General features: G+C 50.2%; 3 protein-coding genes across 3 annotated transcripts; 2 read left to right on the top strand and 1 right to left on the bottom strand.

Moving 5' to 3' along the window:
- Nucleotides 1-29,497: 29,497 nt before the first annotated feature.
- On the top strand, nt 29,498-32,993 carry RLN3 (relaxin 3). The gene is made up of 2 exons (XM_030821866.1): nt 29,498-29,759; nt 32,149-32,993. Exons 1-2 carry the CDS (start codon nt 29,498-29,500, stop codon nt 32,385-32,387), a joined length of 501 nt encoding a protein of 166 aa, XP_030677726.1. The 3' UTR covers nt 32,388-32,993.
- A 195-nt stretch (nt 32,994-33,188) lies between these two features.
- Nucleotides 33,189-55,747, top strand: IL27RA (interleukin 27 receptor subunit alpha). The gene is made up of 14 exons (XM_003275614.4): nt 33,189-33,415; nt 33,833-33,950; nt 41,917-42,074; nt 42,162-42,319; nt 44,999-45,158; nt 45,263-45,336; nt 48,683-48,866; nt 48,959-49,147; nt 51,814-51,915; nt 51,988-52,146; nt 53,592-53,717; nt 54,444-54,537; nt 54,717-54,810; nt 54,933-55,747. Exons 1-14 carry the CDS (start codon nt 33,316-33,318, stop codon nt 55,125-55,127), a joined length of 1,911 nt encoding a protein of 636 aa, XP_003275662.4. The 5' UTR covers nt 33,189-33,315; the 3' UTR covers nt 55,128-55,747.
- Nucleotides 55,748-56,194: 447 nt separating this feature from the next.
- On the bottom strand, nt 56,195-60,767 carry PALM3 (paralemmin 3). Its single transcript, XM_030821865.1, has 6 exons — nt 60,486-60,767; nt 59,797-59,939; nt 59,566-59,650; nt 58,507-58,552; nt 57,238-58,355; nt 56,195-56,942 (listed from the first exon to the last, which is right to left on the bottom strand). Exons 2-6 carry the CDS (start codon nt 59,910-59,912, stop codon nt 56,433-56,435), a joined length of 1,875 nt encoding a protein of 624 aa, XP_030677725.1. The 5' UTR covers nt 59,913-59,939; nt 60,486-60,767; the 3' UTR covers nt 56,195-56,432.
- Nucleotides 60,768-69,996: the final 9,229 nt, after the last annotated feature.

Genomic DNA, 69,996 nt, shown 5'->3' with positions numbered 1-69,996 from the left:
TGACACCTGAAGTCCCAGCTGCTCGGGAGGCTGGGGTGGGAGAATCACTTGAGCCCAGGAGTTCCAGGCTTCAGTGAGCTATGATCACACCACCACACTCCAGTCTGGGCAACAGAACAAGACCCTGTCTCTTTAAAATATATCCTGGACAGGCATGGCAGCTCACTCCTGTAATCTCAGCACTTTGAGAGCCCAGGGAAGGAAGATTGCTTGAGGCCAGAAGTTTGAGACCAGTCTTAGCAGCATAGCCGAGACTCCATCTCGACAAAAAAATTTTTAAAATTAGGTGGGCATGATGGCGTGTGCCTGTAATCCTAGCTACTCAGGAGGCTGACGTAGAATTGCTTGAACCCAGGAGGCAGAGGTTGCAGTGAGCCTCTCTGCAAAAAAAAAAAAAAAAAAAATGCTGCAGATCCATTCCTGCCTCACAGCCTTGGCCCCACCTCTTCCTCCCACCTGGCATGCTGTCCCCATTGCCACCTTCATGGCTGGCTTCTCCTCCTTATTCAGGTCTCATCTCAGCTCATACACACTTCCTTGGGTCTGAAGATACCCTCAAGCACATACTACTATTTTATTTGCTTCCTGACACTGTGTTTCCCTGTTGAGTTTATTTTCTTTCTTTCTTTTTCGTTTTTTAGAGACAGGGTCTCGCTCTGTTGCCCAGGCTGGAGTGCAGTGGCACAATCACAGCTCACTGTAACCTTGAATTCCTGGGCTCAAGTGATCCTCCAACCTCAGCCTCCAGAGTATATGGGACTGCAGGCCTGTGCCACGAAACCTGGCTAATTTTTTAATCTTTTTAAGAGATGGGGTCTCGCTATGTTGCCCAGGCTGGTCTCAAACTCCTGGGCTTAAGTGATCCTCATGTCTCAGCCTCCCGAAGTGCTGGGATTACAGGCATAAGCCACTGTGTCTGGCTGGATTTATTTTCTTCCTCCTAGTTCCTCTTCTCTTCATGACTGGAAAGGTAAGCTCCCCACAGGCAGAGACCTGGTGGGCCTTGCCCCTCACTCTGTCTCAGCTCCTAGAAAACTGACAGGCAAGGCTGGGAGCAGTGGCTCATGCCTATAATCCCAACATTTTGGGAGGCTGAGGCAGGCAGACCATCTGAAGTCAGAATTTCAAGTCCAGCCTGGCCAACATGGTGAAACCCTGTCTCTACTAAAAACAGAAATTAGGCTGCTGTGGTGGCTCACACCTGTAGTTCCAGCACTTTGGGAGGCCAAAGCGGGTAGATCACCTGAGGTCAGGAGTTCGACACCAGCCTGGCCAACATGGTGAAACCCTGTCTCTACTAAAAATACAAAAATTAGCCAGGCGTGGTGGTGGGTGCCTGTAATCCCAGCTACTCAGGAGGCTGAGGCAGGAGAATCTCTTGAACCTGGGAGGTGGAGGTTGCGGTGAGCCAAGGTTGCGCCATTGCATTCCAGCCTGGGCAACAAGAGAGAAACTCCATCTCAAAAAAACAAACCAAAACAAAACAAAAATGAGCCAGTCATGGTGGCGGGCATCTGTATTCCCAGGTACTCGGATGGCTGAGGCAAGAGAATTACTTGAACCCGGGAGGTGGATGTTGCAGTGAGTCAAGATCGTACCACTGCACTCCAGCCTGGACGACAGAGTAAGACTCTGTCTCAAAAAAAAAAAAAAAAAAAAAAAAAAAATTAGCCAGGCATGGTGGCAGGCATCTGTAATCCCAGCTACTCGGGAGGCAGAGGCACGAGAATTGGTTGAACTGGGGAGGTGGAGGTTGTGGTGAGCTGAGATCACTCCACTGCACTCCATCCTGGGCGACAGAGTAGGACTCTGTCTCAAAAAAAAAAGAAAAAAGAAAAGAAAACTGACAGGCAAATAGTGGGGGTTTTGACTCTTACTGTCCAGGCAGCATAAATGATGCACCAGAACACACTGCTAGTGAGCATCAAAGGCAGGTTCCAGTCTATAGACTGCTGAGACCGTGTGAGAAAGTTACTTCCTCCTGCCAGAAGCCGGCTTGTGCTACAGAGCCAGGCAATGCCTTCTGGTCCAGAAGAGGCCTGGGGAGCAGGTGGGAGAAAGTCTTTCTCACCTAGGAAGACCACGTCCTGTGCAGCTGCTATTGAAGGCAGCATCTCTGGGAGGGGCAGCCTGGCCATCCCCTTCCCCGAGATGTTCAGATACATGACAGAGGAGAAGGGTGAGGACCTCGGCTCCAGAGACGCCATTCCCAGCTCCCCACCGTTCCCACAATGTCCACATCCCCCCTCGTCCAGCTGCCTCCTGGAAGGCTTGGGACTGAGTCTGGGCCTGAGCCCAAGTAGCATTTTTTTTGTGTTTTTTTGAGACAGAGTCTTGCTCTGTCACCCAGGCTCGAGTGCAGTGGCACGATCTTGGCTCACTGCAACTTCCATCTCCCCAGTTCAAGGGATTCTCCTGCCTCAGCCTCCTAAATAGCTGGGACTACAGTCACGTGCTACCACGCCTGGCTACTTTTTGTATTTTTAGTAGAGATAGGGTTTCACCATGTTGACCAGGCTGGTCTCGAACTCTTTACCTCAAGTGATCCACTCGCCTCGGCCTCCCAAAGTGCTGGAGGAGTGAGCACCCAAATTGAGCCACTGTGCCCGGCCAGGACTTTTCTTTCTAGTGACCCTCCTAAAGCCAGAGAACGGCCATTCAGCAGCCAGGGGAGTGACTTTCCCACTACAAACTGGATTCCTGGTATCTAGCTTCCTGGATCCCTGTCATCGACCCACACAGCCCAGCAAGCGAGAAGCAAGTCAACCTTTAAAGCCACGAGGGCTCTCACTGGATTCAAAATGATAAAAATAAAAGCCAACGGTGTATTTCCGAGGGTTGAACAGGAAGCGACAATCACCATAACAGCAGAGGCTAACATAACTACGTTAGCAATTACTTTGTATTTAGTTAGTTTCAGCAATTCCTATGTATTTGATGTTCAACAGGTATTATTTTCTGGGATCCATAGCACAGAAACATGAGATTGAAAGGATTACCAAGGATTACTGCCCCTAGGTGAAAGGAGGGGAAACTGAGGCCCAGAAAACTTAAGTAACTCACCTAAGAGCACACAGCTAGAAAAGCTGACTGTTTCAAGTCAGCTTCAAATCAATCTAGTGTTCTCTTCCTAGTCAAATGACTCCTCAGGCCCTTCACCTGTAATTGTAACTGGTGACTGAGGCAGTCAACAAGACCAGATAATTGGTAACATCACTTTCTGCTCAGTTAGCTTTTTTTTTTTTTTTTTTTTTTTGAGACTAGTCTCACTCTGTTGCCCAGGCTGAAGTGCAGTGGCCTGCGATCTCAGCTCACTGCAACCTCCACCTCCCAGGCTCAAGCAATTCTTGTGCCTCAGCCTCTCAAGTAGCTGGGATTACAGGCATGTGCCACCACACCTGGCTAATTTTTTGTAGAAACAGGGTTTCACCGTGTTGGCCAGGCTAGTCTCAAATTCCTGACCTCAGGTGATCCGCCCACCTCTGCCTCCTGAAGTGCTGGGATTACAGGCGTGAGCCACCACGCCCAGCCTGCTCAGTTAGCTTTTTTCTTTTTTCTTTTTCTTTTTTCTTTTTTTTTTTTGAGACGGAGTCTCACTCTGTCACCCAGGCTGGAGTGCAGGGGCGCGATCTCGGCTCACTGCAAGCTCCGCCTCCCGGGTTCACGCCATTCTCCTGCCTCAGCCTCTCCGAGTAGCTGGGACTACAGGCGCCCGCCACCACGCCCGGCTAATTTTTTTGTATTTTTAGTAGAGATGGGGTTTCACCGTGGTCTCGATCTCCTGACCTCGTGATCCGCCCGCCTCGGCCTCCCAAAGTGCTGGGATTACAAGCGTGAGCCACCGCGCCCAGCCTCAGTTAGCTTTTTTAAGAAGGGCTAGCCGGGCGCAGTGGCTCATGCCTGTAATCCCAGCATTTTGGGAGGCCGAGGCGGGCAGATCACGAGGTCAAGAGATCAAGACCATCCTGACCAACATGGTGAAACCCTGTCTCTACTAAAAATACGAAAATCAGCTGGGCATGATGGCGTGCGCCTGTAGTCCCAGCTACTCAGGAGGCTGAGGCAGGAGAATCACTTGTACCCGGGAGGCGGAGGCTGCAGTGAGCTGAGATCAAGCCACTGCACTCCAGCCTGGCCACAGAGCGAGACTCCGTCTCCAAAAAAAAAGTGCCGATGATCCTTCTAGCAACTTGGCATTTCTAGCTTTTTTGTTTGTTTTACTGAAAATTAATCTCCACCTGTCCTAACTTTCAAAGAGTCCCTGCCTCCTCTAAAAAGGGCCAGGCCCAGAAAAAGTACCTAGAGAAGTGAGGACCCGTCAACCCCCACCAGACCAATTTCAAACTCTTGGGGAAAAGCCTGAAATGATCCTTTTCCTTGGAATTTATTGACTGATTTAAAAGGAAATGGCTGCAGTTTGCACAGCGACACTAAGCTCAAAAGCAAGATGGAGAATAAGCCAAGTAGACTTAGCCTGGCTGGCTACTTAAAAAAAAAATTCTTCCTCGAGCTGGCAGGATATTGTCACCCTAAAAAGCAGTGGCAAAGATTCTCCTCTTACAAATATGGATAGCTTCCCCTTCCCTCTGACCGCTCCTGCCCACGTGGCCCTAGAGGCTGGGACCTTGTCAGTGACATGTGACTCGGTTGACACTCATTTGACACAAAAACATGCGTCTGGCCAAGAGAAGTGGCTTTAAAAAATCTAAGAAATTTCCTCAGGCGCCATTTGCTCCCCCATTCCCAGTAGGGGAGACCTCGATGGGCAGAACCCAGAAACGTCCCATCTCCAGGAACAAACCCCCGCATCCTCAAACCAGCAAACATCAGGTCTCAAACAGCAGCCCAGAGAAAAGCACTCAGGTTTCTGTTCCTCTAAAGCAGTCCCTCATGATCACTCCTCCCTACCATGGACTTTGATTTCTGCAAACCAAATCCTCCACGTTAAAGCCAAATCGACTCCTAGCTCCTCCATGAAACTCTGCTTCCTCCCAGAGAGAAGGTGGCAGGTTAAGGAGTGGGCTGCAGTGTTGAAATCAGGACTAGCTAACAGTTATTTTATCAAACCACATTCAGAAACGGTAGATACGAGGAAAAGGTTCAAAGATAAGCCGTAAGTAAAATTCCTGGAAGGAATGAGCAGTCCCCGTACTGCAGAAAAAGGGCGATGTCAATGATTCTCCCCATTTTACAGGATGGAAAACTGAGGCCTCAGATGGACAGGCACTTGTCCAAGTTCTGAGTCCTGGGACAACTGCAAGGCTCTTAAGGAAGAAGGGAGTCGCTTAAGGATCTGGAAGGCGGACCGGGTGGTGGCTGCCCACCCTGGTTCCCGAGGTGGAGGTTGGGGAGACCCAGCCTGCCCCGCCCATACCTTCCCTCCTGGTCCCGCCCAACCACCTTGGCCCCGCCTCGTCCCTCCCTCGCTCCCATTGGCCCAGCCTCCCCAGGCCCGCCCCTTCGCGCTCCCGACATATAAAAGCCCCCCTCCCCGGCCTTCCGACCTCCACTCGCCGCGGGCCTGCGAGCGCCCGCCCCTCGCGGGGGCCGGGCCGCGGGGACGGGGGCGGGTGGTGTCGTTCCAGCCGGGCCCCGGCCCCCTCCCCCACGGTCCAGACAGTCGCCGCCGCCATTTTGACCGCCCGCCCCTTTCCCCCGGACTGTGATTACAGAGACACCCGCCGCCCCGGCCCCGCCGCCCACCCCGGCCCGGCCAACCACCCCGGGGCCGCCCTGGTTACCTCCGCTTCTCCCCACTTCTGTCTGCGGAAAGGCTTTTCGGAGGTCTCGGAGTCGATGTTGGGAAGGGGACGGGACGTGCTGGGGTCCCCGGGCCGGGCCTGGGGGGTGGGGGGTGGGGGTCGGCCGGGCGGTTGTTGTTGTTGACTCGCGTTGCCGGGTTGCTTGGTCGCCACGACTACCGTGGCTATGGCGCCTCCGTTTCCCTCACCGGGGCAACTGTTGCTACCCACCCTAGTTACGTCACGCGCCGGGGGCGTGGCCCGGGGTGATTGGCGGCGGTCGGAGAAGTGATTGGACGGCGCCAGGCCTGGCCCCTAAACTATTGGTTCCGATGCACGCTTTTCAACACCCTCTCGACTTCCCGGCGGTCTGATTCATCGGTATGAATGTCCATCAAAAGAAACAACCCTCAAAGGCAGCCGGGCCCGTCACTCCGGCAGGGAAGCAGCTGGCTAAGAATAAAGGGGTGGGACTCCTGAGGACGGGATTGGGTTGCCGCTGTAAAACTGGCCTCCTGGTTCGGCTAAAGGGACATCAATCTACCAAAGGTTTGCCGCGCTCTCTGGCTGGAGGCCGTGCGCATGCTCGGCACGCAAGGCCGATTGGGAGTTGTAGTCCGCTCCTGCGTACACTTTACATGTCTTACCAAATTAAAAAGGCGAGAAAAGCAGGCTCCGCTCCAGACTTCTCTCTCGCTGGGTGGGCCAGTTTCTGGCCTCTTGCGCTGACGTCAGGGGAGGAATGCAGTGACGCAGCGCAGCCCCTCTGTGACGACAGCGGCGAAGGCGGACTCGGGGTTCGATGACGTCACTGGGCGCGCGTCCCCCTTCCCCACTGCCCATGGCCCCGTCGGGGTTGGGTGGACTCGGGAGGCCGGGGCGGGGTTCGATCCCAGCACCCACCCGCTGGGGTGACATCCTCCTCCGCCCAAGCCTGCCAGACAGCGCGGCCGCCGCGCCCTCTCCCGCCTCCCGGTACCCTCCAGCCGGAAAAGGTCACCGCTGCCGGGGTGACCGCGGCTATCTCTGCCCCGCAGAGCGGTGCGGCCGCCCTGGGAAAGGTCTCTGCAAGGCGGGGGACTTCATTAGCGGCTTCAACCGCGGTAGATAAGCAAAGGTTAGCTCCCGGCCCAGCCCAGGGAGCTCGGTTCGCCCAGGAGAGCTCACTACAACCCCAGCCACACACACACACACCCACACATACGTTCCTCTGTGCCTGAGTTTCCTCAAGGGACTGTCCGGGTGCTGCAGGACGAGAAGAGACAGAAACAGGGCCCGGACTAGGGTGAACATCTTGGGAGCAAAAACTCAGTCATCAAGATAAATAATCTTCTAATTCAATATTTGTTAAATATCCAAATTAATGGGAAAAAATCTATGATGAACAAAACATCACAATTTTAAATAAAGACAGGATCCGTCAACACAGGGATTAAGGTGAGATGCGTTGTGCAAGCTCAGGGTCGGCTCTTGTGTTTAAAATAAATTTATTATTATTATTTTTTGAGATGGAGTCTCACTCTGTCGCCAAGGCTGGAGTGCAGTGGCGCAATCTCGGCTCACTGCAAGCTTCGCCTCCCGCGTTCACGCCATCCTCCGTCCTCAGCCTCCCGAGTAGCTGGAACTACAGGTGCTGACCACCACGCCCTGCTAATTTTTTGTATTTTTAGTAGAGACGGGGTTTCACCGTGTTAGCCAGGATGGTCTCGATCTCCTGACCTCGTGATCCGCCCGCCTCGTCCTCCCAAAGTGCTGGGGTTACAGGCGTGAGCCACCGCGCCCGGCCTACTTTTTATGTTTTAAATAGCAATTATGACTGAGCTCTTTGGCCTTCTCTTAAATTTTGCACTCTCATCCCAGCTAGGCCCTAGAACAGCAAGGGGAAAAGAAAACAGGCTCAGACAGCCATGAAGTCTAATGCTAGCCCTGATGTGTGGCATTCAGAAAGTGACTCCACCTAAGTTTGTTTCCTAATTCAACCAACATTATATTTCCTGGGTGCAAGGCCCTGGGCTGTAAAAGTGAAGAAAGGTGACTTCATTTATGGTGGCTCACACCTGTAATCCCAGCACTTTGGGAGGCCAAGCTGGGAGGATTGCTTGAGCCAAGGAGTTCAAGACCAGCCTTGGCAACAAAGCAACACACCCGTCTCTACAAAAATTAGCCGGGCTTGGTAGTTTATGCCTGTAATCCCGGCTACTCTGGAGGCTGAGGTAGGAGGATTGCTTGAACCCGGGAGGTGGAGGTTGCAGTGAACCAAGATTCTGCCATTGCACTCCAGCCTGGGCGACAGAGCGAGACTTTGTCTCAAAAAAAAAAAGCAATTAGCTAGGCGTGGTGGCATGCGCCTGTGGTCCCAGCTACTCTGGAGGCTGAGGCTGGCAGGATTGGTTCAGCTCCGGAGGTAGAGGCCGCAGTAAGCAATGATCGTGTGGTCCAGCCTGAGTCTCAGGAAAAAAAGGAAAAAAGGATAAAAAAAGAAAGCAAACAACTCCCTTGACTTTGCATTCTAGGATGGGATACACAATAAACAGATAAATATGTAAGATAGGCTCCTTAGAGTCCTGAGAGCAACATAAGAGAATGGGGTAGGAGAATGAGAGGATGCTGTAGCCAGTGTTATCTGAGGGGGGGTCCCACAGAATGAGCCTGAGTGGCGAGAGACGAAGCAAGCCTCATAAATCCAGGTGGAGGGGCCGGGTACGATGGCTCATGCCTGTAATCCCAGCACTTTGGGAGGCCAAGTTCAGGAGTTCGAAAATAGTCTGGCCAACATGGCGAAATCCTGTCTCTACTAAAAATACTAAAATAGCTGGGTGTGGTGGCACGTGCCTGTAGTCCCAGCTACTGGGGAGGCTGAGGTGGGAGAATCACTTGAACCTGGGAGGCAGAGGTTGCAGTGAGCCAAGATCGCACCACTGTACTCCAGCCTGGGCAACACATTGAGACTTTGTCTCGAAAAAAGAAAAAAAAAAAAAAAAGGTGGGGAGAACTGCCTCCAAAGCTGGGAACAGGAACTTCTGCTAAAGCCAGGAGAGGTGAGGTTGTAGAGGTAATAATAGCCAGATAATTCCCAGCGAACCCACCAAAGTGGGACATTCCCCCCTCTTGACAGGTGGGCAATGGAGGCCCAGACAGAGGAAGTAGGTGCCCCCTCTGCCAGAGGCATGTGAAGCAGAGCAACTCTATCTTGAACAGGAGCTGGGTAAAATGAGGCTGAGACCTGCTAGGCTTCATTCCTGAATGGTTAAGGCATCCTTAGTCACAGGATAAGACAGGAGGTCAGCACAAAATACAGTTCATAAAGACCTTGCTGGCTGGGTGCAGTGGCTCATGCCTATAATCCAAACACTGGGAGGCGGAAGCGGGCGGATCACTTGAGGTCAGGAGTTCGAGACCAGTATGGAAAACATGGCGAAACCCAATTTCTAATAAAAATATGAAAATTAGATGGGCGTGGTGGTGGGCGCCTGTAATCTCAACTACTTGGAGGCTGAGGCAGGAGAATCGCTCGAACCCGGGAGGCAGAGGTTGCAGTGAGCTGAGATCACCCCACTGCACTCCAGCCTAAGTGACAGAGTGAGACTCCATCTCAAGTAAATAAATAAAAATAAAGACCTCGCTGGGCGAGGTGGCTCACACCTGTAATCCCATCACTTTGGGAGGCTGAGGTGGGCAGATCACGAGGTCAGAATTTTGAGACCAGGCTGGCCAACATGGTGAAACCCCATCTGTACTAAAAATGCAAAAATTCGCTGGGCGTGGTGGCGTGCGCCTGTAATCCCAGCTACTCGGCAGGCTGAGGCAGAAGAATTACTTGAACTCGGGAGATGGAGAGTGCAATGTGCCAGGATCATGCCACTGCACTCCAGCCTGGGCAACATTGCGAGACTCCGTTTCAAAAAAGATAAAAATTTAAAAAATAATTTAAAAATACATAAATAAAGACCTTGCTGATAAAACAGGTTGCAGTAAAGAAGCCGGCTCAAACCCACCAAAACCAAGATGGCCATGAGAGTAACCTCTGGTCCTCACTGCTACACTCTCACCAGCACCATTACAGTTTACAAATGCCATGGCAACGCCAGGAAGTTACTTTATATGGACTAAAAACGAGAGGCATGGAATAATCCACCCCTTGTTTAGCATATCATCAAGAAATAAGGCTGAGTGTGGTGGCTCACGCCGGTAATCCCAGCACTTTGGGAGGCCGAAGCTGGCAGATCGCTTGAGGTCAGGAGTTCAAGAACAGCCTGGCCAGCATGGCGAACCCCCGTCTCTATTTAAAATACAAAGATTAGCCGGGTGTGGTGTTGCATGCCTGTGATCCCAGCTACTCAGGAGGCTGAGGCAAGAGAATCGCTTGATCTCGGGTGGCAGAGGTTGCAGTGAGCCAAGATTGCACCACTGCACTCCAGCCTGGGCAACACAGAGACTCCATCTCAAAAAAAAAGAAAAAGAAATACAGCCCTCGAGGCTGCTCTGTGGAGTAGCCATTCTTTTATTCCTTACAAATTTGCTTCCATTTTACGGACTCACCTGGAATTCTTTTTTTTTTTTTTTTTTTTTGAGACAGAGTCTCTCTCTGTCACCTAGGCTGGAGTTCAGTGGCATGATCTTTTTTTTTTTTTTTTTTTTTTGAGACGGAGTCTCGCTCTGTCGCCCAGGTTGGAGTGCAGTGGCGCAATCTCGGCTCACTGCAAGCTCCGCCTCCCGGGTTCACGCCATTCTCCTGCCTCAGCCTCTCCGAGTAGCTGGGACTACAGGCGCCCGCCACCACGCCTGGCTAATTTTTCGTATTTTTTAGTAGAGACGGGGTTTCACCGTGGTCTCGATCTCCTGACCTCGTGATCCGCCCGCCTCGGCCTCCCAAAGTGCTGGGATTACAAGCGTGAGCCACCGCGCCCGGCCCAGTGGCATGATCTTGACTGACTGCAACCTCCGCCTCCCAGGCTCAAGCGACTCTTCTGCCTCAGCCCCCCGAGTAGCTGGGACTACAGGCGAGCGCCACCACGCCTGGCGAATTTTTGTATTTTCAGTAGAGATGGGGTTTCACCATATTGGCTAAGCTGGTCTCTAACTCCTGACTTCGTGATCTGCCCGCCTCGGCCTCCCAAAGTGCTGGGTTTACAGGTGTGAGCCACCGCGCCAGGCCCTGAATTCTTTCTTGTGTGATATCCAGGAACCCTCTCTTGGAGTCTGGATCAGGACCCCTTTCCTGTGACATCTCCACCCCAGGATCACGAAGCTGGAGGAACCAGAGCCCATCTCTTTTCATGGGACTTTCCAGTGCCCTCAGTGTGACCCTGGATGGGAGAAGAGGAGAAGCAACAGCTCCAGTCTGCCTGGAATTGCCAGCTGAGTCCCCGCCCTGACAGTACCCCCAAGAATTAATGAGACTTCCAGGTAGGCAGTGCCCAAGAATGAATCCCAGCTGGCAATACGAGTCACATCAGGGTCCCAGGACCAGCCATGGGGTCTTCATTGTGGAGAGGGAAACTAGAAGCCCTATTTCCACCTCCTACCCATTTCTCCAATGCCCAGAAGTAGCTGGACCAAGCCCGGAGGCTATGTCGTCCATCAAAAATATTCAGTTGGGCGCAGTGGCTCACACCTGTAATCCCAGCAGTTTGGGAGGCCTAGACTGGCGGATCACCTGAGGTCAGCAGTTTGAGACCAACCTGGCCAACCTGGTGAAACCCCGTCTCTACTAAAAATACAAAAGTTAGCTGGGCATGGTGGTGTGCGCCCATAATCCCACCTACTTGGAAGGCTGAGGCAGGAGAATGGCTTGAACCTGGAAGGTGGAGGTTGCAGTGAGTCAAGATCGCACCACTGCACTCCAGCCTGGGTGACAGAGAGACTCTGTCTCAAAAAAAGTTCGTTATAAGACTTTGTGGCTGGAAATGCAAGGTGGAGGCTGAAATGTTCTATATTTTTATCTGGTGGAGGTTGTACAGCATATAGTCGGCCCTCCCTGTATCCACAGGTTACACATTGGAAGATTCAACTAACTGTAAATCAAACATTCAAATAGGCCGTGCTCTGGTACTGGTATAAAAATAGGCACATAGGCCGGGCGTGGTGGCCGAAGCCTGTAATCCCAGCACTTTGGGAGGCCAAGGCAGGTGGATCACCTGAGGTTAGGAGTTCAAGACCAGTCTGGCCAACATGGTGAAACCCCATCTCTACTAAAAATACAAAAATTAGGTGGGCGCAGTGGCAGGCGCGTGTAATCTCAATTAGGGAGGCTGAAATAGGAGAATCACTTGAACCCGGGAGGCGGAGGTTGCAGTGAGCCAAGATCGCGCCACTGTACTCCAGCCTAGGTGACAGAGTAAGACCCTGTCTAAAATAAAAAAAACACATAGACCAATGGAACAGAATAGAGAACTCCGAAATAAACCCAAATACTTACAGCCAACTGATCTTCAACAAAGCAAACAAAAACATCATAGAAGGGGGGAAAAGACACTCTTTTCAACAGTAATGCCAGGATAATTGGCTAGCCACATGTAGGAGAATGAAACTGGATCCTCATCTCTCACCTTATACAAAAATCAACTCAAGATGGGTGAAGGACTTAAATCTAAGACTGGAAACTATAAAAATTCTGGAAGATAACATTGGAAAAAGCCTTCTACACATTGGCTTAGGCAAGGATTTCATGACCAAGAGCTCAAAGGCAAATGCAATAAAAACAAAGATTAAAGTCCTGGGACTTAATTAGACTAAAAAGCTAAGTAACAGTCAGTAGAGTAAACAGACAACCCACAGAGTGGGAAAAAATCTTCACAATGTAAACATCTGACAAAGGACTAATACCCAGAATTTAAAATGAACTTCAACAAATCAACAAGAAGAAAACAAATAATCTCATCAAAAAGTGGGCTTAGGACATGAATAGACAAGTCTCAAAAGAAGGTATACAAATGACGAGCAAACATATGAAAAAATGCTCAACGTCACTAATGATCAGGGAAATGCAAATCAAAACCACATTGTGATACCACCTTCAACTCCTGCAAGAATGGCCGTAATCAAAAAATCAAAAAAACAGTAGATGTTGGCGTGGATGCAGTGATCAGGGAACCCTCCTACGCAGCTGGTGGGAATGTAAACTAGTACAACCACTATGGAAAACAGTGTGGTGAGTCCTCAAGGAACGAAAAGTAGAACTACCATTTGATCCAGCAATCCCACTACTGGGCATCTACCCAGAGGAAAAGAAGTCATTCTACAAAAAAGATACTTGCACATACATGTTTATAGCAGCAAAATTTGTCATTGCAAAAACGTGGACCCAACCCAAATGCCCATCAATCAGCGAGTGGATAAAGAAACTATGGCTATATATTCAATGGAATACTACTCAGCCATAAAAAGGAATGAATTAATGGCATTCGCAGCAACCTGGATGGACTTGGAGACTATTATTCTAAGTGAAGTAACTCAGGAATGGAAAACCAAACATCGTATGCTGTCACTCATAAGTGGGGAGCTAAGCTATGAGGATGCAAAGGCATGAGAATGACACAATAGACTTTGGGGATTCAGTGGGGGAAGGGTGGGAAGGGGGTGAGGGATAAAAGACTACAAATAGGGTGCAGTGTACACTGCTCGGGTGATGGGTGCACCAAAATCTCACAAATCACCACCAAAAACATGCTCATGTAACCAGACACCACCTGTTCCCCAATAACCTATGGAAAAAAAAAAGTTTTTTTAAAAAAGAGGCCAGGCATGGTGGCTCACGCCTGTAATCCCAGCACTTTGGGAGGCCGAGGCAGGCGGATCACCTAAGATCAGGAGTTCGAGACCAGCCTGGCTAACATGGTGAAACCCCGTCTCTACTAAAAATACAAAAATTAGCCGGGTGAGGTGGTGGGCACCTGCAATCTCAGCTACTCGGGAGGCTGAGGCATGAGAATGCCTTGAACCCGGGAGGCAGAGGTTGCAGTGAGGTGAGATTGCATCACTGCACTCCAGCCTGAACAACAGAGCAAGACTCCATCTCAAAAAAAAAAAAAAAAAAAAAAATTTGGCTGGGGTTGGTGGCTCATGCCTGTAATCCCAGCACTTTGGGAGGCCGAGGTGAGCAGATCACCTGAGGTCAGGAGTTGGAGACCAGCCTGACCAACATGGCAAAACCCCATCTCTACTAAAAATACAAAAAAAAAAAAAGAAAAATTAGCTGGGCGTGGTGGCGGTTGCCTGTAATCCCAGCTACTTGGGAGGCTGAGGCAAGAGAATTGCTTAAACCTGGGAGTTGGAGGTTGCAGTGAGCGAGACCATGCCATTGCACTCCAGCCTGGTCAACAGAGCGGGACACTGTCTCAAAAAAAAATTTTAAAAAGAAGGAAGAAGATCAATAATCTAAAAGTATACTAGGCAAGGGAGGTTACCAGAGAGTAAAGAGGAAACTAATGGTCCTTAAACACATGGGACTTTGCTCTGCCTCGCTTGTGGTCAGGAAAATGCAAATTTTCTCTACTCTGAGATACTATTTTTCACATCATGTTGGCAAGAAACCAAAGTTCGATAACACACTCTGTTGGTAAGGCTGTAAGGCATCAGAACTCTTACCCATTGCTAGAGAGAGTGTGAATCGCTCTAGCACCTGAGGGGGAATATTCGTCAATATGTGTAAAAATTACAAATGCACACAGTCTTTGAGCCAGAAATTCTGCTTCGGAAAATTTATCCACAGAGACACTTGCATATGTGTAAAATGACATTCTGCATGGCAACATCAGCCTAAGAAGAAACAAATGGAAAAAATGTCCATCTCTGAGAGTGAAATTAACTATAAAGCATTCACACAGCAGCATGCTATGTGGCTGTGAAAAAATAAAAATAAAAAATAACAAGGATGCGTCCAGGCACAGTGGCTCACGCCTGTAATCCCAGCACTCTGGGAGGCCAAGGCGGGCCTATCACTTGAGGTCAGGAGTTCGAGACCAGCCTGGCCAACATGGTGAAACCCCATCTCTACTAAAAATAAAAAAATTAGCTGGGCGTGGTGGCATGCACCTGTAGTCCCAGCTACTTGGGAGGCTGAGGCATGAGAATTCCTTTTCTTTTTTTTTTTTTTTTTTTGAGACGGAATCTTGCTCTGTCACCCAGGCTGGAGTGCAGTGGCGTGATCTCGGCTCACGGCAAGCTCCACCTCCCGGGTTCATGCCATTCTCTTGCCTCAGCCTCCTGAGTAGCTGGGACTACAGGTGCCCGCCACCACCCAAGGCTAATTTTTTGTATTTTTAGTAGAGACGGGATTTCACCGTGTTAGCCAGGATGGTCTCGATCTCCTGACCTCGTGATCTGCCCGCCTTGACCTCCCAAAGTGCTGGGGTTACAGGCATGAGCCACTGATCCCGACTGAGAATTCCTTGAACCTGGGAGGCAGAGGTTGCAATGAACCGAGATGGCGCCATTGCACTCCAGCCTGGGCAAGAGCGAGACTCCGTCTCAATAAAAAATAAAATAAAATAAAATAAAGTTTTGTTAAGAGGAGATCTCCAACACTTGTTAAGTCATGTGGGAGAAGCAACATTCAGAAGAATGTGTAGAACGTGCTACCTTTTAATGAAATTCTGGGCCAAGCATGCTGGCTCATGCCTATAATCCCAGCACTTTGGGAGGCCAAGGTGGGAGGATCATTTGAGCCCAGAAGTTCGAGACCAGCCTGGGCAACATAATAAGACCTCGTCTCTAGTGAGACCCGACAGGATCTTGCTCTGTCACCCAGGCTGTAGTGCAGTGGCACAATCATAGCTCACTGTAGCCGCCAACTCCTGGGCTCAAGCGATCCTCCCACCTTAGCCTCCCAAGTAGATGGGACTACAAGCACACGCCACCACCCTGGGCCAACTTTTAAAAATTCTTTTGGAGAAATGAAGTCTCAGCCAGGCGTGGTGGCTCACGCCTGTAATCCCAGCACTTTGGGAGGCTGAGGTGGTTGGATAGCAAGGTCAAGAGTTCGAGACCAGCCTGGCCAACATGGTGAAACCCCATCTCTACTAAAAATACAAAAATTCCCTGGGCCTAGTGGTGCCCACCTGTAATCCCAGCTACTTGGGAGGCTGAGGCAGGAGAAGCTCTTGAACCCGAGAGGCGAGGGTTGCAGTGAGCCGAGATCGTTCCAGTGCACTCCAGCCTAGGTGACAGAGCAAGACTCCATCTCGGAAAAAATTTTTTAAAAGGCCGGGCGCGGTGGCTCAGGCCTGTAATCCTAGCACTTTGGGAGGCCGAGGTGAGTGGATAGCCTGAGGTCAGGAATTCAAGACCAGCCTGGCCAACATGGCGAAATGCCATCTCCACTAAAAATACAAAAATTAGGCCGGGCGCGGTGGCTCACACCTGTAATCCCAGCACTTTGGGAGGCCGAGGCGGGTGGATCACGAGGTCAGGAGATCGAGACCATCCCAGCCAACATGGTGAAACCCCGTCTCTACTAAAATACAAAAAATTAGCCGAGCCTGGTGGCATGTGCCTGTAATCCCAGCTACTCGGGAGGCTGAGGCAGGGGAATCCCTTGAACCTGGGAGGCAGAGGTTGCAGTGAGCTGAGGTCCACCACTGCATTCCAGCCTGGCGACAGAGTGAAACTCTGTCTCAAAAAATAAAAAATAAAAAAAAAATTACCTGGGTGTAGTGGCAGGTGCCTGTAATTCCAGCTACTCAGGAGGCTGAGGAAGGAGAATCACTTTAACCCAGGAGGTGGAGGTTGCAATGAGCCGAGATGGCGCCACTGCACTCCAGCCTGTGCAATGGGAGGGAAACTCCACCTCAAGAAAAAAAAAAAATTCATAGGGGCAGAAAGTAGTATGGTGGTTGCCAGGGGTAGAAGGAGGAAGGATGGAGAGATAGTGTTTAATGGGGACAGAGTTTTGTTGGGAAGACAAAATGTTCTGGAGATGGATGATTGCACAATAATGTAAATGAGGGTAATGCCACTGAATCGTACACTTAAAAATAGTTAAAACAGCCAGACACAGTTCTCACGCCTGTAATCCCAGCACTTTGGGAGCCAGAGGTGGGGAGATCCCCTGAGGTCAGGATTCAAGACCAGCCTGGCCAACATGGTGAAACTCTGTCTCTACTAAAATACAAAACACATTAGCTGGATGTAATGGCACATGCCTGTAATTCCATCTACTTGGGAGGCTGAGACAGGAGAATCGCTCGAACCCGGGAGGCGGAGGTTGCAGTGAGTCAAGATTGCGCCATTGCACTCCAGCCTGGGCAACAAGAGCAAAACTCCATGCCAAAAGAAAAAAAAAATGTTAAAACGGTAAATTTTACATGTATTTTGCCACATTAACAAAAAATATTTAGGCCAGGTGCAGCAGCTCATGCCTGGGCAAAATATTGAGGCCTTGTCTCTAAAAAAAAAGAAAAAAAAATACAAGAAAAAGAAAAATATTGGCCAAGCATAGTCGTGAGCTGAGGTGGGAAGATGGCTTGATCCCAGGAGTTTGAGACTGCAGTGAGCTATGATCGTGCCACTGCACTCCAGTCTGAGTGACAGAGCCAGAGCCACACAAAGCCAAAGAGGGAAAAAAATGTTTTTAACATACTGGCGGGGCACAATGGCTCACACCTATAATCCCAGCACTTTGGGAGGCTGAGGCAGGCAGATTGCTTGAGCTCAGGAGTTTAAGACCAGCCTGGGCAACAACATGGTGCAACCCTGTCTCTGCAAAAAAATTACAAAATTTAGCTGGGCGTGGTGGCATGTGCCTGTGGTCTCGGCTACTCTGGGAGGCTGAGGCAGGAGGATCACTTAAGCCCAGGAGGTCAAGGCTACAGTGAGCTGGGATGGTGCTACTGCACTTCAGCCTGGGCAATAGAGTAAGACCCTGTCTCAAAAAATAAATAAATAAATAAATAAATAAATAAAGCCCAGGAGTTTGAGACCTGCCTGGGGCACATACTGAGACCCTGTCTCTACAAAAAAATTAAAAAATGAGCTGAGAGTGATATGCATCTGTGGTCCCAGCTACTCAGGTGGCTAAGGTGGGAGGTTAACTTGAGCCCGGGAGATCGAGGCTGCAGTGAGCCGTGATGTTGCGGCTGCACTCTAGCCTGGGCAGCGGAGTGAGACCCTGTCTCATAAAGAAAGAAAAACTTGTATTCATATTTGTTTTTATGTGTACAAAGTAATTCTGGAAAGGTACTCAGGAAATTAAGAGCTGTGGTTATTCATGGGAGAAAGGGGAGGAAGTGAAACTTGGAAGGCAGATGCTGCTTCATAAACCTTATATGCTTTGCTTTTCAAAGCATGTAAATGTATTAACTATTCGAAGATAAATTAAATAGTTTGGAGAAGCCGAGGGCAGTGATACAGACCTCTAATCCAAGCTGTTTGGGAGGCTGAGGTGGGAAGATCACTTTAGGAAAGGGAACTAAGACCAGCCTGGCAACACAGAGAGACTCCAGTCTCTTAAAAAAAAAAAAAATACATATATATATATATTTATTTATTTATTGCTGGGCACAGTGGCTCATGTCTGTAATCCCAGCACTTTGGGAGGCCGAAGCGGGCGGATCACTTGAGGCCAAGAGTTTGAGAATACCCTGGCCAACATGGTGAAACCCCGTCTCTACTGAAAATACAAAAGTTAGCTGGAAGTGGTGGCGGGTGCCTGTGGTTTCAGCTACTCAGGAGGCTAAGAGAGGAGAATCACTTGAACCCAGAAGGTGGAGGTTGCAGTGTACTGAGATGCTGCCACTGCACTCCAGCCTGGATGACAGAGAGAGACTCCATCTCAATATATATATAACATATTAATATATTGTATACATACATATATGTATAAATATATTAATTTATATTGAGTTAAAATATATTAATTATATTATACTAATTAAATTATATTAATATAAGATGTATTAATTAATTTACATATATGTCTGCATACAATATATTAATATATTATAAAAATATGTTACATTATGTCCTAGGCTATATTTATACGTGCTATGTTTATATTATATAAATAATATATCATAAAAATATGTTACATTATGCTATATATTTATATTTTATATAAAATATATGTAACTTAATATATAATGTAAATATTACATATTTTATATTATATATTTTTTCTTTATTTTTTCACATGTCACCAGAGATAGTCAGGAAATATAAATCTATATTATACATTATATAACATTTATGTTACATATTACATATTATATATTATATATCATAATACATTATAATATATAATGTAATGTATTATGATATATAATATATTATATTAATATTATAATATTTTATATTGTATTATATTATAATAAAATCATAATATATTAATATATAATATTATATATTATTATATTATAATATTGTATATTAATATATTATAATATTATATATTAATATATTATAATATAATATTATATATTGTATTATAATATATTATATTATATATTATATAATACATTACATTATATATTATAATGTATTATGATATATAATATATTAATATGTTATATATTATATTATATTATAATATATTGATATATTATCATATATTATATATTGATATATTATCATATATTATATTATATTAATATATTATATATTAATATATTATATATAAATATTTATATATTATATAAATATGTTATGTAATATGTTATATATAAATGCTATATGATATATTGTATAACATATATCATATACTATATGATATATAATATACATTATATATCATACATGATATATAATATACATTATATATCATACATGATATATAATTATATTTAATATGTAATGTATAATACATTTATATATTTACATATAATAAATATATTATATATTATATATATACAGTCTGTGTCTTCAACTGTTTTGTTTTTTAAATATAATAATTAGGCCGGGCACGGTGGCTCACGCCTGTAATCCCAGCACTTTGGGAGGCCGAGGTGGGCAGATCACGAGGTCAGGAGATCGAGACCATCTTGGCTAACACAGTGAAACCCTGTGTCTACTAAAAATACAAAAAATTAGCCAGGCGAGGTGGCGGGCGCCTGTAGTCCCAGCTACTCGGGAGGCTGAGGCAGGAGAATGGCGTGAACCCCGGGGGGCGGAGCCTGCAGTGAGCCGAGATCGCGCCACTGCACTCCAGCCTGGGCAACAGCAAGACTCCGTCTCAAAAATAAATAAATAAATAAATAAATAAACAAATAAATAAATATAATAACTATATTTAATATATTATGTATAATATATTTATATATTTACATATAATAAATATATTTCTGTATTATATTATTTTATATATATATATATATAGTCTGTCTTCAACTTTTTTTTTTAAAAGGACACTCATAATTGGATTTAGGGCCCACCCAGCTAATCCAGGATGAGCTTATCTTAATATAATATAATATATAATATACTACAGATAGTATAATATATAATATATTATACTGTAATATAATATATAATATATTATACTGTAGTATAATATATTATATATTATACTATATATAGTATATTATAGTATAGTATAGTATAATATATAATATATTATAGTATAATATAATATATTATAGTTATAATATATAATATATAATATAATATATTATAATATAATATAATATATAATATAATATATTATACTATAACATAATATATTATGTATTATATAGTATAATATATTATATATTATATATTATACTATTATATAATATATTATATATTATATAATAGTATATTATATAATAGTATAATATATAAATATTTATATATAATATATAATATATAAGTAGGTTATATAATATATAAATATATTATGACATATATATAAATATTTATGTACCATATATTTATATATTATAATATACTATATTCTATAATTATAATATATTTATATATTATATATAAATGTATTTATATATAATATATAAATATATTATATAATATATTTATATATTATATATAAATGTATTTATATATAGTATATAAATATATTATATAATAGAATATAGTATAATATATAACATCTATAATATATAAGTATACTTATATACTATATAATGTATATTATAAAATGTAGAAATATATAATATATAAGCATATTATATAATATGTTTATATATTATATACAAGCATATATGTTTATTATGATATATACACATATTATATAATATGTTTATTATATGATGCATACATATATTTATATGTTTATTATATGATAGATAAATATATTTATATGTTATAGATGTTATATTGTGTATATTATAGATATAATTTATAAATGTATATTATAATAATTTTATAAACTTATAAATATATATTTTATATATAAAGTTTGGAAATCAGGGCTTTATTTAGAATTGGTAAAATTGGCTTGCATTTTTATAGTGAACAAAATCATCATGACACCCATATTCCTCGCAGGTGACATTTCCCGTTCTGACTACACTCATTTCACTGTAGCTGCTGTAACCAATGTCCACAAACCAAGTGGCTTACACCAATGAACATTTATTCCCTTCCAGTTCTGGTTGTTAGGAGTCTGAAATGCAGGCGTCACAGGGCTGCGCCCCCTCTGAGGCCTCTAGGGGAGGATCCCTCTTTGCCTCTTCCAGCTTCTGGAGGCTCCAGGCCTTCCTTGGCTTCCTCAATGGCATTAAGCCAATTTCTGCCTCCATCTTCATACGGACTTTCCTCTTTCGTCTGTGTCTTCAACTCTTTTGTTTTTTAAAAGGACACTCATAATTGGATTTAGGGCCCACGAAGATAATCCAGGATGAGCTCATCTTAAGGTTCTTTTTCATTTTTTTTTAATGGAGTCTCACTCTGTTGCTCAGGCTGGAGTGCAGTGGTGTGCGATCTGGGTTCAATGCAACCTGCGACTCCTGGGTTCAAGCGATTCTCCTGGATCAGCTTCCTGAGTAGCTCAAATTACAGACACCCGCCACCACGCCCAGCTAATTTTTGTATTTTCAGTAGAGATGGGGTTTCACCATGTTGGCCAGGCTGGTCTCGAACTCCTGACCTCAGGTGATCTGCATGCCTCAGCTTCCTGAAGTCCTGGGATTACAGGCGTGAGCCACCATGCCAGGCCATTTTAAGGTTCTTAATTACATTTGCAAAGGCTCTTTTTCTTTCTTTCTTTCTTTCTTTCTTTCTTTTTTTTTTTTTTTTTTTTGAGACAGGGTCTCACTCTGCTGCCGAGGCTGGAGTGCAGTGACACCATCCCAGCCCACTATAGTCTCAAATTCCTGGGCTCAAGCAATTCTCCCACCTCAGCCTCCTGAGTAGCTGGGACTACAGGAACACACCACCATACCCAGCTACATTTTGTATTTGTAGAGACGGCAGGGTCACTGTATTGTCCAAGCTGGTCTTGAACTCCTGGCCTCTAGCAATCCTCCTGCCTTGGTCTTCCAAATAGCAGAGACCAAAGGCATGCATACCTGGCTAATATTTTCTATTTTTTAAAGGCCAGGTCTTGACGTTTTGCCCAGGCTGGTCTTAAACTCTTACACTCAAGTGTTCCTCCCGCCTCAGCCTTCTAAGTAGCTGGGAATACAGGTGCACATCACCTCACCTGGCTAATGTTTCGTTTGTTTTGTTTTAAGATAGGATCTCTGTCACCCAGGCTGGGTGACACAATCATGGTTCACTGCAGCCATGACCTTCTGGGCTCAAGCAATCCTCCCATCTCAGCCTCCTGACTAGCTGGGATTACAGGCGCCCACCACCACACCCAACTAATCTTTTGTATTTTTAGTAGAGACAGGTTTCACCATGTTGGCCAGGCTGGTCTCGAACTCCTGGCCCCAGGTGATCCGCCCTCCTTGGCCTCCCAGTGTGCTGGGATTACAGGCATGAGCCACCGCGCTTGGCTTCAAAGACTTTTTTCTAGTAAGATCACATTTATAGATCCCAGGGTTTAGGATGTGGACATAGATTTCTGCAGATCACCATTTACACACTACACCGACGAGTGCTGTGCAGAATCCTTAGGACTCTATAGAATTTCACCAAAGTCCCCAAGAGCCTCATGAAGCAGGTATACTTAACATCTCCATCTTCACAATGAACTCAGAGAGGTATAGGGTCTTGCCCAAGGACACACAGGAACAGAGATTTGAACCTAGCTATGTTGGGCCCAAAACTCTGATTCTATGTGAGACACAAAAGACGCTTCTGGGCTGGGTGCAGTGGCTCACACCAACACTTTGGGAGGCTGAGGTGGGCAGATCACTTGAGGTCAAGAGTTCGAGGCCAGCTTGGCCAACATGAACCCTGGAGACAGAGGCTGCAGTGAGCCGAGATCACTCCATTGCACTCCAGTCTGAGCGACAGAGTGAGACTCTGTGTCAAAAAAAAAAGTAAAGAAAAGAGAAACGAGGCTTCTGGTTTGAGGCCCATCAGTTAAGTCAGGCAGGCAGGCAGCAGATATTTCCTGAATGCTTGTTCTTCCCCAGTCCCCAGGCCAGGCACTGGGGGCGCAGGAGAAAAGGGCAGAAGGGTACCTCCCTACAGGAGGTTCCTGGAGAAGAGGCAGAAGGGAAGAGAGTATTAGTCATCAGCCCTTTAGAAGCAGAACAATCAGAGGTGACCTCTGCCTCTGGAATGTTGCCCTTGGCCTGTGACATCCACAGCAGGCAACTGGGGCCAGGAGTTTGTGACAGAGAAAAGGACAAAGAGATGAAGTTCTAATCCAAAGGGAATGTGTCCAGTAGAAATAACATTTAAACAGCACTTACTTCATGCCAGAGATTGTTGTAAAAATTTGACTCACTCATTAAATCTTTCCCATTTTGCAAGTGAGGAAACCAAGGCACAGAGAGGTTAAGTGACTTGGCCAAGGTCACACAGCAGGAAAGAAGCAGAGGTGGAATTTGAAGCCAAGCTTGCCCCCCTTACCAGAGCCCTTGTTTTTGCTGTGCTTTAAAGTCGAGGTGAAATTGACATTAACATAGCTGTGCCTGGTGGCTCATGCCTGTAGTCCCAGCACTTTGGGAGGCCAAAGGGGGAGGATCACTGGAGCTCAGGAGTTCCAGATCAGCCTAGGCAACACAGTCAGGCCTCATCTCTTTAAAAAAGAAAAGACCTGGCCGGGCGCGGTGGCTCAAGCCTGTCATCCCAGCACTTTGGGAGGCCGAGGCGAGCGGATCACGAGGTCAGGGGATCGAGACCATCCTGGCTAACATGGTGAAACCCCGTCTCTACTAAAAATACAAAAAAATTAGCCGGGCGTGGTGGTGGGCGCCTGTAGTCCCAGCTACTCGGGAGGCTGAGGCAGGAGAATGGCGTGAACCCGGGAGGCGGAGCTTGCAGTGAGCCGAGATCGCGCCACTGCACTCCAGCCTGGGCGACAGAGCGAGACTCTGTCTCAAAAAAAAAAAAAAAGAAAGAAAAGACCTGGCGCAGTGGTTCACATTTGTAATCCCAGCACTTTGGGAGGCTGAGGCAGGCCGATCGCTTGTGGTCAGGAGTTCGAGACCAGCCTGGCCAATATGGTGAAACACCATCTCTACTAAAAATGCAAAAATTAGCCAGGCATGGTAGCAGATGCCTGTAATGCCAGCTACTCGGGAAGCTGAGGCAGGAGCATCACTTGAACCTGGGAGGCAGAGGTTGTGGTAAGCTGAGATAGAATGTACCACTGCACTCCAGCCTGGGTGACAAAGTGAGAGGCCATCTTGAAAAAAAAAAAAAGAAAAGAAATTGACATAACATAGAATTAACCACGTTAAATTGCACAATTCAATAGCATTTAGTACATTCACAGTGTTGTGCAACCACCATCTCTAGTGCCAAAACATTTTCATCACTGCTAAGAAGATCCATACCCAGTAAGCTGTGGCTCTCCATGCCCCATCTCCCCAGCCCCTGGCAACCAGTAATGTACTGTTTATCTCTGGATTTGCCTGTTCTGGGCATTTCATATAAGTAGAGTCATGCACTATGTAGCCTTTTATGTCTGGCTTCTCTCACTCAGCATTATGTTTTCGAGGTTCTTCCACATCACGGTATGGAGCAGTGCTTCCTCCTTTTATTTATTTATTTATTTATTTATTTATTTATTTATTTATTTATTTTTTGAGGCAGAGTCTTGTTTTGTCTTCCAGGCTGAAGTTCAGTGGTGCAATCTCAGGTCATTGCAACATCTGCCTCCTGAGTTCAAGCAATTCTCGTGCCTCAGCCTCCAGAGTAGCTGGGACTACAGGCATGCGCCACCAAGCCTGGCTAATTTGTGTATTTTTTGGTAGAGATGGGGTTTCACCGTGTTGGCCAGACTGGTCTGGAACTCCTGGACTCAAGTGATCCCCCCGCTTCTGCCTCCCAAAGTGCTGGGATTACAGGTGTGAGCCACAGTGCCCGGCCTCCTTCCTTTTTATGTCTCAATAATGTTCCATTGTACGGATGGAACATGTTGTGTTTTTTTCGTCTGTGGGTGGACATTTGGGTTGCTTCCACCTTTTGGCTCTTGTGAATAATGCTGCTATGAACATTGTGTGTATATAGTATTAAAATTGTTTATTTTATTTTATTAATTTTTGGAAACAGAGTCTCTATCACCCAGGCTGGAGTACAGTGGCACAATATCAGTTCACTGCAACCTCCGCTTCCCGGCTTCAAGCAATTCTGCCTCAGCTTCTAAAGTAGCTGGGACTGCAGTCATGTGTTGCCACGCCTGGCTAATTTTTGTATTTTTGTTAGAGACTGGGTTTTACACCACGGTGGACAGGCTGGTCTCAAACTCCTGAACTCAAGTGATCCACCCGCCGTGGCCTCCCAAAGTGCTGGGATTACAGACGTGAGCCACCGTGCCTGGCCTGGTTAGTTTTATTTTATATGGATCTTATCTCTCTCTTTTTTTTTTTTTGAGACAGATTTTCGTTCTTGTTGCCCAGGCTGGAGTGCAATGGCGTGATCTCCACTCACTGCGTCCTCCGCCTCCCAAGTTCAAGAGATTCTCCTGCCTCAGCCTCCCGAGTAGCTGGGATTACAGGCATCTACCACCATGCCCAGCAAATTTTTGTATTTTTAGTAGAGACGGGGTTTCACCGTGTTGGCCAGGCTGGTCTCAAACTCTTGACCTCAAGTGATCTGTCCTCCTCAGCCTCCCAAAGTGCTGGAATTACAGGCATGAGCCACCATTCCCGGCCTCAATTTTTTTTTTTTTTTTTGAGATGGAGTCTTGCTCTGTCGCCCAGGCTGGAGTGCAGTGGCACAATCTCGGCTCACTGCAAGCTCCGCCTCGCGGGTTCACGCTATTCTCCTGCCTCAGCCTCTCCGAGTAGCTGGGACTACAGGCGCCTGCCACCACGCCTGGCTAATTTTTTGTATTTTTTAGTAGAGACGGGGTTTCACCGTGGTCTCGATCTCCTGACCTCGTGATCCGCCTGCCTCGGCCTCCCAAAGTGCTGGGATTACAAGCGTGAGCCACCGCGCCCGGCCTTTTTTTTTTTTTTTTTTGAGAGAAGGTTTTGCTCCGTTGTACAGGCTGGAGTGCAGTGATGCAATCTCAGCTCATGGCAGCTTTGAACGCTTAGGCAAAAGTGATCCTCCCACCTCAGCCTCCTGAGTAGCTGGGATCACAGACGTGTGCCACCACACCCGGCTAATTTTTACATTATTTGTAGAGGTGGGGTTTCACCATGTTGCCCAGGCTGGTCTGGAACTCTTGGGCTCAAGCAATCCTCCTGCCTTGGCCACCCAAAGTTCTGGAATTACAGGCGTGAGCCACCATTCCCAGCCTCTCAATATATATATTTTCATTTTATTATGATGCTTATTATTATTTTTTGAGACAAGGTCTCACTCTGTCGCCCACGCTGGTGCACAGTGGCTCAATCTCAGCTCACTGCAGACTCTGCCTCCTGGGTTCAAGTGATTCTCCTGCCTCAGACTCCTGAGTAACTGGGATTACAGGCATGTGCCACCATGCCCAGCTAATTTTTGTACTATTAGTAGAGATGGGGTTTGACCATGTTGGCCAGGCTGGTCTCGAACTCCTGACCTCAAGTGATTCACCCGCCTCAGCTGCCCAAAGTTCTAGGATTACAGGCATGAGCCACTGTGCCTGGCACTGCCACTAATTTTACATTATGCTGAGTCGTATGATTATTTCAATATACAATTACAGTATAATAATAATAGAAATAAAGTGCACAATAAATGTGATGCAGTTGGTCAGGCGCGGTGGCTCACGCCTGTAGTCCCAGCACTTTGGGAGGCCGAGGCGGGCAGATCACGAGGCCAAGAGATCGAGACCAACCTGGCCAACATGGTGAAACCTTGTCTCTACTAAAAATACAAAAATTAGCTGGGTGTGGTGGCATGTGCCTGTAGTCCCAGCTACTCAGGAGGCTGAGGCAGAAGAATCGCTTGAACCTCGGAGGCAGAAGTTGCAGTGAGCCGAGATTGAGCTATTGCACTCCAGCCTGGTGACAGAGCAAGACTCTGTCTCAAAAAAAAAAAAAAAAAAAAAATAGTGATATGCTTGAATCATCCCAAAACCATCCCCTTGACACTCTATTCATGGAAAAATTGTCTTCCACGAAACCGGTTTCTGGTGTCAAAAACGTTGGGATCTGCTGCCTCAGGACACCCTTCTGTGTCTCCGTTTCCTCATTTGCAATATGGGAATTATCTTAGTCCTGAATTCATAACCCCATGCTCTTAAAAGTATGGTTTCCGCCGGGCGCAGTGGCTCACGCCTGTAATCCCAGCACTTTGGGAGGTCGAGGTGGGCAGAACACGAGGTCAGGAGATTGAGACCATCCTGGCTAACACAGTGAAACCCCGTCTCTACTAAAAATACAAAAAATTAGCCAGGCGTGGTGGTGGGCGCCTGTAGTCCCAGCTACTTGGGAGGCTGAGGCAGGAGAATGGCGTGAACCCAGGAAGTGGGGAGCTTGCAGTGAGCCGAGATCATGCCACTACACTCCAGCCTGGGCTACAGTGCGAGACTCCACCTCAAGGAAAAAAAAAAGAAAGTGTGGTTTCTGGGCTGGCCGTGGTGGCCCAGGCTGGATTGCAATGACAGAATCTTGGCTCACTGCAACCTCTGCCTCCTGGGTTCAAGCGATCCTCTTGCCTCAGCCTTCTGAGTAGCTGGGATTACAGGCACCCGCCACCATGCCCGGCTAATTTTTATATTTTTAGTAGAGACACGGTTTCATCATGTTGGCCAGGCTGGTCTCAAACTCCTGACCTCAGGTGATCCAGCCGCCTCAACCTCCCAAAGTGCTGGGATTACAGGTGTGAACTACTGTGTCCGGCCAATCCCGGCACTTTGAGAGTCTGAGGCAGGTGGGTCCCCTGAGCCCAAGAGTTTGAGACCAGCCTGGGCAACATAGTGAGATCTCATCTCTACAAAAAATACAAAAATTAGCCGAGCATGGTGGTACACACTTGTAGTCCCAGCTACTCAGGAGGCTGAGGCAGGAGGATCACTTGAACCCGGGAGTTCGAGGCTGCAGTGAGCCATGTTGCCACCACTACAATCCAGTCTGGACAACAGAGCCAGACCCTGTCTCCGAAAAAAAAAGAAAAAAAAAAAGTCTGGTTTCTGAACTAGCAGGATCAGTGTCACCTGGGAACTGGTTGGAAATGCATATTCTTAGATATGTTCCATACCTGTTGAGTCAGGAGCTCTGCAGGTAGGACACAAAGATATGTGTTTTGTTTGTTTGTTTTTGAGACAGAATCTCACTCTGTCACCCAGGCTGAAGTGCAGTGGCGCCATCTCAGCTCACTGCAACCTCCACCTCCCAGATTCAAGCAATTCTCCTGCCTCAGCCTCCCGAGAAGCTGGGGCTACAGACATGAGCCACCACACTTGGCTAATTTTTTGTATTTTTAGTAGAGACAGGGTTTCACCATGTTGGCCAGGCTGGTCTCGAACTCCTGACCTCAGGTAATCCGCCCGCCGCGGCCTCCCAAAGTGCTGGGATTACAGGTGTAAGCCACCGTGCCTGGCCTGATTTCTGTTGTAACAAGCCCACCCAAAGAGTCTGAAGCTCACTCACATTTGAGAACCATTACCCTGGGTTGTTGGGAGAATTAAATACATTACAGAGATATAAAATGCTTTGAGCAGCCGAACGCTGTGCCTCACATCTGTAATCCCAGCACTTTGGGAGGCTGAGACGGGCTGATCACCTGAGGCCAAGAGTTCGAGAGCAGCCTGGCCAAAATGGTGAAACCCCGTATCTACTGAAAATAGAAAAATTAGCCAGGTGTGGTGGTGGGCGCCTGTAATCCCAACTATTTGGGAGGCTGAGGCAGGAGAATTTCTTGAATCTGGGAGGTGGAGGTTGCAGTGAGCCAAGATTGTGCCATTGGGACTGTACTCTAGCCTGGGTGACAGAGCGAGACTCCATCTCAATAAATAAATAAATAAACAAACAAACAATAGAATGCTTACAGTAGTGCGCCTGGCCCCGTAGCACATACTGCATGGGCGTTCACTGTTATTATGATCTTCGAAGAGGTCCAGGACCCTGCCGTTGTGGGGGTCTGGTTGTGTCATCTTGCCCCGCCTTTTGGGATTATGAGTTTCTGGTCTCTGCAGGATGGAAACCTTCTCGCCTCTCTGTCAATGATGATGACAATAAGCTGGGCCACGTCACCCTGTCCCTAGCGAAAGGTTATCACTTCGTTGGGGACATGGGAAAGGTCGGGTTGGGGGGGCCGTGCCTGTCTCCCCTCTGCTGGAGAAGATAAGAGAGGCACTCAGCTTTCTTCAGGCAGAGTGTGGGGGAGCCACGATGTATAAATCGGGGGCCAAGAGGCAGCGGAGACACTGGCCCACTCTCCTGTCTGAAGCGTCTCTGTCCAGCATGGCCAGGTACAGGCTGCTGCTGCTCCTGGCAGTGTGGGTGCTGACCAGGGAGCTGTGGCCGGGGACAGAGGCCCGGGCAGCGCCTTATGGAGTCAAGCTTTGCGGCCGAGAATTCATCCGAGCGGTCATCTTCACCTGCGGGGGCTCCCGGTGGAGACGATCGGATATCCTGGCCCACGAGGCTATGGGTGAGGCTGAGGAAAGAGTGGATGTAGGAGGGGAATGGGTGGCTGGATGGGTCCCAGGAGCTAAGGACAGAGATGAGAAGAGGTTGCTGGAGTAGGAGGGTCTCTGTCCTGCCACATTCAGCCAGGGACACCTGCCCAGCCTTGAAACAAGGGCTCAGGAGTTAGCAGAGCTGCAGAGCTGGAATAGGGGGTTGCAAGCCATCCATGGGGGCTGGAAGTCCGAGGACAGTTTACTCTTTTCTGAGCACCTGCTATGTGCCCTGTGCAAAGCAAAGCTGCTGCTTGTTTGTTTCAGAGACGGGGGGTGGGAAGTGCGCCATTCACAAAGACAACACCGAAGTGTTTTCCAACCCTTTCCAGCAGGTAATGTGAAGGGTGTGGTATACACATAGCTGGATTTTGTCACCTAATGCATGACCTCTCCCCAGCAAGTCGGTTTTTCCTCCCATCTCTGAGTGTCTTTTTTTTTGAGATTTGGTCTCACTCCATTGCCCAGGCTTGAATGCAGTGGCCCAATCACTGCTCATTGCAGCCTCGACCTCCCAGGCTCAAACAATCCTCCCGCTTCAGCCTCCAGAGTGGCTGAGACCACAGGCACCTGAAACCACGCCTGGCTAGTTTAAAAAAAATTTTTTTTTGTAGAAACAGGGGTCTCACTATGTTGCCTAGGCTGGTCTCTAACTCCTGGGCTCAAGTGATCCTCCTGTCTTGGCCTCCCTAAGTGCTGAGATTAGAGTCTCTGAGTGTCTTTATCTTCAAATGGGAGACGCAGTTCCTGAATCTTGCGGGATTAAGTGGTATGATTAAGTCAAAACAGATTAGGGCAGAGTCTAAGCAGGGCAGTGGCACAGTCTGGGATCTATCAGGACAGCTGGAGGAAACAGAAGACCTAGCTTCATGAGGGGCAGGGGTCTGGCAAATAGATGTTCATGATGGTGAGAAGGAGGATAGGTATGAGTGTGGACCTAGAAGACACACCACTTAGATTCAGATAGTAGCTCTACAATGTAATAGTTGTGTGTTCGTGTGCTAATCTTTTTTTTTTTTTTTTTTTTTTTGAGACAGAGTCTCATTCTATTGCCCAGGCTGGAGTGCAGTGGTGCAATCTCAGCTCACTACAACCTCCATCTCCTGGGTTCAGGTGATTCTCGTGCCTCAGCCTCCCAAGTAGCTGGGATTACAGGTGTGTGGCACCATACCCCGCTAATCTTTTTATTTTTAGTAGAGACAGAGTTTCACCATGTTGGCCAGGCTGTTCTCAAACTCCTGACCTCAGGTGATCCACCCACCTCAGCCTCCCAAAGTGCTGGGATTACAGGCATGAGCCACTGCGCCCAGCCATGCAAATTCTTTACTGAGTCCTGCCTCAGTGGTCTCCTCTGGAAAATACGGGTGATAAGTGCACCCACCTCAACTGGTTGTCGCTGAGAAGAATAAAGTTAACCTGCTAAAGCACTTAAAACGTTGTTTGACACACAGTAAGTGATCAATAAATTATTATTATTATTATTATTATTATTTTTGAGACAGGGTCTTGCTCTGTTGCCCAGACTGGAGTGCAGTGGTGTGATCACAGCTCACTGCAGCCTCATCCTCTTGGGCTCAAGCAAGTCTCCTGCCTCAGCCTCCTGAGTAGCTGGGACTACAGGCTTGTGCCACCAGGTCTAACTTTTTATTATTTGTAGAGACAGGGTAGTGCTGTGTTGTCCAGGCTGTTCTTGAACTCCTGGTTCTAGTGATCCTCCAGCATGTGCCCCCGGAAGTGCTGGGATTACAGGTGTGAGCCACCATGCCTGGACTCAATAATTATTTTTGAGTGCTCATCATGTTCCAGACATTGTTCTAAGGTTTTTTTTAATGAATATTAACTCCTCTACTCCTTATAAAACTTGAGAAGGCTGGAGTAATTATTTTTTTCCACTTTTCAGAAAAGAACATTGAGGCTCCAACAAATAAATTTACTTGCTCACGATTACAGCTTGGAGAGGCTGGATTCATGCTCAGTCGGCCCAGCTCCCAAATGTACCAGGTCCTCAATTAATAAAGAGTAAGGGAAAATAAATGACAAGGCTGGGTGTGGTGGCTCACGCCTGTAATCCCAGCACTTTGGGTGGCTGAGGTGGGCACATCACTTGAGGTCAGGAGTTTGAGACCAGCCTGGCCAACATGGTGAACCCCGTCTCTACTAAAAATGCAAAAATCAGCCAGGCCTGGTGGCAGACACCTGTAACCCCACCTACTCTGGCAGAGCCAGAATTTGAGTGGAATCAAAACTCTGAACTATGTCTATGACTGTTGTCACAAGATCAGAGCTAGACCAGCCAGGAGCCAGGACTGTGGGTGCAGCAGCAGCTGAGCCCTGAGCACTAACTCTGTTCATCTTTTGCAGGAGATACCTTCCAGGATGCAGATGCTGATGGAGACAGTCTGGCAGGCGAGCTGGATGAGGCCATGGGGTCCAGCGAATGGCTGGCCCTGACCAAGTCAGCCCAGGCCTTTTACAGAGGACGACCCAGCTGGCAAGGAACCCCTGGAGCTCTTCGGGGCAGCCGAGATGTCCTGGCTGGCCTTTCCAGCAGCTGCTGCAAGTGGGGGTGTAGCAAAAGTGAAATCAGTAGCCTTTGCTAGTTTGAGGGCTGGGCAGCCGTGGGCGCCAGGACCAATGTCCCAGTCCTGCCATCCACTCAACTAGTGTCTGGCTGGGCACCTGTCTTTCGAGCCTCACACATTCATTCATTCATCTGCAAGTCACAGAGGCCAGGCACTGTGGGCTCAGGCACAGTCCCCCAACACCACCTATCCAACCCTGCCCTTTGACCAGCCTATCAAGACCCTGGCCCCTGAGCAAGCTGTGCCCCTGCGTGGTCAAGTGAGGACCCCGATCCTGACCCCTGACGTCTCCCCAGCCCTAACCATGCATTTGCCTGGCCTACACACTCCACTGCCACAACCGGGTCCTTACTCTACCTAGACTGGCCACACAGAGACCACTGCCCCCTTCCCAGTCCACACTGTGGCCGTTGTCCCCTGGCCAGCTAAAATTAAGCCTCTGTCTCAGTCCAGCCTTTGCACGCACGCTTCCTTTTCCCTGCTTTCCATCCCCTCTCCCTCCAACTCCCCTGCCAGAGTTCCAAGGCTATGGACCCCAGAGCAGGTGGAAGGTGGCCCCCCTAGGAGAGCTCGGGGCACATTAGAATCTTCCCAAACTCCAACAATAAAAATTCCAAGACTTTGGCAGAGAGTGTGTGTGTGTGTGTATATGGTTGTTGGGCGTAGGACAGGTTTCAGGGATGCGCAGTACGCGGTACCCCCACTTGGAGGCCCCCACCCCCAGACGCCCAGGCAGCCTCCCCACTCCCCCTCAGCAGCCCTAGCCGGGGACTTTCCGTCGCGGGGAAGGGGCGGGGACCCGGAGCGAAAGGTGCGGAGGCGGCCTGCAGGGGTGGCTTGGCTTCCCGTTGCCGCCTCGGGCGCTGTACCCAGAGCTGGGAGCGGAGCAGCGCGGCCGCGCGGGCCCGGCAGGGCTGGGCCGGACTTGGGGCTCGCGAGGGGCGCCATGCGGGGAGGCAGGGGCGCCCCTTTCTGGCCGTGGCCGCTGCCCAAGCTGGCGCTGTTGCCTCTGTTGTGGGTGCTTTTCCAGCGGACGCGTCCCCAGGGTGAGTGCTGGAGGGAGCTCGTGTCCCGGGCGCTGCCGCTGCGCCCCCCTCGAAGGCGCCGACGCTCCAGGATAAGCCACGCGTTTGCAGAGCGAACGGCAGAGGTGCAGGCGCCACTCGGCTCCTCCCGGGGCAGGGACCCGGCGACACTGGGGAATGAGCGGCAGCGAGGTCGAACCGGAGCCCCGGGGCGGGGTGGGGGAAGCTCTCTGGGTGGTTAACAGGATGTGGCGAGCACAGGGGAAGGGGGGGTTTGCACGGAACCTGGGGAGGGGTGCCTAGCGCCTCCCTTCCTGCTGCTCATTTCCCTAAGCACCCCCCTCCACCTTGCAATTGTCAGAAGTCCAAGTTCTGGGGTGTGCAGGCGGAAGGGGGGATTTGACCCCCTTTCCTGAGACCCTCTGACTCCCTCTCCAGGCAGCGCCGGGCCACTGCAGTGCTACGGAGTTGGACCCTTGGGCGACTTGAACTGCTCGTGGGAGCCTCTTGGGGACCTGGGAGCCCCCTCCGAGTTACACCTCCAGAGCCAAAAGTAGTGAGTACAGGGAGGTGACGTGGGGAAACAGGCTTTGGAGGTGGCCGCTCAGGCCCCAGGCTGCTTTGGTTGAAAGGTTCCAGGAGTCAAGCCTGGCCACCATGGTGAAACCCTGTCTATACTAAAAATTAAAAAAAAAAAAAAAAAAAAAAAATTACCCGGGGGTGGTGGCGCGCGCCTGTAGTCCCTGATACTCAGGAGGCTGAGGCAGGAGAATCGCTTGAACCCGGGAGGCGGAGGTTGCAGTAAGCCCAGATCTCGCCACTGCACTGCAGCCTGGGGAACAGAGTGAGACTCTGTCTCAAAAAAAAAAGAAAAGAAAGTCCCAGGAGTCTGCCCCCCTCTCCCAATACTCCTCCGCTCCAAAGCCCTTCAATTCTATCTTACCTCGTTTCTTTGCTGTGTCACCCTGGGCAAGTCACTTTCCCTCTTTGAGTCTCCTTTTCATTGCTCTATTAAATAGCAATCATAGGGCCAGGCGAGGTGGCTTGCACCTGTCATCCCAGCATTTTGGGAGGCTGAGGAGGGAGGATTGTTTGAGCCCAGGAGGAGTTCAGAGTTTTAGAGAACCCATCACTTTTCTTTTCTTTTTTTTTTTTTTTTTGAGATGGAATTTTCACTCTTGTTGCCCAGGCTAGAGTGCAATGGTGTGGTCTCGGCTCACTGCAACCTCCACCTCCTGGGTTCAAACGATTCTCCTGCCTCAGCCTCTCGAGTAGCTGGGATTACAGGCATGTGCCACCATGCCTGGCTAATTTTTGTATTTTTAGTAGAGGGGGGAGGTTTCACCATGTTGGCCAGGCTGGTCTTGAACTTCTGACCTCAGGTGATCCACCCGCCTCAGCCTCCCAAAGTTCTGGGATTACAGGTGTGAGCCACTGCACCTGGCCGAGAGCCCGTCTCTTAAAAAAATAAAATATAATATAAGTAAAGGGAAATAGGCCAGGCACAGTGGTTCACACCTATAATCCCAGCACTTTGAGAGGCCGAGGTGGGCAGATTACTTCAGGTCAGGAGTTCAAGACCAGCTTAGTAATTCCAGCTACTCGGGAGGCTGAGGTGGGAGGATCACTTGAACCCAGGAGGCAGATGTTGCAGTGAGCTAAGATCGTGCCACTGCACTCCAGCCTGGGTGACAGAGTGAGACTCTGTCTCAAAAAATTAAAAAAAATAAAAAATAGCTGGCGCGATGGCTCACGCCTGTAATCTCAGCACTTTGGGAGGCCGAGGCGGGAAGATCACGAGGTCAGGAGTTCCAGACCAGCCTGACCAACATGGTGAAACCCTGTCTCTACTAAAAATACAAAAATTAGCCGATGTGGTGATGCATACCTGTAGTCTCAGTTACTCAGGAGGCTGAGGCAGGAGAATTGCTTGAACCCAGGAAGCGGAGGTTGCAGTGAGCTGAGATTGTGCCACTGCACTCCAGCCTGGCCGACAGAGCAAGACTCCATCTCAGAAACATAAAAATAAAAATAAAAAATAAAAAAGGAAAATAACAGAACCTGCCTCCGAAGGTTAAGTCTGAGAATTCAGAGTTAGGTGCTTGGCAAGGAGAAAGTTGCTTCATAATGTGAAACTGTTTTTTATTGCTGTGTGACATTAGGCAAGTCACTTAACCTCTCTGAGCATGTTAAAAGATTATTCAGTGTGGTGCTGGGGATGCTGCAGTGAAAGAGGTAGACCGAAAGCCCTGCCCACAGTCCAAGGAAGAGACCTGTGTTTCTTCATGATGAATCATACCTGGAAACTCATAATTTCAAATTGGTCTAAGTGAGGGAAGAGGAAAAGGGTCAGTGAAAGATAAGAATGGGAGACAGAGGTCCTGGATATTTTTTTTCTTTTTAATATTAATGGTTAAAATACAACAGGCCCTGCACGGTGGCTCACGCCTGTAATCTCAGCACTGTGGGAGGCCAAGACGGGCAGATGACCTGAGGTCAGGAGTTGGAGACCAGCCTGGCCAACATGGTGAAACTCCATCTCTACTAAAAATACAAAAATTAGCCAGGCGTGGTGGCACATGCCTGTAGCCCCAGCTATTCGGGAGTCTGAGGCAGGAGAATCGCTGGAACTTGGGAGGCAGAGGTTGGAGTTAGCCAAGATCGCGCCACTGTACTACAGCCTGGGTGACAGAGCAAGACTCTGTCTAAAAAAAAAAAAAAAAAGGCCGGGCGCGGTGGCTCAAGCCTGTAATCCCAGCACTTTGGGAGCCCGAGGCGGGCGGATCACGAGGTCAGGAGATCGAGACCATCCTGGCTAATACGGTGAAACCCCGTCTCTACTAAAAATACAAAAAAATTAGCCGGGCGTGGTGGCAGGCACCTGTAGTCCCAGCTACTCGGGAGGCTGAGGCAGGAGAATGGCGTGAACCCGGGAGGCGGAGCTTGCAGTAAGCCAAGATCGCGCCACTGCACTCCAGCCTGGGCAACAGAGCGAGACTCCGTCTCAAAAAAAAAAAATTCATACAACGTAAAACTTAATGATACTTTTAAAAATTTGTTTTGGGAACAGGGTCTTACTCCTGTCGCCCAGGCTGGAGTGCAGTGGGGCAGTCAGCTCATTGCAGCAATGTCTCAGGCTCAGGTGATCCTCCCACCTCAGCCTCCCAAGAACCTGGGACTATAGGCATGCACCACCACGCCCAGCTAATTTTTTAAATATATTTTTTAGTAGACACGGGGTTTTACCATGTTGCCCAGGCTGGTCTCGAACTCCTGGCCTCAAGAGATCCACCTCCCTCATCCTCCCAAAGTGCTGGGATTACAGGCGTGAGTCACTGTGCCTGGCCAAAATCTATGATCTTAACCATTTTTAAGTGTCCAGTTCAGTGGCATTAAGTACATTCCCATGGTGCTATCCTGGTTACCATTCACCTCCAGAAGGGGGCCTAGTTTATTTTTTTTGAGATGGAGTTTCGCTCTTGTTGCCCAGGCTGGAGTGCAATGGCGCGATCTTGGCTCACTGCAACCTCCGCCTCCCGGGTTCCAGCAATTCTCCTGCCTCAGCCTCCTGAGTAGCTGGGATTACAGGCATGCGCCACCACGCGTGGCTAATTTTGTATTTTTAGTAGAGACAGGGTTTCTCCATGTTGGTCAGGCTGGTCTTGAACTCCTGACCTCAGGTGATCAGCCCGCCTGGGCCTCCCAAAGTGCTGGGATTACAGGCGTGAGCCACTGTGCCTGGGGGCGGGGGGGGGGGCTAGTTTTAATTGGTGCGGGCTGGGGGAGTCAGAGAAGATGCCTCTTTTCTATTTTTATTTTAGTTTCATTGATTTATGTATTGATTTTATTTATTTTGAGAAGAGGTCTTGCTCTGTCACCCAGGCTAGAGTGCAGTGATGCGATCATAGCTCACTGCAACCTCAAACTCCTGGGCTTGAGCCATTTTCCCTCCTCGGCCTTCCCAGTAGTTGGAACTACAGGAGTGTGTCACCATAGCTAATTTTTAAAAATTTTTTGTAGTGGTAGCTCACATCTGTAATCCCAGCACTTTGGAGGCCAAGGCGGGAGGATGGCTTGAGCCCAGGAGTTGGAGACCAGCCTGGGCAACATAGTGAAACCCATCTCTACTAAAAAAAAAAAAAAAGAAAGAAAGAATAAGAAGAAGAGGAAGAGGAGGGAAAAAAGTAAGAATAATTTTAAAAGTAAATAAATAAATAATTTTTTTGGTAGAGACAGAGTCTTGCTCTGTTGTCTAGGCTAGTCTCGAACTCCTGAGCTCAAGCGATTCTCCCACCTTGCCCTCCCAAAATGATGAAATTACAGGTGCTACTATGCCCAGCCTGAGATTTTGTACTCTTTGACCATCATCTTCTCCCCCTAGCCTCTGTAGTCACCAGTTTACTCTGCCTCTAGGAGGAGTTCAGATGTTTTAGATTCCACGTATCAATGAAAACATGTGGTGTTTGTCTTTCTGTGTCTTATTTCATGTAACATAATGTTCTCCATTTCCATCCACGTTGTTACAAATGACAGGATTTCCTTTTTTTTTTTTTTTTTTTTTTTTTGAGACAGAATCTGGCTCTGTTGCCCAGGCTGGAGTGCAGTGGCGCGATCTCAGCTCACTGCAACCTCTGCCTCCCCGGTACAAGCGATTCTCGTGCCTCAGCCTCCTAAGTAGCTGAGATTATAGGTGCATATCTCCACATCTGGCTAATTTTTGTATTTTTAGTTGAGCCGAGTTTCACCATGTTGGCCAGGCTGATCTCAAACTCTTTTCTTTTTTTCTTTTTTTTTTTTTTTTTTTTGAGACGGAGTCTTGCTCTGTGCCCCAGGCTGGAGTGCAGTGGCGCGATCTCCGCTCACTGCAAGCTTAGCCTCCCGGGTTCACGCCATTCTCCTGCCTCAGCCTCTCCGAGTAGCTGGGACTACAGGCGCCCGCCAACACGCCCGGCTAATTTTTTTTGTATTTTTAGTAGAGACGGGGTTTCACCGTGTTAGCCAGGATGGTCTCGATCTCCTGACCTCGTGATCCGCCCGTCTCGACCTCCCAAAGTGCTGGGATTACAGGCTTGAGCCACCGCGCCCGGCCTTCAAACTCTTGATCTCAAATGATCCACCTGCCCCGGCCTCCCAAAGTGCTGGGATTACAGGCGTGAGCCACCAGGCACAGCGTATTTTCTTCTTTTTTTAAGGCTGAATATTATTCCGTCGTGTACGTATACCACATTTTTTTTTTTTGAGACAAAATCTCGCTCTGTCGCTCAGGCTGGAGTGCAGTGGCGTGATCTCGGCTCACTGCAACCTCTGCCTCCCGGTTCAAGCGATTCTCCTGCTTTAGCCTCCTGAGTAGCTGGGATTACAGGCATGCGCCATCACACCCGGCTAATTTTTGTATTTTTAGTAGAGGCGGGGTTTCGCCATGTTGGTCAGGCTGTTCTCAAACTCCTGACCCGAACTCTGCCCGCCTCAGCCTCCCAAAGTGCTGGGATTACAGGCATGAGCCACCGTGCCCGGCCCCACGTATTCTTGATCCATACATCTGGTGATGGACACATTCCATATATTGGCTGTTTTGAATAGTGCTGCATTGGGAAGACACGTCCGTTGGACAAACTGATTTCATTTCCTTATTTATATATTTATTTTTACTTTTTTTTTTTTGAGACAGAGTCTCACTCTGTTGCCCAGGCTGGAGAGCAGTGGCGCAATCTCAGCTCACTGCAACCTCCATCTCACAGGTTCAAGCGATTCTCCTGCCTCCCAAGTAGCTGGGACTACAGGCGTCTGCCAGGACACACGGCTGATTTTTTTCTTTTTTTTTTTTTTTTTTGAGATGGAGTCTTGCTGTTGCCCAGGCTGGAGTGCAGTGGCGCGATCTCGGCTCACTGCAGGCTCCACCCCTGGGGTTCATGCCATTCTCCTGCCTCAGCCTCCTGAGTAGCTGGGACTACAGGCGCCCGCCACCTCACCTGGCTAATTTTTTGTATTTTTAGTAGAGACGGGGTTTCACTGTGTTAGCCAGGATGGTCTCGATCTCCTGACCTCGTGATCCGCCCCCCTTGGCCTCCCAAAGTGCTGGGATTACAGGCGTGAGCCGCCGCGCCCGGCTCGGCTAATTTTTGTATTTTTAGTAGAGATGGGGTTTCGTGATGTTGTCCAGGCTGGTCTCCAACTCCTGGCTTCTAGTGATCCGCCTGCCTCAGCCTCCCAAAGTGCTGGGATTACAGGTGTGAGCCACCACGCCTGGCCCCTTCTTACTATTTGTCAAACACACCAGGCACAGTTTGGCCTCCAGGTCTTTGCACCCTGTGTTTCCTCTTCCTGGAATGCTGTTCTTCTAGCTACTGCATGGTTCTGTACTCATCTCCTTCAGGCCTTTATTCAAACGTCTCCTCAGGCTGGGCATGATGTCCCTGCACCTGTAATCCCAACACTGGGAGGCCAAGGGGAATGGTGGGGGGGATTGCTTGAGGCCAGGAGTTCAAGACCAGTCTGGCCAACAGAGTGAGAACCCCTCTCACTCTCTCTTTTTTTTTTTTTTTTTTTGAGATGGAGTCTCTCTCTATTGCCAGGCTGGAGTGCAATGGTGCGATCTCGGCTCACTGCAACCTCCGACTCCCTGGTTCAAGCGATTATCCTGCCTCAGCCTCCCGAGTAGCTGGGATTACAGGCACGTGCCACCACGCCCAGCTAATTTTTGTATTTTTTTTTTTTTTTTTTTTTGAGACGGAGTCTCGCTCTGTCGCCCAGGCTGGAGTGCAGTGGCGCAATCTCGGCTCACTGCAAGCTCCGCCTCCCGGGTTCACGCCATTCTCCTGCCTCAGCCTCTCCGAGTAGCTGGGACTACAGGCGCCCGCCACCACGCCCGGCTAATTTTTTTGTATTTTTAGTAGAGACGGGGTTTCACTGTGGTCTCGATCTCCTGACCTCGTGATCCACCCGCCTCGGCCTCCGAAAGTGCTGGGATTACAGGCGTGAGCCACCGTGCCCGGCCTAATTTTTGTATTTTTAGTAGAGACGGGGTTTCACCGTGTTGGCCAGGATGGTCTCGATCTCTTGACCTCGTGATCCACCTGCCTTGGCCTCCCAAAGTGCTGGGATTACAGGCGTGAGTCATCGCACCTGGCCTGTCTCTGTCTTTCTATATATGGTGTTTTTGTTGCTGTTTTTGAGACAGGGTCTTACCCTGTCACCCAGGCTGGAGTGCAATGGCATGATTGCAACTCACTGCAACTTAACCTCCTGGGCTCAATCGATCCTCCCACCCCAGCCTCTCAAGTAGCTGAAACCACAAGTGTGCGCCACTACCCCTGGCTAATTTTTAAAACATTTTTTGTAGAGATGGGGGTCTCAGCATGTGATTGCTTGAAGCCAAGAGTTAGAGGAGACCAACCTGGGCAACATAGCAAGACCCCATTTCTACAAAAAACTTAAAAATTAGCTGAGCGTTGTGATGCACACCTGTTATCCCAGCTACTCTGGAGGCTGAGGCAGGAGGATTGCTTGAGCCTAGGAGTTCAAGGTTGCAGTGATCTATGATCTCACTGCTCCAGTGACAGAGTGAGATCGTGTGTCTAAAAAAAAAAAAAGAGAGGAAAGGGCTGGATGCAGTGGCTCACACCTGTAATTCCAGCACTTTGGGAGGCCGAGACAGGCAGATCACCTGAGGTCGGGAGTTCGAGACCAGCCTGACCAACATGGAGAAACCCTGTCTCTACTAAAAGTACAAAATCAGCCGGGAGTGGTGGTGCATGCCTGTAATTCCAGCCACTAGGGAGGCTGAGACAGGAGAATCGCTTGAACCTGGGAAGCAGAGGTTGCGGTGAGCCAAGATCACACCATTGCATTCCAGCCTGGGCAACAAGAGCAAAAATCCGTCTCAAAAAATAAAAAAAGAAAAAAAGAAAGAAAGAGAGAAAGCAAGGAAGGAAGGGAGGGAGGGAGGAAAGAAGGGTGAGGGAGAGGAAGGGAAGGAAAGAAAGAAAAAGAGAGAGAGAAAAGAGCAGTTATGACCAGGCATGGTGGCTCATGCCTGTAATCTTGGCAATTTGGGAGGCTGAGGTGTGTGCATCACTTGAGGTCAGGAGTTCGAGACCAGCCTAGCCAACATGGTGAAACCCCATCTCTACTAAAAATACAAAAGAATTAGCCAGGTGTGGTGACACATGCCTATAATTCTAGCTACTTGGGAGGATGAGGTGGGAGGATCAATTGAATCCAGGAGGCAGAGGTTGCAGTAAGCCAAGATCATGACATTACACTCCAACCTAGGTGACTGTCTTAAAAAAAAAAAAAAGAAAAGAAAAAGAGCAGTTACTTTTATTACCCTCACTTCGTAGATGAGGAAACTGACGCACAGAGAAGTTAAGTCACTTACTCAAGGTCACACAGCTCTGAAGCAGCAGAGGTGGGATTTGAAACCAAGCAGAGCAGGCTGCAGCCACTCTGTTGGCACAAGGGTGGTTATCAGTGGCCCTGGCTCTAGCCGAGTGTACATCTCATCCCCACCTCTCTCCTCACAGCCGTTGCAACAAAACCCAGACTGTGGCAGTGGCGGCCGGACGGAGCTGGGTGGCCATTCCTCGGGAACAGCTCACCGTGTCTGACAAACTCCTTGTCTGGGGCACTAAGGCTGGCCAGCCTCTCTGGCCCCCCGTCTTTGTGAACCTAGAAACCCAAAGTAATGTGGCAGGAGGGTGGGCGCTCTATGCGGAGTGGGTGCTCTTGGAGGGCGTGGCTCACTACACCCTGGTTTCCCCTTCCCCAGTGAAGCCAAATGCCCCCCGGCTGGGCCCTGACGTGGACTTTTCCGAGGATGACCCCCTGGAGGCCACTGTCCATTGGGCCCCACCTACGTGGCCGTCTCATAAAGTTCTGATCTGCCAGTTCCACTACCGAAGATGTCAGGAGGCGGCCTGGACCCTGGTGAGTGCTGGGGTCCTTTTCTCCCCACCCTATTCCGGGCAGGGACTGTGGCAACATCTCCTAATCTGAGACCCAGCCCAGGACTCATTCTGTGCCTGCCCCTGAGCCTGTCTGCATCCCACACAAAATGCCTGCACGTGCCTCTTGTTCAGCTAAAAATTCTCCTCCCATGGCCGGGCGCAGTGGTTCACGCCTGTAATCCCAGCACTTTGGGAGGCTGAGGGGGACGGATCACTTGAGGTCAAGAGTTCGAGACCAGCCTGGCCAACATGGCGAAATCCCATCTCCACTAAAAATACAAAAATTAGCTGGGCATGGCGGTGGGCACCTGTAATCCCAGCTACTGAAGGCTGAAGCAGGAGAATCACTGGAAACCGAGAGGCGGAGGTTGCAGTGAGCCAAGATTGGGCCACTGTGCTCCAGCCTGAGCAACAGAGTGAGACTCAGTCTCAAAAAAAAAATTTTTTTTTCTCCTGCCAAAATAATCTATCACCCGGTCATAGTGGCTCATTCCTAAAATCCCAGCACCTTGGGAGGCTGAGGCAGGAGGATCACTTGAGGCCAGGAGTTCAAGACTAGCCTGGGCAACTTAGGGAGACCTCATCTCTACAAAAAAAGTGAAACAATTAGCAGGGCATAGTGGCTCGTGCCTGGAGTCCCAGCTACTCAGGAGGCTGAGGCAGGAGGATTGTTTGAGGTCAAGAGTTTGAGACCAGCCTGGGCAGGAGAGCAAGACTCGTCTCTAAGAAGTTAAAAAATAATCTGACCAGGTGCAGTGGCTCACACCTGTAATCCCAGCACTGTGGGAGGCCAAGGAGAGTGGATCACCTGAGGTCAGGAGTTCGGGACCAGCCTGGCCAACATGGTGAAACCCCATCTCTACTAAAAATACAAAAAAGTAGCTGGGCGTGGTGGTGGTGCCTGTAGTCCCAGCTACTTGAGAGGCTAAGGCAGGAGAATCACTTGAACCAAGGAGATGGAGGTTGCAGTGAGCCGAGATCGTGCCACTGCACTCCAGCAGCCTGGCAACAGAGCAAGACTCCGTCTCAAAAAAAAAAAAAAAAAAAAAAGAAGAGTTGAGAATTGTGCTTATTCATGCAATTCAGAGCAACACTGAGATGCAGATTTTTTTTTTTTTTTTTTTGAGACAGAGTTTTGCTCTTATTGTGCAGGCTGGAGTGCAATGGCGTGATCTCGGCTCACTGTAACCTCCGCCATCTGGGTTCAAGTGATTCTCCTGCCTCAGCCTCCCGAGTAGCTGGGATTAAAGGCATGTGCCATCATGCCTGGCTAATTTTGTATTTTTAGTAGAGATGGGGTTTCTCCATGTTGGTCAGGTTGGTCTTAAACTCCTGACCTCAGGTGATCCACCCACCTGGGCCTCCCAAAGTGCTGCGATTACAGGCGTGAGCCACTGTACCCAGTCCCCTTTTTTTTTGAGATGGAGTCTCACTCTGTTGCCCAGGCTGGAGTGCAGTGGCGCCATCTTGACTCACTGCAACCTCCACCTCCCAGGTTCAAGCGATTCTCCCACCTCAGCCCCCCAAGTAGGTGGGATTACAGGCATGTGCCACCATGCCCAGCTAAGTTTTTGTATTTTTTTAATAGAGATGGGGTTTCGCTATTTAGCCAGGCTGGTCTCAAACTCCTTACCTCAGGTGATCCACCCGCCTCCACCTCCCAAAGTGTTGGGATTACAGGCGTGAGCCACCTCACCCGGCTGAGATGTAGACTTTGGACTCTGACTACCTCAGTGCTCAGCTCCAGCACACCAGCTCTGTGACCTTGGGCTAGTCACTTTCCCTCTCTGGGCCTCAGTTCCCTCGTCTGTAAAACGAGATAATAATAGAAGTTACCACTTCCTGCTATATCTGGCACGTAGAGTGACAGTCTTTTCTCTGTCTGCTCGGGACTGTGGCAATTTTTCTGACAGGCCCATGTTCTGGAAACCCCCTTGGTCCTGGGCAAATACAAATGGTTGCTCGCTCTGCTGATAGATAAGTTCAAGTACCAGCTAGGCGTGGTGGCTCTAATCCCAGCACTTTAGGAGGCCAAGGTGGGCAGATCACCTGAGGTCAGGAGTTCAAGACCAGCCTGGCCAAGATGGTGAAACCCCGTCTCTACTAAAAATACAAAAATTGGCTGGGCACGGTGGCTCACACCTCTAATCCCAGCAACCTGTGGGAGGCCGAGGCGGGCGGATCACGAGGTCAGGAGATCGAGACCATCTTGGCCAACATGGTGAAACTCTGTCTCTACTAAAATACAAAAAATTAGCTGAGTGTGGTGGCGCGTGCCCGTAATCCCAGCTACTTGGGAGGCTGAGGCAGGGGAATCGCTTGAACCTGAGAGGTGGAGGTTGAAGTGAGCTGAGATCATGCCACTGCACTCCAGCCTGGTGACGGAGCAAGACTCTGCCTCAAAAAAAAAAAAAAAATTAGCCAGGTGTGGTGACAGGCCCCTGTAATCCCAGCTATTCAGGAGGCTGAGGCAGGAGAATTGCTTGAACCCAGGAGGGAGAGGTTGCAGTGAGCCAAGGTTGCACCACTGCACTCTAGCCTGGGCCACACAACGAGACTGTCTCAAAATGAAAAACAAAGCCAAAAATATATATATATATAAGTTCAAATACCCTTGACTCAGGCCCTGGGCACGTCACGCTCACCTGTCTCTCCCCAGCTGGAAGCGGAGCTGAAGACCATACCCCTGGCCCCTGTTGCGATCCAAGATTTGGAGCTAGCCACTGGCTACAAAGTGTATGGCCGCTGCCGAATGGAGAAAGAAGAGGATTTGTGGGGCGAGTGGAGCCCCATTTTGTCCTTCCAGACACCACCTTCTGGTGAGGATATCTGGGCTTGTCCTCAATCCACGCCCCTCCCACCCCCAGAAGTCTGTCCAATCATGTCCCACTCATTTGTTCCCCCGTTTCCTCATCCTTGCCAGCTCCAAAAGATGTGTGGGTATCAGGGAACCTCTGTGGGACGCCTGGAGGAGACGAACCCTTGCTTCTATGGAAGGTGAGCTTCAGGGACCAGTTACATTTCTCTGCACGTGTCAGGAAACCCCTAAATAACAATGACATAAGGCCGGATGCAGTGGCTCACGCTTGTAATCCCAGCACTGTGGGAGGCCGAGGAGGTTGGATCACTTGAGGTCAGGAGTTGGAGACCAGCCTGGCCAACATGGTGAAACCCCATCTCTACTAGAAATACAAAACTTCGCCGGGAGTGGTGGTGGGCGCCTGTAATCCCAACTACTCTGGAGGCTGAGGCAGAAGAATTGCTTGAACCCGGGAGGTGAAGGTTGCAGTGAGCCGAGATCACGCCACTGCACTCCAGCCTGGGCAACAAGAGTGAAACTCCATCTCCAAAACAAAAAACAAACAAAAAACACCAATGACATAAACAAGGCAGAGTTTACCGTGCTGCCCTCTAGAGGTTGCTTCGAAGATTCAAGGATGGGTTGCTAGAGTGGTCAGCACAGGGTGGGGCATGGAGCAAGTCTCCACCAATGTCAGCTGCTTCGGAGAGGTCTGAGCCATAAGGATGGGTGCAGATATTCCAGGCGGGGGCAGCAGATGCAAAAACCTGACAGTGAGACTGGAGCTCAGCTCCAGAAAATATAACACAGTGTGCCAAGGGTTTATTTATTCATTTATTTATTTTGAGATGGAGTCTCGCTCTGTTGCCCAAGCTGGAGTGCAGCAGCATGATTTCAGCTCACTGCAACCTCCACCTCCCAGGTTCAAGCCATTCTCTGCCTCAGCCTCCCAAGTAGCTGGGATTACAGGTGCCCACCACCACGCCCAGCTAATTTTTGTATTTTTAGTAGAGATGGGGGTTTCACCATCTTGGCCAGGATGGCCTTGAACTCCTGACTTCGTGATCCACCCACCTCGGCCTCCCAAAGAGCTGGAATTACATGCATGAGCCACCGCACCTGGCCTGTGCTAAGAGTTTAAATGCTAGTATCCAAAGGGTATTAATAGGCCGGGCATGGTGGCTCATGCCTATAATCCTAGCACCTTGAGAGGCTCAGGTGGGCAGATCACTTGAGGTCAGAAGTTCAAGACCAGCCTGGCCAACATGGTGAAACCCCATCTCTACTAAAAATACAAAAAGTAGCTGGGCATGGTGGCAGGCACCTGTAATCCCAGCTACTTAGGAGGCTGAGATGGGAGAATCGCTTGAACCTGGGAGGTGGAGGTTGCAGTGAGCTGAGCTCGAGCCACTGCACTTCAGCCTGGGCAACAAGAGCAAGACTCTGTCTCACACACACACACAAAAAAAAGTATTATAAAATGGCTGAGAAGGTGCATTTATCCTCACTGATGCAAATCTGTGAAGCACCTGCTATGTGCCAGGCGGCATTGCTTGACCCTTGCTCTCAGTAAATAAGCAAAGGAACACGATGACAGGTGTGGTCTTCCACCTTCTTAGACCACACAATCCAATATCTTTTATTTATTTATGTATTTGAGATGAAGTGTCGCTCTTGTTGCCCAGGCTGGAGTGCAATGGCACGTCTCGGCTCACTGCAACCTCCACCTCCTGGGTTTAAGCGATTCTCCTGCCTCAGCCTCCTGAGTAGCTGGGATTACAGGCGCCCGCCACCACACCCGGCTAATTTTTGTATTTTTAGTAGAGACGAGGTTTCACCATGTTGGCCAGGCTGTTCTCGAACTCCTGAACTCAGGTGATCTGCCCGCCTCAGCCTCCCAAAGTGCTGGGATTACAGGTGTGAGCCACGATGCCTGGCCGATATTTTAAAAAATTAAGTCAGCAAACTAGAGTTCAAGGACCAACTGCCTGTTTTCAGAAATACAGTTTGATTGGAACCAAGACCAGGGTTAGGGAGGTGAGCAGGGTAGGGTCACACAGGTGCAGGATCAAATCCTGTTTTTACTTTAAAATGTTGGTATTTTGGGCCGAGTGTGGTGGCTAATGCCTGTGATCCCAGCACTTTGGGAGTCTGAGGCAGGAGGACCACTTGAGGCCAGGAGTTCGAGACCAGCCTGGGCAACATAGCAAGATACTCATCTATACAAAGAATAAAAAATTAGCAGGGGCCGGGCACAGTGGCTCACGCCTGTAATCCCAACACTTTGGGAGGCCGAGGTGGGTGGATCATAAGGTCAGAGTTCAAGACCAGCCTGGCCAAGATGGTGAAACCCCATCTCTACTTTTTAGTACAAAAATTAGCTGGGCGTGGTGGCAGGCACCTGTAATCCCAGCTACTTGGGAGGCTGAGGCAGGAGAATCGCCTGAACCCGGGGAGGTTGCAGTGAGCCGAGATTGTGCCACTGAACTCCAGCCTGGGTGACAGAGTGAGACTCTGTCTCAAAAAAAAAAAAAAAAAAATTAGTGGGGTGTGGTGGCATGCATCTATAGTCCCAGCTACTGGGGAGGCTGAGGTGGGAGGATCACTTGAGCCTAGGATGTTGAGGCTGCAGTGAGCTATGATTGCACCACTGCACTTCAGCCTGTACAATAGTGAGAACTTAGGTCAAAAAGAAAAAAAAAAAAAAGATGGCCGGGCGTGGTGGCTCATGCCTGTAATCCCAGCACTTTGGGAGGCCAAGACGGGCGGATCACAAGGTCAGGAGATCGAGAGCATCCTGGCTAACACGGTGAAACCCCCATCTCTACTAAAAATACAAAAACTTAGCTGGGCGTGGTGGCAGGCGCCTGTAGTCCCAGCTACTCGGGAGGCTGAGGTAGGAAAATGGTGTGAACCCCAGAGGCAGAGCTTGCAGTGAGCCAAGATGGCGCCACTGCACTGCAGCCTGGGTGACAGAGCGAGACTCTGTCTCAAAAAAAGAAAAAAAAAAACTTGATATTTTGTCATGGGTTTTTTGGCATTAATTTTGATTTATTATAATACTGCATCAAAATATTATTTATCTCACTTACTGGGTTTTTGGTATCCCCCACTCCCTTTTAAATTTTGCACCTGGCCAGGTTTGCTGACTCACGCCTGTAATCCCAGCACTTTGGGAGGCCGAGGCAGGCAGATCACTTGAGGTCAGGAGTTTGAGACCAGCCTGGCCAACATGGTGAAACCCTGTCTCTACTAAAAATACAAAAATTAGACAGGCGTGAAGGCAGGCGCCTGTAATCCCAGCTACTCAGGAGGCTGAGGCAGGAACATCACTTGAACCCGGGAGGTGGAGGTTGCAGTGAGCCGAGATCGCGCCACTTCACTCCAGTCTGGGTAACAGAACGAGACTCAGTGTCAAAAAACAAACAAACAAACAAACAAAAAATGCTTCACTGACTGGTGGTTTATCAGGTGACCTCAGGGAGACACATATATGTGCCTGATTAACGGGAGACATTAATCCTTTTTCCCTTCATCCCTCAGGCCCCAGGGCCCTGTGTGCAGGTGAGCTACAAAGTCTGGTTCTGGGTTGGAGGGCGTGAGCTGAATCCCGAAGGAATTACCTGCTGCTGCTCCCTAATTCCCAGTGGGGCGGAGTGGGCCAGGGTGTCCGCTGTCAACGCCACAAGCTGGGAGCCTCTCACCAACCTCTCTTTGGTCTGTTTGGGTAAGAGACTGTGACCTTCCTCAGCTTGGCGCCCTGGAGGGGTGGGAGGTGAATTCCTGAGTGGGCAGCTGAGACTTCTCTCCACCCTCCAGATTCAGCCTCTGCCCCCCGTAGCGTGGCGGTTAGCAGCATCGCTGGGAGCACGGAGCTACTGGTGACCTGGCGACCGGGGCCTGGGGAGCCACGGGAGCATGTAGTGGATTGGGCTAGAGATGGGGACCCCCTGGAGAAACTCAACTGGGTCCGGCTTCCCCCTGGGAACCTCAGTGCTCTGTTACCAGGTGAGGCCCTGGGACACCTAGGTTTCCATCCCAGCTGTTAAAGCACATTGATGGGTGGGTGGACTTGTAAGAGGGAGCGCTATGATTAAAGTAGCGTGATGGCCGGGCTTGGTGGCTCACGCCTATAATCTCAGCACTCTGGGAGGCCGAAAGGGGCGGATCACCTGAGGTCAGGAGTTCGACACCAGCCTGACCAACATAGTGAAACCCCGTCTCTACTAAAAATACAAAAATTAGTGGGGCATGGTGGCACATACCTGTAGTCCCAGCTACTCGGGAGGCTGAGGCAGGGGAATCGCTTGAACCTGGGAGGTGGAGGTTGCAGTGAGCCGAGATTGTGCCACTGCACTCTAGCCTGGGTGACAGAGTGAGACTCAGTCTCAAAAAATAAATAAATAAAAAAGTAGCGTGAATTCACACAAGACTTTTTTTTTTTTTTTTTTTTTGCTTTTTGGAGGCAAGATCCCACTCTGTGGCCCAGGCTAGAGTGCAATGGTGCCATCTCAGCTCACTGCAACCTCCATCTCCTGGGTTCAAGTGATCCTCGTGACTCAGCTTCCTGAGTAGCTGGGACTACAGGAGTGTGCCACCACACCCGGTTAATTTTTTTTTTTTTTTTTTTTTTTTAAGTAGAGACGGGATTTCACCATGTTGGTTTGGCTGGTCTCCAACTCCTGACCTCAAGTGATCTGCCTGCCTTGGCCTCCCAAAGTGCTGGGATTACAGGCATGAGCCACTGTGCCCAGCCTAACTTTTCTTTTCTTTTTTTTTTTTAAGATGGAGGCTGGCTCTGTCACCCAGGCTGGAGTGCAGTGGCGCAATCTCAGCTCACTGCAGCCTTCACCTCCCGGGTTCAAGCAATTCTCGTGCCTCAGCCTCTGGGGAGTAACTGGGATCACAGGCGCCCACCGCCATGCCCAGCTAATTCTTTTATTTTTAGTAGAGATGGGGTTTCACCATGTTGGCTAGGCTGGTATCAAACTCCTGACCTCAAGAGATCCACCCGCATTGGCCTCCCAAAATGATGGGATGACAGGGGTGAGCCACCACGCTTGGCCCTTTTTTTTTTTTTTTGAGACGGAGTCTCGCTCTGTCACCCAGGCTGGAGGCAGTGGCACAATCTCGGCTCACTGCAAGCTCTGCCTCCCAGGTTCACGCCATTCTCCTGCCTCAGCCTCCTGAGCAGCTGGGACTACAGGCGTCTGCCACCACACCCAGCTAATTTTTTTTTTTTTTTGTATTTTTAGTAGAAACAGAGTTTCACCATATTAGCCAGGATGGTCTCAATCTCTTGACCTCGTGATCTGCCCTACTCAGCCTCCCAAAGTGCTGGGATTTCAGGCGTGAGCCACCGCACCTGGCTTTTTTTTTTTTTTTTTTTTTTTGAGACAGAGTCTCGCTCTGTCGCCCAGGCTGGAGTGCAGTGGTGCAATCTCGGCTCACTGCAAGCTCCGCCTCCCGGGTTCACGCCATTCTCCTGCCTCAGCCTCTCCGAGTAGCTGGGACTATAGGCGCCTGCCACCACGCCCGGCTAATTTTTTTGTATTTTTAGTAGAGATGGGGGTTTCACCGTGGTCTCGATCTCCTGACCTAATGATCCGCCAGCCTCGGCCGCCCAAAGTGCTGAGATTACAAGCGTGAGCCACCGCGCCTGGCCTTTTTTTTCTTTTAAGAGCTGAGTCTCACTCTGTCAGCCAGGCTGGAGTGCAGTAGCATGATCTCAGCTCACTGCAGCATCGACCTCCATGGCTCAAGCAATCCTCCCACCTCAGCGCCCTGAGGAGCTGGGATTACAGGCATGTACCACCAAGCCCAGCTAGTTTTTGTATTTTTTGTAGAGGTGGGGTTTCTCCATGTTGCCCAGGCTGTTCTTGAACTCCTGAGCTCAGGCAATCCACCTGCCTTGGCCTCCCAAAGTGCCATGAGCAACTGTACCTGGTAAGAAATCTTTATAAATAAATAAATTAATTAATTAATGGACTTGGAAGAGCTGCGAAGATGTTGGGTGAGAAATTTAGGACACAGTCCCAAGACCCACAAGGATATATGAACCAAAGAAGCGAAGGCCCAATCATGGAAAATTCCCAGTTGGGGAAGGCTATGTGGATGTGATAGGGTTTAGAGGAGGGACTGCAGCAGCCTCAGCTACCATGGTAGGTGCTGTCAGTTGCCTGCTCATATCTGTTTGACCACCTCAGAGTCTTTAGGCCTCTCTCCCAGCTGCCCACACTTATGTTTCCTGGCCTAAGGGCTTTTTCTGGTCACTGAGGCATTTTGCCTGCTGGAGAAGCAAGATGGAAATATTGAGAAGTTAAGAGCCCTCAGGAACAGCCCTCAGCATGACTAATGAAGCTTGGTGGATAAATACCCCAGCTCCCTACTCCTGAGCTGGGCTGACTCTGCGATGCCTGCTCTCTGCTGCCCCCAAGAGGTCCCCCATGGGACTGCGTCTCAGTTGTCCACAGTGAGAACTTGTTCCTTCCCCATTTCACTCCCCTACTGCCCTATTGGGGTTTTCTGGGATTACCTCCTAGATAAATGACATACACTCAGATCCTTATCTCAGGGTGTCCTTCTGGGGACCCCAGTGAAGACACCTAGCAAGTAGGAAATGAGCATGGGAAGGAGAGCCAACTCTAACTAGTCTTTATTCCTTTGTCACTCAGGGAATTTCACTGTCGGGGTCCCCTATCGAATCACTGTGACCGCAGTCTCTGCTTCAGGCTTGGCCTCTGCACCCTCCATCTGGGGGTTCAGGGAGGAACTAGGTAAGAGTGGGGCTGGAGGATGGGGGGCTCCTGTAACCCAGGCCGACCTTGACCTACTGCCTTCCTCCCCAGCACCCCTAGTGGGGCCAACGCTTTGGCGACTCCAAGATGCCCCTCCAGGGACCCCCGTCATAGCGTGGGGAGAGGTCCCAAGGCACCAGCTTCGAGGCCACCTCACCCACTACACCTTGTGTGCACAGAGTGGAACCAGTCCCTCCGTCTGCATGAATGGTGAGCTTCCCTGCCTGCCGACCTGTCATCCCAGCCCCCACAAGACCCACCCATCAGTCAACCCCACCCCTTGTCCCCACGTGGGCCTCTTTGGCCCAGGGACCATACATGGTGTCCTCAATTCCCTCTTGGCTATCAGTGTAATGAGCTTTCATTTGGCCATTAAAAATGAGGATGTCAATCTATATTTATCGACATTGAAAGATGCTTGTCATATTTTATTAGTGAAAAAGATAAAAGGATGTCAATATTCCATGGTATGGTTCTTTTTTTTCTGTTTTTTTTTTTGAGACGGAGTCTCGCATTGTCACCCAGGCTGGAATGCAATGGCATGATCTCGGCTCACTGCAACCTCCGCCTCCTGGGTTCAAGCAATTCTCCTGCCTCAGCCTCCTGAGTAGCTGGGATTACAGGCACGTGCCACCGTGCCTGGCTAAGTTTTGTATTTTTAGTAGAGACGGGGTTTCACTATGTTGGTCAGGCTGGTCTCGAACTCCTGACCTCGTGATCCACCCACCTCGGTCTCCCAAAGTGCGGGGATTGTAATCATGAGCCACTGCACCCGGTCTATATATAATTTTAAAAATATATATAGAAGGCCCGGCATGGTGGGTCACACCTGTAATCCCAGCACTTTGGGAGGCCAAGGCAGGCAGATCACTTGAGGTCAGGAGTTCGAGACCAACCTGGCCAACATGGTGAAAGCTCATCTCTACTAAAAATACAAAAATTATCCAGGCCTGGTGGCACAGCATGTAGTTCAGCTACTCAGGAGGCTGAGGCACTAGAATTGCTTGAACCCGGGAGGTGGAGGTTGCAGTGAGCCGAGATCATGCAAAGACAAACTAAATAATATCTAAGCAGTGTATGAGATGGTGATAAGCGCTGAGTAGAGAATGAAGCAAGGGGCTGGGCAAGGTGGCTCACACCTATAATCCCAGCACTTTGGAGGCTGAGGTGGGCAGATCACCTGAGGTCAGGAGTTTGAGACCAGCCTGACCAGTATGGTGAAACCCAGTCTCTACTAAAAATATAAAAATTAACCAGATGTGGTGGTGGGCACCTGTAGTCCCAGCTACTCAGGAGGCTGAGACAGCAGAATTGCTTGAACCCAGGAGGAGGAGGTTGCAGTGAGCTGAGATCACACGACTATACTCCATCCTGGGCAACAGAGTGTTACAGAGCAAGACTCCATCTCAAAAAAAAAAAAAAAAAAAAAAAAATCAAACAAGGACGGTGGGTGGTGAAGGGGGTGCAATTTCAAATAGAGCGGCGTCAAGGAAAGCCTCATGGAAGAGGTGACCTTTGAGCAAAGACCTAAAAGAGATGAGGAGGGAGCCATGTGGACACCTGGGAGAGAGTGTTGCAGACAGCAGGAAGAGCACATGCAAAGGCCCTGTGGTAGGCTTGACCACCTCCCCAACTTCTTTGGTTGTGTTCTCCAGTGAGTGGCAACACACAGAGTGTCACCCTGCCTGACCTTCCTTGGGGTCCCTGTGAGCTGTGGGTGACAGCATCTACCATCGCTGGACAGGGCCCTCCTGGTCCCATCCTCCAGCTTCATCTCCCAGGTAGGGGGGTTGGGATGGGATTGCCACAGGGAGGGGATGTGCTCCACTGTGGGGAGAGGTAGCATCTGGAGTCATTACTTGGAAGCTGGCTGCAGTGGCTCACCCCTGTAATACTAACACTCTGAGAGGCTGAGGCAGATAGATCACTTGAGCCCAGGAGTTTGAGACCAGCCTGGGCAACACAGTGAGACCCCCATCTCTACAAAAAATAAAACAATTAGCTGGATGTGGTAGCATGTGCCTGTGGTCCCAGCTCCTGGAGAGGCTGAGTTTCGAGGATCTCTTCAGCCCAGGAGTTGGAGGCTGCAGTACACCGATTACACCACTGCACTCCAGCCTGGACAACAAAGCAAGACCCTGTCTTTAAAAAATTAAGAATTGCCAGGCGCAGTGGCACACGCCTGTAATCTCAGCACTTTGGGAGGCCGAGGCGGGTGGATCAGTTGAGGTCAGGAGTTCAAGACCAGCCTGGCCAATGTGGTGAAACCCCGTCTCTACTAAAAATACAAAAATTAGTTGGGCGTGGTGGCGTGCAGCTGTAATCCCAGCTACTTGGGAGGCTGAGAGAGGAGAATTGTTTGAACCCAGGAGGCGGAGGTTGCAGTGAGCTGAGGTCGCACCACTGCACTCCAGCCTGGGCAACAGGGCAAGACTCCGTCTCAAAAATAAAAATAAAAAATAAAATAAAATAAAAAATTAAGAATGATCTCATCCCTACCCTATCAGATAACACCCTGAGGTGGAAGGTTCTGCCGGGCGTCCTATTCTTGTGGGGCTTGTTCCTGATGGGGTGTGGCCTGAGCCTGGCCACCTCTGGAAGGTGAGGCTGTCGGATACATGCATCTCTACCCACATGGGGAAGGCAGCTGGGCATTTCGCTGAGGTTCCAGGGGGCTTGAAGGGAGGCCTCAGGGTGCAGTCGCGTTCATGAACCCTGCACCCTGGGCTGGGGCATCTGGCCATCTGGATCCGCTGCCCTGACTCTTCCTGTCTTGCCAGGTGCTACCACCTAAGGCACAAAGTGCTGCCCCGCTGGGTCTGGGAGAAAGTTCCTGATCCTGCCAACAGCAGTTCAGGCCAGCCCCACATGGAGGTGAGTCAAAGGGCCCGCTAGTCGGAGCCCTCTGGGGGACTGGGGAGTCCTGGGGCAGTGGGGAGGGGGTGAGGTGTGGGTGGGGGAGGCCAGGGCAGGATTACAGGCTCATCTCTTCCCAGCAAGTGCCTGAGGCCCAGCCCCTTGGGGACTTGCCCATCCTGGAAGTGGAGGAGATGGAGCCCCCGCCGGTTATGGAGTCCTCGCAGCCCCCACAGGCCACTGCCCCCCTCGACTCTGGGTATGAGAAGCACTTCCTGCCCACACCTGAGGAGCTGGGCCTTCTGGGGCCCGCCAGGCCACAGGTTCTGGCCTGAACCACACGTCTGGCTGGGGGCTGCCAGCCAGGCCAGAGGGATGCTCATGCAGGTTGCACCCCAGTCCTGGATTAGCCCTCTTGATGGATGAAGACACTGAGGACTCAGAGAGGCTGAGTCACTTGCCTGAGGACACCCAGCCAGGCAGAGCCGGGATTGAAGGACCCCTATAGAGAAGGGCTTGGCCCCCATGGGGAAGATATAGATGGAAGATGGAGCAAAGGAAAATACATGAAATTGAGAGTGGCAGCTGCCTGCCAAAATCTGTTCCGCTGTAACAGAACTGCATTTAGACCCCAGCACAGTGGCTCACACCTGTAATCCCAGCACTTTGGCAGGCCAAGGTGGAAGGATCACTTAAAGCTAGGAGTTTGAGACCAGCCTGGGCAATACAGCAAGACCCCTCACTACAAAAATAAAACATTAAAAACAATTAGCTGGGCATGATGGCACACACCTGTAGTCCCAGCCACTTGGGAGGCTAAGGTGGGAGGATTGGTTGAGCCCAGAAGTTCGAAGCTGCAAGGACCTCTGATTGCACCACTGCACTCCAGGCTAGGTGACAGAATGAGACCTTATCTCAAAAATAAATAAATTAATAAAAAGCAAAAAAAAAAAAAGAAGAAGAGAAAACACTGCATTTGGGCACCATCTCAGCTCCCTTGCAGCCAGGTGCAGCGTGGACTGAGTTCTTGACAACAGAATGTGGTCAGAAGTGACGTGCCAACATGGGGTCTGGGTGGGAGCTCCCCCACACCCTTTCCTTGCCTATGAGCTGGAACATAACACAGGCCTATGATCCAGCTTTGGTCATACCCAAGGGGAAGGTGGAGCAAGAAATGAAAAGGAACCTGAATCCCTGAATGACCGCATGGATCAGAACCACTGAGAAAAATAAACTTTTATATTTTTATAGCTACTGTAGCTTTGAGGTCTTTTTGTTATAGCAGCTCAATCTATACTCTCACTGATTGATAATCTTTGACTGTAGCAGGGTTAAGCCTCAAATTTCCCACCAGGAGATGATGCTGTGATTCTGTGCTGACTACACACACATTCAAGCTGTCTGAGTGCTTTCACGTTTTATTTTCAAGTATAAAGGCTTCATCGCAGAAGGAGGCCAGGGTCACAGGCAGTGGGCAAGGGGTCTGGAAGCCCAGGTGTAGGTGGATGTGCAGGCTAGCTGGCTCCCAGGTGCCACGGCCAGTCCTGTGGTGCCCTGTCTGCGCCTGGGACCTTCTTCTGGGTGCCAAGAGGCCGAGGTAGCTGTGAGAGGAGCTGGACATGGGGTGGAGGGGCGTGGGTTCACATGACCGCACAACACTGGCACGTCTTTTGCTTAGGGCCGCTTGCCTCTTCACCCTCAGTGGGGGCAGATGGCTCAGGCTGCCGGGCAGGTGCATAGGTGGGCACAGGGTGGGCACTGGGGTTGGCGCTGGGCCCCTCCCCCTGAAGCAGTGGCTGGCATTCGGTGGGCTGCTGTGGGGCTGGGGTCTCTGCCAGAAGGGGTATGGCATCCCCCAAGGGGCCTTGGCCCTCAGCAGCAGTTTGGGGCTTCACTCCTTCCTCCTCCGGGGCTCCTGCTGGCTTCTCCTGCGCCTGGGGTCCTTCCTCCTCTGGCCTTGTCTCCGTGTTAGCCTCAAGGGGAGGCCCTGCCTCATTCACCTCCTCTGCCTGGGATTCACTTCCTTCCCTGGACCCCTGTTGTTCTAGATTCAGATCTCCCTCGGTCCCTTGGGTCTTCTCTGTCTCCAGTGATTCCTCCCCTCCCCTTTTCTCTGCCTCCAGTGTCTCCTCCCCTCCCTTTCTCTCTGCCTCCAGTGTCTCCTCCCCTCCCTTTCTCTGCCTCCAGTGTCTCCTCCCCTCCCTTTCTCTCTGCCTCCAGTGTCTCCTCCCCTCCCTTTCTCTCTGCCTCCAGTGTCTCCTCCCCTCCCTTTCTCTCTGCCTCCAGTGTCTCCTCCCCTCCCTTTCTCTCTGCCTCCAGTGTCTCCTCCCCTCCCTTTCTCTCTGCCTCCAGTGTCTCCTCCCCTCCCTTTCTCTCTGCCTCCAGTGTCTCCTCCCCTCCCTTTCTCTCTGCCTCCAGTGTCTCCTCCCCTCCCTTTCTCTCTGCCTCCAGTGGTTCTTCGGTTGCCTCTGGCTCTTCCTCACCTCCTTTCTTCTCTACTCCCAATGGTTCTTCTACCTCCTCCTCCTCTGCCCCTCGCTTTTCCTCATCTCCTTCCTTCTCTGCCCTCAAATGTCCCTCAACTTTTCTCTCTACGCCCAGTGGTTCCTCAACTCCTTCCCAGTCTGTTCCCAGCTTTTCTGCACCTCCTCTGCTCTCCAGCTCCAACTTCTCTCCTCCTTTCCTCTCTACCACTGGCGACATCTCCGCTCCATCCCTCCCTGTCCCTGGCTTTTCCTCACTTCCTATTCTCATGGATTCTTCCGATTCTCTCTTCCCTGCCTCCCAGGTCTCCTCGCCTCCTCCCGTCTCGGCCCCCTTGGCCCCCAGTGGGCTTTCATCTCCTCTCTCCCTCCCTGCCACCTCGGGCCCTTCCAACCCCTCCACCAGCAGCTCCTCCCACTCTTCACTGAGGGTCACTCTCTCCACCCAAATGAAGGATCCCTCCCCTCCTCCAGAGCCTTCCTGCCCGTCACCCTCAGGGCTGCCCTGGGGCATATCTTCCCCTTCTATGGAAGCTGCTGCCTCTAATCTCTCCTGGAGCCTAGTCAAGCAGGAGCTGGTCTGCACGACCTCAGGGACCCTGCCTACCTTCCCTGTGGTCTCTGCATCGCTGCCGCCCACCCCCTCCCAGACCACCTCCACAATGCCCCTGTCCTCCTTCACCCAGGCCGGGAGCTCCAGGCTACCAGCTCCCTTCCTGTCTCCAATGGCTTCCAGTACCACTTCCTCCACCTTAGCCTCCAGCTCGGGGCCTGTGGCCCCTGTGGCACAGTCCTCTGTGGCCCTCAGCCCTTCCCACACCACACTCACCACGCCCCCTCCTTTGGCCTCGCCCACCCGCCCTTCGGATGGCACCGCCCTCTGACTTAGCCCCTGCTTTGGAGTGGGGATGAGGCTGGGGCATGGGCCATTGGCTTCTGAGGAGTCCCCTGCTGCTCCGGGGACCTGCCTCGGGGCTGGCAGAAACCCCAAGACATCCTCCCTGGGCTCAGAGGGGGACTCTGGAGGCGTGCCCACTAGTCCGGCCGGCAGGGAGGCTCTCTTGTTCAGATCAATCTGGCCTGGGGGAGTCAGAGGCGGAGGGGAGAGGACAAAAGGGGACAGGGTTAAGTTGGAACAAAAGGACCACCATCCACACTCCCCTTAAGTCACCCTCTCACACCCATGCTCTGGGGTGACCTGACCCCCAGACCTAGGGGCTCCCACACTTACCTACAGAACCTGCCTCGACAATGGACTGGGAGAGAGGACGGTGACCCTGCAGAGATGACGGAGACAAGGTCAGGCTGGCCCTCATCCCCACCTCCAGCCTCCCTGCATACTAGGCTCCCACCCCACCACCCCCAAATACCCCCAATGGCTCTCTATTACCTTCAGGATCAAACTCCACATTGTACCTCTGCCTTCCTCATCTATCTTATTGCCCTATGTTCCAGGGCCTTGCACACAGTAGGTGCTTAAACAATACTGCATTCCCATAGCCAATCTGTATTAGGGGCCTACTTTGCCAGTTACTGGTTACCATGGACAAGGGACACTTAAGCCTTTTGTTTTTGGCACTTACATTCCAATCAACACAAATACAAATTAATTTTTTTTTTGAGACGAAGTCTTGCTGTGTCACCCAGGCTGGAGTGCAGTGGTGTAATCTCGGCTCACTGCAACCTCCACCTCCTGGTTTCAAGCGATTTCCCTGTCTCAGCCTCCCCTAGCAGCTGGGACTACAGGCGCCTGCCAGCACGCCTAGCTAATTTTTGTGGTTTTTTTGAGACAGAGTCTCAATCTGTCGCCCAGGCTGGAGTGCAGTGGTGTGATCTCAGCTCACTGCAACTTCTGTCTCCAGGGTTCAAGTGATTCTCCTGCCTCAACCTCCCCAGTAGCTGGGACTACAGGGACACACCACCATACCGAGCTAATTTTTGTGTTTTTAGTAGAGACAGGGTTTCGCCATGTTGGCTGGGCAGGTCTCCAATTCCTGACCTTAAGTGATCCGCCCACCTCGGCCTCCCAAAGTGCTGGGATTACACGCATGAGCCACCAAGCCCGGCCTATACTATTGTTATTCCCATTTTAGAGATGGGGAAACTAAGGCTTGGGAAAGGAAATTGACTTGCCAAGACCACAGAGCAAAGTAACAGCGGGAAGCGGATCTGAATGCAGACCTAGTGGCCAGGCTGCCCGTGGAGAAAGCTGCATTCCTGGTTCCATGTCCCGCTTTGAGGCCTGCTGGCCACGCCCCCACCCATCCCACTCCCCTCAACTCCCCCTCACCTGTCTGCGCCAGCTGGGCCTGCCTGAGGGCTTGTGCTGGGCACCTGTGGAAGCACTTTGCAACAGCTGCAGCTGGGACTGGAGTCTGAAGAAGAGAGAGGGCTGCTAGGAGCTGGGCCCCCAGGCTCCTTGGGCTCCTAGGCTCAAGCTACCACCTCCTTGGAATGTGCCCAGTCTCGATCTCACCCCGCTGGGGCAGGGTTCGGGCAGAGCTAGCAGGTCTCCACTCACGTGAACAAGCTGTCTTCCAGGTTCCGGATTCGGGCCTGAGCTTGGCCCTCGGGTGACTGGGGGTCCTTCGAGGTGGGGTCCTCGGATGGCTCTGGCCCTGCAGCTGCCCCATCCATTAGCCAACGTTCCCGGAGAGACTTCCTCTGGGCAGGGGAAGGGAGTCGGGGCTGGGCATACAGACTACCCCGGTCCATGTAAAGTCCCCTCCCGACCTCTGCAGGCTGGGCAGGTTATCTTATCACCACCTCACAACCAGATGCGACATACATCAGGCTGGGATACATGGCCACAGTGCCCCCCAGCGCTGCAAGTGGGCAGACATCCCTTGTTCCAAACCCTTCCAAAATGAAACGGGCACTTCCAAAAGTGAAATCAATGTCCCTCCCTACTGGCCCCTCCCTACCCCAAAACTGGACTTGGCTCCTCTCCATCTCCCCCAAATTGGGACAAACGGCATCACTGTCCCAGACTTTTCCCCAAATGGAACAAATGTCCCCATGACCACCCCACTTCGTCCCTCCCAGGCTGGGAAAGACATCCCCCGCCCCGGCCAAGCTGGAACCAACGCCCCCAACTGCCCTCTCCCCCCCAAAATTGGACAGAGGCTCCTATCGTCCCCCAAACTGACTTGCACAGACACCCCCCACTTCATTCCCCAGGCTAGGCAGGCGCCCCCGCCCGCCCCCAACCTTGAAACGCTCCACGCGGAGTTTCTCCTCCTCCAGCTCCCGGCGCGCGGCGCGGATCTCCTCCTGCAGCCGCCGCTTCTCCTGCGCACAGAGGACCCGGAGCTGCCCGCCGGCCGGGCGCGGCCTCCACCACCTCCTCTTCCCTCCCTTTCCCCTCCCTCCTCCGCGGGGCTCCCGGGAACTCCCGTGGCTCCCGAGGCAGCGAGCCCGGCGCGGGTGGCCCAGCGCGGGTCTGCACCCAGGGCGGGGAGGGGGCTGCGGAGGCGCTGACTCAGCGGCGGGCGGAGTGGGGGGGGGGGGGCGGGGCGGGGCGGGGGCGGGGCCGGCCGCGCCCGGGATGCTGCGGAGGCCTCGCCCGCGCCCAATGGGGGTCTGTGGATGGGGGGTGTAGGGGGTGGGGCCTTGGGACAGAGATCAGGGGGAGGGGCAGAGCTGGGGAGCTCCGAGATATGAGGTTCAGGAAACGGGGATCAAAGGCAGGGTGCGGCCGGACGCGGTGGCTCACGCTTGTAATCCCAGGACTATGGGAGGCCGAGGCGGACAGATCACTTGAGGTCAGGAGTTCTAGACTACCCTGGCCAACATGGTGAAAACCCGGCTCTACTAAAACAAAAATTAGCTGGGCGTGGTGGCGCGCGCCTGTAATCCCAGCTACCGGGGAGGCTGAGGCGGGAGACTCTCTTGAACCCGGGAGGCGGAAGTTGCAGTGAGCGGAGATCGCGCCACTGCACTCCAGCCTGGGCGACAGAGCGAGACTCCGTCTCAAAAAAAGAAAAAAGGAGGGGAGGGTGCTAGTGAGATGGGGGTCCGAAATGGGGATGCAGCCATCGGAGCCCAGAGTAATGGAGTGTAGACATGGAATCTAGAGAGATGGGGTGCAGAGGTGGGGGTGCAGAGAGATGGGGTACAGAAGTGGGGTACAGAAGTGGGGTGCAGATAGCTGGGGCATAGAAGTTGAGTGCAGAGAGATAGGGTACAGAAGTGTGGTATAGTGAGATGGGGTGCAGGGAGATGGGGTTCCATAGATGGGGAATAAAAAGGAGGGTGCTAGTGAGATGGGGATCCAAAATGGGGGTGCAGCCATGGGGTGCAGAGATGGGGATCAAAAGGAGGATGCTAGTGAGTAGTGAGATGGGGATGCAGCCACGGGGGTCCAGAGATACTGAGGTGTAGAAGTGGGGATCAGGGAGATGGGATACAGAGATAGGGGTCAGAAATATGGGGTACAGAAGTGGAGGTATGGATAGGTGGGGTATGTAAGTGGGTGCGGAAAGTTGGGGTTCAGGGAGATGGAGGAGGGAAGGATGCGGGACAGAGATAGAATCACAGTGGTAGAGACCCAGAGATGGGGGAGTCCAGAGAGGGATCAAAGTTCCCAAGGAAGGACTCTCAGGATGGGGGCTGCGAGGTAGGGAGATTTGAGAGATAGCGGTCTGATAAACGGCGGTCCGAGAGATGCGGCTCAGGCATGGGGTTTTTGGGAGGCTGGGGTTCTAGAATGAGGCATAGACGATGCAGGTTCTGGAAGTGCGGGGGCCACAGCTCCCCATTCTGAGGGTGGTAGTGACCGGACAGGGACTGGGGGACAGAGAGGGCTGAGAATTGGTGTGGGGAGCCCTGGGCGGGGCTGGAGCTGAGTGCGCTCTCCGCAGAGATGACGGAGAGACGAGGAGGGAGCATGGGGGAAAGTTTGGGGGTGCCCAGGGCGCGGGGAGGGCGTCACTTACAGCGATGACTTCTAGCCGCTGCCGGTAGAGGGAGCTCTCCGCCATAGGCCTGTTGGGAGAGGGCAGGGGCTTCGAGGGGCTCCCAGAGGCCGTACCCGTCTGGAATGCCCCTCTCTTGGCCAAGATCCCTGAGCAGTGTGGAAACTGCCCCGAGCCCAGCACTTTGCCTCTGTTTCCCCCTTTTCACCTGGGAAGAGTCTGGGCAGGGGGCGAGGGTCTTGGGAGGGGAACTGAGCAGTGACCATGACTGGTGAGGCTAAAGCCCTTCCTAAATCTGGCTTTGCCTCTCTCAGCCTCAGTTTCCTCATCTGTAAAATGGGCAGGAATAGCTTGACCACCCTGTCCTCACCACCCCTGATCTCAGAGGACCCTTGCAAGGAGCTATTTATGCAGGCAAAAGCTTAGGATACAGTGCTACAAAAGTAGTCCCATTTTTTATGAATAATCATAATTTATAAAATTCCATGATGAATAATATGTATGATTAATTATAATAACCATCCCCAGTCCGACCTGCAGAAACTCTCAAATGCCACCAGGCCCCTAACAGGCTGTGTGCCTCTTTCTCTTCCCAGTCCCACATCCTCTCTGGACCTCAGCTCCTACCCAGAATTTCTCAAGCGCTGTGGGGTAAGGGAGTCTGTGGCCCTCCCACTGTTGCCATGGTAACTCCAGAGCTGCCTCCTCCACCTGCTAACCCCCCTCCCTGGGGACAGGGATCACTGGGTCACTCTGCCTAGGACTGGACTCTGAGCTGGGAGGAGGGGGACTTGCCATTTAAGCTTTAACTTGAGATTCCCCTGTCATTGTCTTCCTCAAAACATCTCTACTTCTCAGCCTCCAGAGTGGCCTGTGGACCCACTTAAGCTCCCCCTGGAAGCCGGAAGGTGACTGTCATACTGCGAGATGATTAGGGGGCAGTCAGTGTCACACCAACCTTATCAACACAGACATGCATTGGGCACCCCTGATTATGTCACTATGTTGACCATGTCACAGGCCAGTATGTAGAACGCGATGTCTCTGCCTGTCATCTCCACCACCCGGCATGGACAGGCGCTGATCAAACCCTCAAACATTTATTAATTTGAACAGTCACTCTACTGGGTAAGCCTCATTGCTCAAACTCCAGCTAGGACCCCCAGATCTTCTGTGGCCACAACGTGAAGGCATAATAGCACTTATAGTGCTATATATATGAGATATATATATACTATATGTAGCATATAGTGTTCTAAGTGCCCTACAGGGTTTCCGCTGGGTTCCCACAGCCACCTCTGCCTCCCCCTCCCTGCCTCTATCATGACACAGTGGAGTCAACTCTTTGCTGAATTGACATTCCAGCTAAGAACAAAATCAGCCAACCATTAGCTAGCCCGTAACACGTGCCAGGTGCAATGTAATTCATTGAATCCTCCCAATGACTCTAGGAGGTAAGCTATATGAATGTGTCCATTTTATGGATGAGAAAACTGAGGTTCTGAGAAGTGGCAGCAGTGTCCAAGGTCATGGAGCCAAGATCAGAACTTGAAGCTGTCAGATCCAAAATACTGAAAACACAGCTGGCGAGGCGGGCAGGGGTGCAGGTCCAGGAACCCCCATCAAGGTAGCTAAGAGATCAGCCTGGAGACCCTGAATGCTGTTTGGGGCAAGGAATTCAGGTCATGCTCTTTTTTTTTTTTTTTTTTTTGAGTCGGAGTCTTGCTCTGTCGCCCAGGCTGGAGTGCAATGGCTCAATCTCAGCTCACTGCAACCTCCACTTCATGGGTTCAAGCGATTCTCCTGCCTCAGCCTCCTGAGTAGCTAAGATTACAGGCGTGCACCACCATGCCCGGCTAATTTTTGTATTTTTAGTACAGACGGGGTTTCACCATACTGGCCAGGCTGGTCTCGAACTCCTGACCTCAAGTGATCTGCCCGCCTTGGCCTCCCAAAGTGCTGGGATTACAGATGTGAGCCACCGCGCCCGGCCATGAAGTCATGCTTTGCAAGATATCCCAAAGGAAGCCCAGATTCTGTGCTTATAGGTTTGCCCCTGGGGGAGGGCTGAAGTCCCGTGGTCTCCTGTACCACCCCCAAGATGTAATCTCCCTGCCTCTTCCTTGCTGGGGGGGATCGGGTTCCCATTGCTAAGCAACCAGGTTTGTAGTTGGTGAATAATGCAATGGAGGACCTAGAAGGGTGAGGAACCGAATGGGGTCCCTAGTGTGGGGGAAAGCCCCTTTTCCAAAACTCTTTCCAAACCTCTGAAGCCCCCTCTACCCTTTTAACGTTAAAAACCCCTCAGCTATGAAAAGACTTCACACACCCCATTCCATCTTGCTTCTCTCTAACTAACTCTGGAAGAACAATGTAGGCGGCCCGGGCTTCTGGCCACCCGCAAGAGTTGGTGGCCATTTCATGAAGGAGGTCATCCTTGCAATGTTGCCATTGTCTTTTTCAGGCTGGGAGCTTTTAACTTCCGTTGGATCTCAAGCCTTTTCTCCCACCCTGGACACTGAGGGGGTGATTCTAGAGGCAAAACGTGGAACCCAGTGACCCTGACCTTCCCCACTCCCCGCACCACAGCAACAGCCCCACCCTCTGGCTGGACTTTGGGTTCTCAGCCCTGGCAGCGGAAAATTCCCGAAGAGGAAGGGGCAGGGGGAACCTATATCTCTCTCCCACCCCATGACTCTTTAAGGAAGGGTGACATCGACGAGCCTATGGGGTTGGCTGGCTGCCCACTCCACTCCCCGGGTCCCCTTAGGAGAGGCCACTGGAGCTCTCAGCTCCCAGACAAGGCCAGCATCCCCCATGAGCCCCTCCCAAGGCCCTGCCCACCAGCCCCCCTGACCCCCCAGACACTTACATGGGTGTGGCCAGAGACCACACCTGGCTCTGCAGGGCCATCTCTGCCCAGAAGTTCACTTTCTGGTCTCCGAGTTCTGGACCCACTACCCGCTTGCCTGAAGGTGCCCCGGAGGCTGTGGCTTGGCTGCCTGGAGTGGGGGGGGGCGGCGGGCGGGCCCCGGGAGAGCTGGTCCAGCGGGTTTGGGCCAGGGAGGCGGGAGGCACACCAGAGAGGGGGGCTGGGGGCTGGAGGGCAGTTCTGGGGAGGTACTATCAGCTGTCCTGATAAATTATTCACCAGCCTCTGGCCTCTTTGTTGCACTCAGCTGCCTCCCGGAAAACACGCTTTCACACACGCGTGGTCAAGCGTGGGGGTGAGAGTACTGAGTCGGTGACTCCCCCTGCCACCAGAGAATGGCATTTCTACTTGGCACCCCAATCATCTTGAGTCTGACTGCCAGCCAAGACTCACCCACACGAGAGCACCATTGCATAGCACACAGGCTGGAGACTGTTTTATTTTTTTAGAGATGGGGGTCTCACTCTGTTGCCCAGGCTGAAATGCAGTAGGGTGATCATAGCTCACTGCAGTTTCAGACTCCGGGGCTCAAACAATCCTCCCTCCTTGGCTTCTCAAAGTGCTGGGATTACAGGCATGAGCCACCACACCTGGCAGATAACATTTTTTAAAATTATTTTTTGAGGCCAGGTGCAGTGGTGCATGTGTGTAATCCCAGCACTTTGGGAGGCCCAGGTGGGTGGATCACCTGAGGGCAGAGTTCGAGACCGGTCTGACCGACATGGTGAAACCCTGTCTCTGCTAAATACAAAAAAATAACTTAGCCGGGCCTGTAACCTCAGCTACTTGGGAGGCTGAGGCAGAAGAATCACTTGAACCCAGGAGGCAGAGGTTGCAGTTAGCCAAGATTGCACCATTGCACTCCAGCCTGGGCAACAAGAGCAAAACTCTGTCTAAAAATAAAATCACTTTTTGAGCCGGGCACAGTGGCTTATGCCTGTAATCCCAGCACTCTGGGAGGCCGAGGTGGGCGGATCACAAGGTCAGGAGTTTGAGACCAGCCTGGCCAACATGGAGAAAGCCTGCCTCTGCTAAAAATACAAATTAGCCAGGTGTGGTGGCACACCTGTAGTCCTAGCTACTCGGGAGGCTGAGGCAGGAGAAATGCTTGTACCCAGGAGGTGGAGATTGCAGGGAGCTGAGATGGTGCCATTGCACTCCAGCCTGGGTGACTGAGCGAGACTCCATCTGAAAAAAAAAAAAAATTACTTTTTGATCCTGGTAAAATACACATAACAAAATTTACTATTAGTGGCATTTAGTATGTTCACAATATTATGCAATCCTCACCACTGTCTGGTTCAGAATATCTTCATCAACCCAAAAGGAAGTGGTCACTACTCATTCCCCTGCCTCCCGTCCCTGGCAACCACCAATCTGTGTCCATCTCTATGGATTTGCCTATTCTGAACTTTTTTTCTTTAGACGGAGCCTCACTCTATTGCCCAGGCTAGAGTGAGATGGCACAATCTCAGCTCACTGCAACCTCCATCTACTGGGTTCAAGCAATTTTCCTGCCTCAGCCTCCCAAGTAGCTGGGATTACAGGCACCCGCCATCATGCCCAGCTAATTTTTGTATTCTTGTAGACACAGGGTTTCACCATGTTGGCCAGGCTGGTCTTGAACTCCTGACCTCAGGTGATCCATCCTCCTTGGCCTCCCAAAGTGCTGGGATTACAGGCGTGAGCCACTGTGCCCGGACTATTCTGGATAGTTCTATAAAAATGGACTCACAGGCCAGGCACAGTGGCTCATGCCTGTAATCCCAGCACTTTGGGAGGCCGAGGTGGGTGGATCACCTGAGGTCGGGAGTTCGAGACCAGCCTGACCAACATGGAGAAACCCTATCTCTACTAAAAATACAAAAATTAGCCAGGCTTGGTGCATACCTGTAATCTCAGCTACTTGGGAGGCTGAGGCAGGAGAACCACTTGAACTCAGGAGGCAGAGGTTGAGATGAGCCAAGATCACGCCATTGCACTCCAGCCTGGGCAACGAGAGCAAAACTCGGTCTCAAAAAAAAAAAAAAAAAAAAAAAAAAAAGACTCACACACTATGTGGCCTTTTGTGTTTGGCTTCTTTCACTCAGAATCACGTTTTAAAATTTCATCCATGTAGCATGTATTTATTGTTCCTTAATTCCTTTTTTTTTTTTTTTTTTGAGACGGAGTCTCACTCTGTCACCCAGGCTGGAGTGCAGTGGCGTGATCTCGGCCCACTGCAAGCTCCACCTCCCGGGTTCACATCATTCTCCTGCCTCAGCCTCCCGAGTAGCTGGGACTACAGGTGCCCGCCAACACGCCTGGCTAATTTTTGTATTTTTAGTAGAGACAGGGTTTCACTGTGTTAGCCAGGATGGTCTCAATCTCCTGACCTCGTGATCTGCCCGCCTCAGCCTCCCAAAATGCTGGGATTACAGGCGTGAGCCACCGCGCCTAGCCCCCTTAATTCTTTTTTTATGGCTGAATAATATTTCATCATTTGACTATACTATATTTTGCTGATCCATTGATCATCCATTGATGGACATTTGAGTTATTTCCACCTTTTGGAGGAAATAAAATATTCTATTTATTATTTATTTATTTATTTGAGACAGTCTCACTGTGTCGCCCAGTCTGGACTGAAGTGCAGTGGTGCGATCTTGGCTTACTGCAACCTCTGCCCCCCAGGTGATTCTCCTGCCTCAGCCTCCTGAGTAGCTGGGATTACAGGCGTGCGCCACCACACCTGGCTAATTTTTGTGTTTTTAGTAGAGGTGGGGTTTCACCATATTGGCCAAGCTGGTCTTGAACTCCTGACCTCAAGTGATCCACCCCACAAAGTGCTGGGATTACAAACATGAGCCGCCACGTCCAGCCTATTTAACTGTTTGTAGATTGATTTTATAACTGTTAAATATTTAGATGTCGGAGCCAGGCATGGTGGCTCATGCCTGTAATTCCAACTACTCGGGAGGTGGAGGCAGGAGGATTGCTTAAGTCCAGGAGGTTGAGGCTGCAGTGAGTTGTGATCACGCCACTGCACTCCAGCCTAGGCGACAGAGCAAGACCCTATCTCAAATAATAATAATAATAAGGCATTATTCTAGGCATGGGGGCATTGGGTATAGAGATGTACTAGACAAACAGAAAATGCTATTATGCAGCTCACTTTCTCGTATGGGGAGAGAGACAGATAATACACAAATAGAAATATAAAAGCAATTGGTGCCAGGTCTGGTGGCTCATGCCTGTAATCCCAGCACTTTGGGAGCCCGAGCAGGGCAAATCATCTGAGGTCAGGAGTTCGAGACCAGCCTAGCCAACATGGCGAAACCCCCGACTCTACTAAAAATACAAAAAATTAGCTGGCCATGCACTTGTAATCCCAGCTACTCAGGAGGCTGAGACAGGAGAATCGCTTGAACCTGGGAGGCGGAGGTTGCAGTGAGCTGAGATGGCGCTACTGCACTCTAGCCTGGGCAACAGAGCAAGACTCCGTCTCAAAAAATAATAATAATAATAAAAAGAAGGCTGGGGCCAGGCGCGGTGGCTCACGCCTGTAATGCCAGCACTTTGGGAGGCCAAGGCAGGCAGATCACGAGGTCAGGAGATCGAGACCATCCTGGCTAACATGGTGAAACCCTGTCTCTACTAAAAAATACAAAAAAAAAAAAAAAAAATCCAGGCGCAGTGGCAGGCGCCTGTAGTCCCAGCTACACGGGAGGCTGAGGCAGGAGAATGGCATGAACCCAGGAGGCAGAGCTTGCAGTGAGCCGAGATTGCGCCACTGCACTTCAGCCTGGGCGACAGAGCGAGACTCCCTCTCAAAAAAAAAAAAAAAAAAGAAGAAGATGACTGGGTGCGGTGGCTCATGCCTGTAATCCCAGCACTTCAGGAGGCCGAGGTGGGTGGATCATGAGGTCAGGAGGTCAAGACCAGCCCTGCCAACATGGTGAAACCCCGTCTCCACTAAAAATAGAAAAATAAGCCAGTCACGGTGGTGCGCACCAGTAATCCCAGCTACTCGGGAGGATGAGGCAGAAGAATTGCTTGAATCCTGGAGGCAGAGGTTGCAGTGAGCCAAGATCGTGCCACTGCACTCCAGCCTGGGTGGCAGAGTGAGACTCTTTGTACAAAAAAAAAAAAAAAAAAAGAATAAAATAAAAATAAAAGCAATTGGTGGCAACTGCAATTGGGGGTTGAGTTATTGAGAATACCTGGAATGGGGCTAAAGAAGGAGTGCTATTGTAGGCTGGGTTATCAGAGACCACTTCCCTGAAGAAGCGACATTTGAGGTGAGACCTGAATAGAGGAACCAGCCATGTGGCTGTCATTTCAAGCAGAGAAAACGGCAGTGCAAAGGCCCTGAGGTGGGAATGCAGTTGGGGGTGGGGTTAAGGGAAGTACGAATCTGAAATGAAGTGACACAAGGGGACAGTGTGAGAAGATGTGACCTGAGAAGTGGGCAGGGCCTGCTGGGGCAAGGTAGATAATTCGTATTTTTATTCTAAATTTGGTGGGAGCCTTTGTTTTATTATTATTATTATTATTATTATTATTATTATTTTAGAGATGGTGTCTCACTATGTCGTCCAGGCTGTTCTTGAACTCCTAGGCTCAAGCGATTCTCCTGCCTCAGCCTCCAGGGTAGCTAGGATTATGAGCAAGCCACTGTGCGTGGCTTGATGGGAACCTTTGAGAGGGAGGAGGTGGCTGGAACAAGGATGGAGAGAAGTGGATGAATCCAAAATCTGTTTGGAGGCGGAGTCAAGAGAGTTTGCTGATGAATTGGAGGGTGGCTAAAGGAAAGAAATTAAGGCTGACTCCTGAGGTACTTTTTGGCACGAAGAACTGAATGGGTGAAATTGACACACATGGTGAGGAGGAG

This window comes from Nomascus leucogenys, chromosome 10 (genome assembly GCF_006542625.1).
Source record: "Nomascus leucogenys isolate Asia chromosome 10, Asia_NLE_v1, whole genome shotgun sequence".
NCBI lineage: Eukaryota > Metazoa > Chordata > Mammalia > Primates > Hylobatidae > Nomascus > Nomascus leucogenys.
Note: the sequence above shows the minus strand (reverse complement) of the source record. Positions and strands in the feature narration are given on the sequence as shown.

Bases quoted from the DNA above. Each gene is read 5' to 3' on its own strand.
- IL27RA (XM_003275614.4), top strand. From the start codon at position 33,316: ATGCGGGGAGGCAGGGGCGCCCCTTTCTGGCCGTGGCCGCTGCCCAAG. The intron at 33,951-41,916 runs GTGAGTACAGGG...CTCTCCTCACAG, and splicing joins CACCTCCAGAGCCAAAAGTA to CCGTTGCAACAAAACCCAGA. The intron at 45,337-48,682 runs GTGAGCTTCAGG...TTCATCCCTCAG, and splicing joins AACCCTTGCTTCTATGGAAG to GCCCCAGGGCCCTGTGTGCA.
- PALM3 (XM_030821865.1), bottom strand. From the start codon at position 59,912: ATGGATGGGGCAGCTGCAGGGCCAGAGCCATCCGAGGACCCCACCTCG. The intron at 58,553-59,565 runs GTGAGGGGGAGT...TCATCTCTGCAG, and splicing joins GGCCCAGCTGGCGCAGACAG to GGTCACCGTCCTCTCTCCCA. The intron at 58,356-58,506 runs GTAAGTGTGGGA...TGACTCCCCCAG, and splicing joins TGTCGAGGCAGGTTCTGTAG to GCCAGATTGATCTGAACAAG.
- RLN3 (XM_030821866.1), top strand. From the start codon at position 29,498: ATGTATAAATCGGGGGCCAAGAGGCAGCGGAGACACTGGCCCACTCTC. The intron at 29,760-32,148 runs GTGAGGCTGAGG...CATCTTTTGCAG, and splicing joins CCTGGCCCACGAGGCTATGG to GAGATACCTTCCAGGATGCA.